This window comes from Clarias gariepinus, chromosome 1, assembly GCF_024256425.1.
Source record: "Clarias gariepinus isolate MV-2021 ecotype Netherlands chromosome 1, CGAR_prim_01v2, whole genome shotgun sequence".
NCBI classification, from domain to species: Eukaryota; Metazoa; Chordata; class Actinopteri; order Siluriformes; family Clariidae; genus Clarias; species Clarias gariepinus.
The window spans coordinates 14,542,504-14,614,592 of NC_071100.1; the positions used below are offsets into that span (position 1 = coordinate 14,542,504).

General features: G+C 38.7%; 2 protein-coding genes across 3 annotated transcripts; both read left to right on the forward strand.

Moving 5' to 3' along the window:
• Nucleotides 1–2,563: 2,563 nt before the first annotated feature.
• LOC128529774 (aquaporin-4-like) lies at nt 2,564–9,278 on the forward strand. Its single transcript, XM_053503291.1, has 4 exons — nt 2,564–2,972; nt 3,619–3,783; nt 5,585–5,665; nt 8,337–9,278. Exons 1-4 carry the CDS (start codon nt 2,589–2,591, stop codon nt 8,607–8,609), a joined length of 903 nt encoding a protein of 300 aa, XP_053359266.1. The 5' UTR covers nt 2,564–2,588; the 3' UTR covers nt 8,610–9,278.
• An 18,002-nt stretch (nt 9,279–27,280) lies between these two features.
• LOC128529977 (BTB/POZ domain-containing protein KCTD1) lies at nt 27,281–43,634 on the forward strand. Of its 2 annotated transcripts, XM_053503754.1 has the most exons (6): nt 27,283–27,411; nt 27,588–27,815; nt 34,497–34,675; nt 38,354–38,498; nt 39,629–39,934; nt 42,596–43,634. In XM_053503754.1, exons 2-6 carry the CDS (start codon nt 27,807–27,809, stop codon nt 42,752–42,754), a joined length of 798 nt encoding a protein of 265 aa, XP_053359729.1. In that variant the 5' UTR covers nt 27,283–27,411; nt 27,588–27,806; the 3' UTR covers nt 42,755–43,634. The 2 variants fall into 2 exon arrangements, with proteins under 2 accessions (XP_053359646.1, XP_053359729.1); XM_053503671.1 differs by having other exon boundaries at nt 27,281–27,815.
• The last annotated feature ends 28,455 nt before the right edge of the window (nt 43,635–72,089 follow it).

Here is a 72,089-nt window from a genome sequence, read left to right on the forward strand (position 1 = left end):
TTTTTCATTCCTTCCATCTGTCCATGATCATCAGTGCTTTTCTTTCTTTCTTTCTTTCTTTCTTTCTTTCTTTCTTTTTTTCTCTCTTTCTTTCTTTCTTTCTTTCTTTCTTTCTTTCTTTGTGGAAGTTTACAATAATGAATTACGCTTAAGCTGAACCCAACAAGCATTTCTGTTATCAGATGAAAGTCACACAAACTCAAAACCTGTTGTCCTTGGAAAAAGTGACATTAAAGATTGTTGAAGCAGCACCAACCCAGGTGCAGGCCGTACCAGACTCCCTCCTTCTCCTCTCTGTGTTTTCTGCCCTAACATGGCCACACTTGCTCGGGGAGGACATGGTGATCTGCCATCATTTATGGATGAACATGAATAAGTGATCACAAGATATATACCAGTCAAAAGTTTGGACACACTGTCTAACTCCATGCTCTTTCCAGAATTTTATTTCTTTCTACACTGTAAAACAATGCATCCAAATTATGTAATAATCTCCTTTGAACTGTTGAAATTGAGATGTATATTTGCTACTTATGCTTTGTAAAGATTCACAACGGCTCTAATTTGAGGTGCTGGTTGTTAATTGTTGATTTCTGAGGCTGGTGACTCTAAATAAACCTCTCTTCTGCAGCAGAGGTAAGTTTTGGACTTGCTTTTCTGGGAAGGTCTTCATGAGAGACAGTTTCATCATCATGGTGCTTGATGGGTTTGTATGACTGTTGTTGTTGTTGTTGTTATTTAATAACAGTACCTAATGCCATATTGCCATATTTTGTCATACTATGTTACTTCACAGTATTGTTATAGAATGTAGAACAATAAATACAAATTTGTCTTAAGATTAGCACAAGGGATAATAACAGATTATTTATTTATTTATTTATTTATTTATTATTGTGCCCCAATGTATGTGAATGTTTTAATGAATGCGTGTAAGGTTATTTAAATCAATATATATATATATTTTTTATCTTGTTTGCAAGAATATTCCCTCTGTAGTTGAGTGACTTGGTGGGTGTGGCTTTAAATGAACCGCCCCTTGTCGCTTCCTTCGTTTCAGTCTCATGGGGCTGATATCACCGTGGCACCGGGATAAATCACTGTGTGGTGCACGCGCTGCACAATGTGTGAGTGTGACACTTGCTCTCCTTCACCACACACACCTGCTGCTCTCGCGTGAGTATTATTATTATAATAATAATAGTAATTATTATTATTATTATTATTATTATTATTATTAGTGTTGTTGTTGTTGTTGCTGTTGTCATTGTTGCTCCAGCCGTGATTTTTATCACACTAATGAATAATGCATGAAGCTTTGCATTAAATCTATACTGTTGAGTTGTCCATTCATAATTTTTTGTTATGATTATTATGATGAAAACTGACCTAAACTTTAAATAAATAAATAAATAAATAAATAAATAAATAAATTACACATTTACAAACGTACATGACTGGAGCAGTAAAAATGTCTATGTTCTCCAGATTTGCAGTATTATATGCATTAATTACAATAAATAAATAAATAAATAATAATAATAATAATAATAATAATAATAATAATAATAATAATACTATGGAAATTAATATTTTTGCTACTGCATTGAAGCTGTGTTTCAGTCTGATTGTGCACTGTGCTATGATGGACGGGTGCTTAAACTTCTGAGGCTGAGGTTGTTTGAAGGTTCTTGGTTGCAGTCTTAAGATTTCGTTTGCGCATTTTTTAGGGTAGTTTTTCAACACCCTGTGTTATTTAGCAGAAGGTCAGGGGTCAAGCCCCAGTAATGCCAAATTGCCTCTGTTGGCCCTTGAGCAAAGCTTTTAACCCTATCAGCTACACGGGTTCGCTCTATGCTCTGATTGTAATATACTATACAAATAAAGGCTCCTTACACTGTGTTTTATTTTGCACTGAACCAGTCTTAGGATAAGCTCACTAAGCAGTCTGGCTTTGAGAGATGATTTAAAACTGAAGTGTACTTTGGAAATCATTTGTACAAAGGACACAAAATCAAACAGAAAACAAAACTCAGTTTTCACCACCAATGGAAATGTGTTCTTTGGTCATTGGTAACATCTTACTTTAATGGGGTGTTGAATGCAAGTGAAAGCTGATATGCCAAACACAGGTTCTCTTGATTACAGCCAGCAGACCTTTGCTGTTAGGACAGTGCTGTCCCAGAGCTTGGGATGTACTGTAAATGATTTCTGACCCAGTATTTGGTAAAATGGACATGATTTTCAAGAAAAAAATGATACCAGAACAGTACCACCATCCATGAGTCTCAACCCTATGCACATATGCATTTTCTTTTATTAATTTTGTCCCTTTTTATTTCTCTTCTCATGCTCACCCTATATAGCACTGTATGTCTTTATCCATACTCTATATATGAAGACAGAAACCAGGATATTCCAAGTAGAGACAAAGAGATTAGACCACACCACATACTATTCCGATTTCAGTTCCTTTTTAACAAACCTTACTTACTATGTAGTAAAACTCTGAATGGCTGAAGATCGGATCGGGGCTTTATTTATTTTTTCTTTGCAGGTATCTACGATTGTGCAGATGTGAGAGTACCATGGCAGCTTTTAAAGGCATTTGGACAAAGGCTTTCTGGCGTTCAGTCTCTGCTGAATTCTTAGCCACTCTAATCTTCGTTCTTATTAGCCTTGGTTCAACAATCAACTGGGCATCAGACAAGGACAACCCGCCACCTGCTGACCTGGTGCTTATTTCGCTCTGTTTCGGGTTGAGCATCGCTACCATGGTGCAGTGCTTCGCTCATATCAGTGGAAGCCATATAAACCCGGCTGTCACTGCTGCCATGCTAGTAACAAGAAAGCTGAGTCTCGCCAAGGCCTTGTTTTATATACTTGCACAGTGTTTGGGTGCCATTACTGGAGCAGGGATTCTCTTCCTGGTTACACCAAGTGCTGTTCAAGGCGGTCTAGGTGTTACAACGGTAAGATGTATATCATGCTCAGACTTTCTTTTTATAATGTATATTATGCTCTTTTCATTGCAGGTTAGTATTAATTAGACTGAACTTTTTTATATTGTCCAGTATTTGTATGGTGGTGTAGTGGTTAAAACTGTTGCCTTGGACCTCCAGGGTTGTAGTTTAATTCCCACCTTGGGTCTGTGTGCATGGAATTTTCAAGGTCTCCCCGTGATTGGTTTCCTCCGGGTAGTCCACTGTCCAAAGATGTGCAAGTTAGGCTAATTGGCATTCCCAAAGTGCATGTAGTGTGTAAATGACATTGGGTGTCAATATGGCAACCCAACCCCTTAAGTAACTGCCACAGAAATGACAGAAATATCTCCAGGGTGTGAGTAGCTGTTGCCCAATGTGAGGGTTGGCACGTGGATGGACCAAAATATTAAAAAAAATACCAAGTGTCTGTATTTTTATCAAGCTCTAGAAGTGGTAAGATCATATTTAGTTCCCTAAAGCAGTTCCTACCTGCAATTAGTTCCTATATACAGTAAGTGGACATCATGCTTTTACAAGATACAAATTGCAAGCATGACTTGTTACTTTGCTAGTGTGAATGTAGCGGGATTGAGAAACACTGTTAAGTCTTTTCCTTTCATCTGTTCTTGACCAGGTGAACTCAAGTATTTCAGTGGGTCATGCCCTGGTCGTGGAGCTCCTGATCACATTTCAACTTGTCTTCACGGTGTTTGCCACCTGTGACAACAAACGCGATGATCTCAAAGGTTCAGCCAGCCTCGCCATCGGCATCGCCGTTGTCATCGGACATCTTTTTGCGGTTAGTCAAGATAAGATTTTTTTTGGGGGGGGGGGGGAATCTACAGTAAATCAACTGATCCATCTTATCAATGAGTATGGAGTACTTTATTGGGTGATTTGGTAAGGGAGTGGGATTAAAAATAATAATAATAAAATAAAAATATATATATACTCAGCAAAAAAAGAAACGTCCTCTGACTTTCAACTGTTTTTACTTTCAGTAAACTTAATGTGTAAATATTTGTATGACCACTAAAAGAGTCAACACCATAAGACATAAACTAAAAATGTTTCACAATGTGTCCCTGAATAAAGGGAGGCTCAAAATCAAAAGTACCAGTCAGTATCTGGTGTGGCCACCAGCTGCTTGAAGTACTGCAGTGCATCTCCTCCTCATGGACTGCCTATTGCGGACAGTCTGAGCACTGATGGAGGGATTGTGTGTTCCTGGTGTGACTCGGGCAGTTGTTGTGGCCATCCTGTACCTGTCACGCAGGTGTGATATTCGGATGTACCGATCCTGTGCAGGTGTTGTTACACGTGGTCTTCCACTGCGAGGATGATCAGCTGTCCTTCCTGTCTTCCTGTAGAGCTGTCTTTGGCGTCTTACAGTGGGGACATGGCAATTTATTGCCCTAGCCACATCAGCAGTCCTCATGCCTTCCTGCAGCATGCCTAATGCACGTTTACGCAGATGAGCAGGGACCCTGGACATCTTTCTTTGGGTGTTTTTCACAGTCGGTAGACAAGTCTCTTTAGTGTCCTGGTTTTGTGACCTTTAATGTCTACTTTCTGTAAGCTGTTAAGGTCTTAATGACCATTCCACAGGTGCATGTTAATTAATTGATTCTGGTTAATTGAACATGCATGGAAAACATTGTTTAAACTCTTTACAATAAAGATCTGTAACGTTATTTGGATTTTTACAACATTATTGTTGAAATACACAGTCCTGAAAAGGGAACGTTTCTTTTTTTGCTAAGTAATATATATATATATATATATATATATATATATATATATATATATATATATATATATATATATACACAGAATATACATGTATATATTAACTTTGGGGATAGATCCAGAGACAAAGAACAAAATATTTGATTAAACAGCTCTATTTCGATGTTAAAAATGTCAAACACAACTATTCTAATTGGGCAATTTCTGACGTCTCTCTGTGATTTCTGAACAGTTATTGCAACCATAACAACTGATTCCTAAATGAGTCCCAAATGTAAATTCTCTCTAGGGTCTCCCTGCCTAGCTACAGCACTATCAAACACATAGCACTATTTCTTCTTTGCTTTCAGTTTTCTTGTCTTTTCCTTTAAAAGAAAATGTTCAAACAAATTAAAACTTATACGCTCCCACTCTTAAAACCATTACTTGGATATTTAGAATGTGCTTGCCAATTAAGATACTTATGAGAAAGGAGTTAAACAGTATTGCCTGCTGGGAAACATGGTTGTCCAGCTCATTTGATTTAGCAAATGAGTTTATTTCATTACACGATCTCATCGGGGAGTTTTATAACTGCAAAGTTGCAGCTTGAGTAGAGAAGCACGAAAAAAGAGGTATTATGTTTCCGATGCAAGGAAAAACAATAAAGTATTTGTTCATTCTGTAAATCACTACTGTGTTGCATATCAGGACTCCCAGATAAGATTTGAGATCAGAACGAAAACCTTCTTACTATAACTATCCATTAGAATGCAAAAAATAAACACAACTGCCAGGGTCTTGAATGTCTAGGATGCTAATGACTTGTACTATGAAGCCACGCCTGTAACTCAAGTTGTGTACTTTTACAGATCCCCTACACTGGAGCCAGCATGAACCCTGCTCGATCTTTTGGACCTGCAGTCATTAAATTAAGCTGGGAAAGTCACTGGGTAAGAAAAGAATCTAACAAACAGCAGACACTTTGCTTGATCAGTCCTAGCACATTGAGATGCAGCGGTGGTTATGCTGAATTTATTAATTAATTGCCACCTTGACATTGTTATTGGGAGCTAAAGTTGAACCCATGAACTATCTTAGAATTTAGCCAGGGGCAGAATTATGCCATGAGGGAATGAGGGAGAAGGTACTACTAAGTGTAATCCAATAAGGTCACATATCCACGTCCCCACTGCCAGGAACAATTAATCTGATCTCTCAGTGCTCCAGGGCATTGCTACCTTTCTATCTTTCCATAAGGGTGGTAAGGCAATCAAAATGTCACTACTGATACCAGGTTACTTAAGACAAATGAAATGTTGACAGATCCTTTGCATATCCTGCTGAAGCAATAGAACAGGGGTGAACAGTTCAGTTCTTGGACAGTGGTCGCATTCCAGCTTGGGTTTTTTGTTTTGTTTTGTTATTTTGACCACAATCTCAGCCATCACACTATTCATGGATTTACAATATTCAGTAGGATAAGAGTCCCGTGCCTGTCTACATAATTGCAGGAGTAAATAAGCATTAAATCTTGTTTTATGATATATTGATCATGGTATATTTAATTCTTTTTTACCAACATCGAGAGGCTGATTTGATACCAGAGGCAATACATTGATGCCTCAAATTACAGCTTTTATTTCCATTACACCAGCACAGCTTGTTCAACTCATCAAGGGCTTAGTAAATATCAGCTGAAATAGCACTGGGACAGAGTTGCACACCCTAGCAGCACTGGGACCATAGCAATGGGACATGACCCTAGTCCAAAACCCAATTTTTGGGGCTGTTAAGTAAAGCATTATTATAATTACCCTCGTTCCTGCAGATACCAATGCATATGGAACTCTTAGTATGTTTTATGGCAAAGGCTAATCCATATTAGTCAATGTTGTCATCCCACTTTATATACCCAGTTATGATGAGAACAACACATCAAATGACTCATTGGTGCAAGAAATGTTGCAAGAACAGTTTTCTGCAAGAATGGTTTGGATCGAGACTTATTTTACTGATGTTTAGCACTTAAATCAGTGACTACGAAGTAACTTCATATGCTAATAGATTTACAAAGTAGGCTTTTTTAACAAGTCATTGGATCCTCCCCTTTCTATCAGCATTGGCGCTGCAAACTCTGAAGCTAATCCATGCTAGCTTTAGTGACCGTCCAATTTCCAAGCACTTTCTGTTTCATTCTACTAGGCCAGTTACTACAAAGTTAGAGATACACGCATGGACGATCCTAATAACTTTGTAATTTGTTAACGTGGGTATAAGGAACAGAAATGATTTCTTATGTGCGAACTTATGTGCGCCGCTATAAATAAGAACAGTGTCACATTACCCATATGTTCGTGGTGACAGATGTGACTTGGCAGCATCACTTGTTTTTAATCCAAGCTGCTACACAACTCTGTGTCAAACACAGTGCAGAATGTGTTGAGGCATGTGAAATACATTCATAACCCTGTGTGGTATTTTACGAGTGAGTAGAGTGTGTCAGGGTGTAAGCACGTAAACGCAGTAGTGCTTTTATTGAGGTAAATCCATAAATCATAATGAGGGGCCATGGCAAAGCAAAGAACATACAGTAGGTAGGAAGGGATAAAGAAGGGTAATTCATAAAGGAAAATAATGCAAACTAGACTAAACTTTAGGAAGAACTATGGAGAAAACCAACCCCAGTCTGCATGATAATTGATGGTTCTTGGCTTGCTCAAGGAGTTTTCATTGAAACGCCCATTGAATTGTCAGTAAAACTCCACCACTGTAAGAGATACACATATAGGCTATAGAAGTTCGTCTGGAGGCTCAAGAAACACAATACTTTAATGTTCTAAAGTGAACCATTTTTTAAAGATTATTGGCTCTTAATAAAAAAAAAGCCTAGTAAGAGTTACAGGAACGCACCTACTCTACGATTGAAAGATAATTAGGAAGGACTTAGAAGCAGATACTAAGGAGACGAAGTGTTGTTTAAGATGACATAATGTTATTAGATGTGCTGTCTGCCTGAAAATGCTACTGTGACTGGTTTTGAAAGTGAGTATTGGCAGAAAGTTGATCTTCCAGTTTAAGTGGCTTTAGCTTGTGAAAGAAATTATGCCATAGAGTTCACAATGAACCCAGTTCTTCCAAATGGACAAACTGAGGAACTCTATGGAATCATTTTTGTGGGGGCCAAACATTTGAAAATGAAATAGTTGATCTGTGGTTCTGTAGAATATGTAAATGTTTTTAACTTTGTAAAGGGTGCATTAGAGAAAGATCATTTTAAGGTTCCTCTAGATGGTTAAGATGAAGAACAATTGAAAGTTCAAGAGCTAAACCTTATTTGCTCTAATAATGGCATAGAAGTTAATGTAATTTATCTAGTTGAACTATGATAACACACAGATAGGACAGTCTACACTGACCCAGTGGTTTATGCTTTGGTAAGGTTCTTTGGATTGTTAATGGGTTCTAATGGTTAGGGTAATTGCTTCTAGTGGGGTCTATTGAAGCTTGTACTGTAATTGAAGCTTCTAGTTCATTTTGGATAAAATCAGGAACCCACTTAAGTACTAAATTTACCTTTGTGTAAAGGTAGTTAATGTAATGCTTGCTCTACCTTTTCTGTAGGTGTATTGGGTCGGGCCCATTCTAGGTGGAATTCTGGCAGCAGCAATGTACGAGTACCTGTACTGTCCAGATCCTGAACTGAAGAAATCCTGCAAAGAGATGTTCATGAAAGATTCTACAGGGAAATATAAAGAGGTTGAGTCTTCCATCACTCCGCATGTTGGAGAGCCAGATGATATCACGATCAGCCCTGGTTCTTCAACAGATATGGAGAAAGTGGAGAAGAAGGAGGCCTTACAGGATGTCACGGGTGATGGGTTGTCCTCTGTATGACTATCAGTCATGCTGGTGAAGGAGACCATTGTGTAACATGTCTCCATCATTGGTATACCAAGGAATTCTGCACTTTATCTAACGCTAATGAAATCATGCTTGCTAAAGGTGACTAAAAGCATGCCAGAACCCCTTTTCCAGTGTAATCAATGTAATATTATTTTTTTCTTCATTATTAGCACAGTTAATACTTCTGGGCTTCCAATAATACCTACTGTAAGCTTGTATATGAGTGTTCGGTTCAATGCAACATCAACTTTACAAGTGTGTTTATAGGCTAAAATGCAATGGTCCTATCTGGGTATGCTTAATGCTTCAAATATTGGCTGAATCGGATATGTTCTTGCTATTTTGCTATATTCCCAGGAATTCTAACAGTTCCTCAGCCTGAGCTACATTATTTAACTTGATTTCAGGTTTTTCATCTCAACACATTTTGCCTCCTCTGTTTCCAAAAAGAGAAACATACTAGTAGCCTGATTGAGTACACCTCAACCCTGACCAGGCAGTTCTTATGGGTATATGCAATGGTCATGTTACTAAATGTTCTATTTGTTCATCGATCATCACTGCTTTGTCTAATTGACGTTATCCACCCACAATTAATTATCCAAAGAGCTTCATAAAATAAAGCCCACAAATCCTGACCTACAGTAAATGGATTAATGTCACATCATGTATAGGTGATTCAGTGCTCATTAAGAAAATCACAGCACACTGCATTTACCGTAATAATAATAATGTACTGAGTTAGGGATTACGGATAGTCTTAGGCAGGTCAGCAGGACAGACCTTCAGGTTAAAAGCTTTAGTTATAATCCATAATTCTTATGATTGGGTAAAGCTGCTTTGCGACAGTGACAATTGTTAAAAGCGCTATACAAATATAATTTAATTGAATTGAATTTTATTTAGGGTTTTTTTGGTCTTTGATACTTAAACAGCTAGTTGAAACACATCATAATATGTGTTCAATGTCTCACCTACTCACTCGGCCCACCTTATGGATAATAGACTTTATAATCTGACATCAGTAACTAAATCAGCACAATACTTTAATTTACAGAATTTATTCATTTCTTATGAGTACTGAATGAATTACTATAAGTAAAACTAATACCTTATGTTGATTCTTGTGTTGGGTTGCACAGCAAAGACTGGTAAACATTTCTCATCTTTAAACACACCCACTGTACAATACAGGATATAGCATGGATGAACAAAACAGGACAACATCTAATTTGACTTCTATTGACTTTTTTCTTTACATTCATTTATTGTATTGTTGGTTCATCAAATGTGCAAGTTTTCATTACAATTCTATATTTTAAATTAAATGATATATTTAATAATACCTATATGTTAAAGTCATACCAGTACGAGATTCAAGCTTGCTTACAGAGATACGATTAGAGATACGATAGGACATTAGCCTATATGCTAAACTATTTGTGAACACTAGATTTTAATATTGATTTAGAAGGTGTCAAAAATTAACATGCCTGTGATCAGTGATGGACAAAATACACAAATCCTGTATTTAAAAGTATGTAAATGTAGAAATACACCTGGTAAAATGTTACGCAAGTAAAAGTAGATCCTCCAAATACATTTCTGTTTAAGTAAAAGTTCAAAGGTACTCACCTTTAAATGTATCAAAAGTATTAAGTTTGTAAAAGTTCATAGTAGCCTTTAAGTTATAGTAAGAAAAATGTATTTAAAAAATCTCTCTCTCCTCTTCTGATTTCAAGCACCTGCTACATGATTAAGTGTTTTACTTTAAATACTACACATCACTGTGTTTATGTAGAGCACACAATGCAGAAATGTAGGAATTTACTTAAGTAAATTACACATACATGAAAATATGTATAGTTACCTTTAAGCTCTGCTTATAAGTAATATTATTAACCTGTCACTTTATTGTTCTTATATTATTTGTGGGATGAACAAGGTGCATGTATGATACACTTTTATATGCTTCGCCATTAAGAAATTATTTAAAGATCTGTTATCATATCCATAGCAGGCCCAGAGTTCTCCATGTCTATGGACTGCAGGACCAAATACAGGTGACACATTAGTATATAATGGTATAACATGTTTCTGTGGAATATAAAGTAACACAGACTGTTATACACAATCATTACTCACCTCTATAAGCTAATCAATTGCATGTCTATGGTTCTCGAAAGTTTAATATCATTGTTGTATGATTGTAGCATAAATGTCTTTCAAACTGAATTAAAAAGTGTTATATCAGGGTGTCAAGGTGTCAATATTTCTTTATATTAATATATATTTGTTGTTGTTGTTTTGTACTAGAAAACAGAATAAGCAATGGATCATCATTCTCTTTAGGCCAATTGCAAATAAATAGAATAAAGGCTTAATGAAATTAGCTTTTTTTTCTGAAAATTTTAGGAATTATTGGAATAAAATTTTTTTTTAAAAAACACTAAAATTGACTTGTTGGGAAAAATGGACCGTGGAATGTAGCCATAACAAGTCTTACCAGATCCAAGGCTGGACAAATAAGGCTATTTTTTAATCAGTAATTAAGATTAAAATTTGGTTTCAGATATAAAATCAAGAGAATTCACGCATGTTCTCGAACATTTGAGCCCCTTTCATGTTCAAGGTCATGTCAAATACTGATGAGCGTTAAAAAGAGACAGATAGGCTGCTATTTTTTTTAGTTACATTGCAACAGTGAACAGTGAATAAAATAAAACATTAAGCTAAATAATAAATAAAGGAAAAAGAGTAAAAGTAAAAGAAACTATAACCTGAAAAGTGTCGGATTTACGTGTCTTGCTTTCTTGGCCACATTTTTTATGGTTGTATATTAACCTCTCCAGTTACATCCATCTCTTCATGTCTCTCCATCACTGTATCTTGTTAATCTACTGTACATCATGGTCCTTCTCCTTGTAGGTTCCAGCTAAATGCTTCTCTAGTAACGCTGTTCGCTGACTTCCTCAGAGTTTCACCATCTCCATATCATTTCCACTTTTTTGCTCTTCTTCAACAGTTACTGTAGCTAGATTGTTTTCCTCGACAGCTGTTTGTTGGAGATTTTCCTCAAGCATGTTTAATATATTGTTAAAGTAAACCTGCCCATGGGGGCCTTTGTTTCTGTTCAGGTTTTAGCTGCATGCATTTTGGACCCTCACTCATCATCTATAGCGCTTTATCCTGTATTCTAGGCCGCGGGGGGGGTGCCAATCAATTACTGGGCACACACATACACACACACACACATGTTCATGTCTTTGGACTTTTTAATGAAACCAGATTACCTAAAGGAAACCCACCAAGCACAAATAAAGTTCCTGAAAAGAATTCAGTGCTCAATCAACAACAACAACAAAAAAACTGAGAATAATGCAGTAGAGGAATGTAGGATTAACCTAAACTAACCTGATCAGGTCATTGGGATCAACCTAGACTTCCTGGAATAATAGGACACTGATCAAACCTCTGTTCATTATAGACAACATCGGTTTGATCAGTGTCCTTTCATTCCAGGAAGTCCAGGTTGATCCCAATGACCTGATCAGGTTTGTTCAGTTTGTTGGCATCGCCTGATTTAGGGCTACAGTGAAAAACATGGGTTTCATCACAACCAACTGGTGGAGCTTATGTAGCATTTAATGACTTTGATCTTATTCGAATATGTCTGAAAAAAAAAAAAACTCAAAGAAAGATGCAAGAATGAACCACCAGGTGGCAGTATAGACTACATGCTGTTTAAGTGTTTGTGTGTGCGTGAGTGTGGGTGTGTAAAAGCGAGCAAGAGGGAGAGTTTTGTATTGTCCAGCAGAGGACACTGCAGGGTTTTAAACTAACACCCGTTCCCCCTGATTATCCGTCACTCCTCCCTTACATCAGTGTCACAGACCTCCTGGTTGGTCTCTTTCTTTCCCGTTGTGACTTTTCTCTGTATAAATGGCACGCGACGCATAGTCTCTACCCTCTACCCTCTCACCTCTCAGCCCCTGCAATCGGATTCTTACCCAAGCTCAAGTCAATCATCTTTATTAGGATTGTAAATGAGGACATCAATCTGAGAAGATGTCAATATTCCTCATTGTGTATACAACACCGGGGGGGTGTGTGTAGGGGGGAGTGGGGGCGGGGGGGGTCGGGGGCGAAGGTGGTGGTGGGGGGTTTAACCTTACGGCACATTTATCAAACAAGGACGAGGCAGACTTCTCGCTGTGCCGCACATTTCAGCATGAGCCACTAATCATGCAATCCACCATTAGCACAACTTGGAAAATAAATGAGCAGCAGAAACTAAGTTTAAGGAAGTGTGTGTGTGTGTGTGTGTGTGTGTGTGAGCACAGTGGTTAAGGTTCTAATGTGTAGGAAGGGTGTGAGATCGGGTGAACTCTTGAACCAGAATTGTTTTTTAGCCGAAGGCGGTAAAAGTACTTAAGTAAGAGTGCAATTAATCATTGCGAATAAATCCTCTGGTGATTGCTGAAGGATTCAGCTTCAAGTTTTAGTTAAGTTACAGTTAAAAACTCTGCAAGAAATGTTAAATGTGCAAAGAAACATGGAATTGCTTCATTCCTCATCTCGCAAATGTTAGCTAATGTGCTAATAATACTAATGATACACTCTAGATGAATGTCTTTGCCAGGAATTCACATTTAGATTTTAAAGCTTATGATTTTACCGACGAATAAGAAGGGAAAATTTCTCATGATTGAAGCCATAAAACCGATTGACTTTTATAGAAGACTTCAACCACAGTGCGGTGATGAGACGGTTGGCCGCAGTAAAACATTTTCATGGTGCAAACATTTTAAAGCAGGCTCATAGGTGGCTCAGAGCCCACTGCGGTCGTTCCTGTGGACCGTCTGATTCCTGAAGATCGATGGATAGCTTGCGAAAGAGTTGCATCTGTGTGTTGGAACCATCATGTCTTGGACATTACATAAACTCAGCTGGGAGTTATTGCCACCTCCCACATAAAGTCCTGCCCTCGCTCCAAGCCATTCCTACATGTACCTGTATGGAGTTCCTGGGAGGCCAGTGTTTCAGATGTGAAGCAGACAGTCTGATCATGACTCTGGCGTCCTGAGAAAACAGTGAAACACTGGGAAAAGTGCATTAGTGTAGCAGGAAATAAAGGCAGTTTTTACTCTCATAACAATGCTCTTTTATTCTGCACAATCAAAAGTCGAGATTTGACTTGAACACTCCTTGAACAAACCTTTAGTTTAAGATTGTATGCTTGGGTTGAACCATGTCAAACCCAAAACATGGAAAAGTAATATCTGCACAGACGGCTGAAAAGGCAAAGATTTGAAATGCTTGAAATAGCAGCAATTGCTCACTGTTGCAGAAACAAAATTGTGATTTACTCCAGTGTTTTGTTCACTGTGTGCGTATTTGAGCCTGCATGGCATGTAGGCCATCTGACAGGCACGCACTCAAAGAGAATTCTGAATGACACAGAACTGACTTCAAATGTGTCACCTCTTTTCCACTGACAGTCAGAGAAAGTAGCAGAGCGAAAGCATGCCTCACTGTTCATATCAAATCTTATTCCATTTGAAAACTTTAAGGGTTCTTTCCAGAGCCTTGGAGAAGGTTTCCAGTAGAACATTTTTAGGAATTCATAATTAACCAGGGGTTAGGGTTAGGGTTAGAAGAGATTTAACTCATGCTTCATTAGAATAAAATGACGAAAGGTAGAATGGAGTACAATAATATAGAATAGAATTTAAAAGAATTGTTTTTCATTATGGTGGCACAGTGGCTTAGTGGTTGGCACTGTCACCTTGCACCTCCAGGGTCCGGGTTTGATTCCCGCCTCAGGGAATCATGGAGCTTGCATGTTCCCACAGTCCAAAGACATGCAGACTAGGCAAACTTCCTGTAGTATGTGAGTGAGTGTGCATAAGTGTGTGTGTGTGCCCATAGAATTAGCACCGTATCCTGGATATACCCCACCTTGTGCCATAAGTCTTCTGGGATATGTTCCAGGCCCCCGGTGACCCTGAATACAGGTTTAAGTGGTGAGTTTTGTATAATAAGATAAAACGATGCTTCATTAGAACAAAAATGGTGTACAATAGAATTATTTTATCAGAGTACACTCACTCACTTATTGTCTATACCACGTTATCCTGTATTCAGGGTCGCAGGGGGCCTGGAGCCTAAGGACACAAGGCGGGGTACACCCTGGACATGGTGCCAGTCCATCGCAGGGCACACACACTGATTCACCTTAGCCTATTTTGCAGGTTTTCAGATTGTGGGAGGAAACTGAAGTACTCGGAGGAAATAGACCAAGCACGGGGAGAACATGCAAACTGAATGCACACAGAGACGGGAATCAAACCCAGATCCTTGAGGTGCAAGGAGACAGTGCTAACCACTACACCAAATAATTAAATTGGAATAAAAAAAAAAAATTGTTAGATGTAAATTTTATTTTCTTGGAATAGAATGGAATGTAGAAGACTAGAGTAAATGTGAACAGAGACTACATTACATTTTCTCGCAAATTCTAAATATTCTAAAAATTATGACCCAGTAGTCCATTTGTACTTTTTTTTTATTCAGTTTTTGCTTTATTTACCGTTCAATTCTATCATTAATCGTCCCATCACAAACCCCTTGATGTTTCATTACTTCACCTTCACATTACCAACCCTGCTTCATTTGTATTGTCGCACCTGCATGCCATTATTTATACAGTGCCTGAGAATTAATTGTACGATGTCTTCTTTGCAGGCTATAACAATTTGGCTGGTTGACTTATATGGCCATTGAAAGTCATTTCCACCTGCTCAGTGAGTCCATACTGTACTGTATATATAAAAACAAAACAAACAAAAAAAAACTCTAATGGCTTCATCTTCTGACTTATTTTCTGCATGTTGAAGCCGAACGACAGCTTGAAAATCCCAAAGTTTAGTTGCATACGGGATTCTTAGGAATTCGTGACGACTTGGAAAGCAAAACAGCAAAGACATAAAACGCAGACCGAAGAAATCATTAGCAATTAATGTTTGAGGGAATGGTGGAGAAATAGCATCGTTAAACACCGGTTTAATAATTCATTCTATAAACAAGAAAGTCTCCGACTTCCTTAATAATTTAGACGTAAGCTAATGTTGATTTATTCAGGAAGGTCGGTGCCACCAGGGCCGCCTGGAGTCCCCGCATTTGAATTAAAGTAGGACAGTAGCAGGCGAGGCTGTAATAACATTTGTATAATTTTATTATTGCTCTGGGCTCAGTTCATTTCCTCCTCCAGTAGCAGCGTGAAATTGTTTGATTCTCCAAAGTGCCTTGAGTCGCCCACTCTGGGCTCGCCTCATGCTACAGGAACAGGAAGGAACGCGACATTCTCGTGCTCTCATATATGCACACACACACACACACACACACACACATACACGCAGCATTGTGCAGGCAGTGCCATGAGACAATTCTGAAAGATTAATACACACAAACAAATATGAGCACTAATGAAAGGTTACACACACACACACACACACACAGATACACAGATTTATTATTGTGAGACCTGGTAGTGTTTCCTCACTCACTTACTCACTCACTCCATCCAAGAAATGGCCAGTTCGTTTGAAGAGAATGACCCTGATGGCACTGAGATCCTCTCGTCCAGTCATGCTGGTAAATATTTTAGTCCAGCCTATGAGAAAAGGGAAAATGTTTTTTCATTAGATCTGGAAAAGATCCTAAAGTTGTGATGAAATAAGTGCCAGATATAAAAAAAAAAAACACCACCAATATCTAATAATATCTTTCAGAGAATGGTGTTGATGTTGGTGTGATCTGGCCTGATGTGATGTCGTGAAGTGTTTAATCCAGAAACTTGACTCAAAAAAAAAAAACAATAGAAATTATAATCTGTATATCATCGCCCTTAAGGTAATCCTAAAGTTAGTTAATGATTAATGATAAATAACTAAACCTTTCCTTATGGAAATTCCCCTGTTCGGTCTGTCTACATAGAAAGTTTACCAGCTCCCACCACTGATAACGTATGAGAATGAGCATATTAATATAAACCCGTGAAGATGCTCAACAACCAATCAGGATCAAGCACTGTAGTGTAGCAACATTTAAACAAGATTAAAAACCCAGTAATGTAGTAAAGGTTGGCACACTGGTGTAGTGGTAGACCTTCATGGTTGAGGGTTCGTTTCCCACTGTGTCCGTGGAGTGCGGTGTATGTTTGGTGGGTTTCCTCCGGGTACTCCAAAGGCATGTAGATTAGGTTAATCAGCGCTCCCAAATTGCCTGTAGTGTGTGAGCATGCGATGGATTGGCAGCCTGTCCAGGATGTATTACGCCATGTGACCTAAATCTCCTGAAATAGGGTCTAGGTTCCCATGACCCTATACACAGAATAAGCAGTATATACGATGCATGAATGAATAATCACTTACTCATCCTCTATACTGCCTTATCCTGTATTCAGGGTCAAAGGGGGTCCTGAAGTTAGTCTCCAGGAGATTTAGGGCACAAGGTGGGGTACACCCTAGACAGGGTACCAGTCCATTTCAGGGCACACATACTGATTCACAATAGTCTAATCTGCTGGTCTTTGGATTGTGTTAGGAAACTGAAGTACTCAGAGGAAACCCACCAAGCACAGGGAGAACATGCAAACTTCATGCACACAGAGATGGGAATTGAACCTGGTTGGGAATCAAACCGGGACCCTGGAGGTGCAAGGCAACAGTGCCAACCACTACACTTAAATGAATAATGTATTCATAAAAACATAAAAAACGCACCGAATCACGCACTGAATCAGTTAAATTCATGTTTACTATAGATGTATTTCCAGTTAATTAATTCAGGCTAATAGCGGTGGTGGCTTAGTGGTTAGCACCGTCACTTTGCATCTAAAGGTTTAGGGTTCGATTCCCTCCTCTATTGAGCCCATGGGAATTGCTGCCTCAGTTTTCTGTGCTGTGCTTACTGAAGTCACTGAATATATTAGATTGGAAATTACAATAAACAGTTTTGTTCCTGACAACAAAAGTCAACTTTATATTAAATTAAACACATTTCCTATTTTACTGAACTTTCAGCCTCATAGGACCCACATACTGTAGAGCACGGACCGATTCATGTACGATCTGATTTCACCCAAAGAAGAATGGGTTCCCTGATGAGTTTGGTTCTTCTCAAGGTTTGTCATCTCAAAGAGTTTTTTCCTTTTCAATGTCATCCGAAACTTATGTAGATTCGTACATTTCATCTCAAATTTTTAATTTTACTCTTTTTTAGTGCAATTTTTTTTTATTTCAGTAAAATCCTTCCTATCCTCCTATCTTTCCTTTTAAGGTCACAAACAGTCGTATCAGCATTTCAATGCATGTCATACTATGTATGTGACCAAAATAATTTTTTATTTGACAAACTGTTAATTTTCCAAATCATTTTCATATTTTGAAAGTTATGTGGTTCATTTGCTAAAAGTTGCATACAAGTAAAAAAAAAAGACATCCCTAAATGCACTGCCATGTGTTGCTGCCATGTGATTGGTTAATTAGATATTTGATTTAATCAGCAGATGAACAGGTGCACCTGATGAAGTGGCCAGTGAGTATATAACATGATTGTGGCATTTGGGTGGAGCTTAAAGTTTTTGTGGCTGTCATCACATTTGGACACACACACACAGAATTTTTTTTTTTTATAAATAACAAGTTCTATACAGTGGGTTTAGGAAAGAATCAAACCCTCAATAATCACACCCCTAAAATAATCACATTTTGTTGCTTTGCTAAAATAAAGACAGACATGTTTTGTTTCATCTGCTTGTATTTCCTCACTTTTTAATTTTTATCATTTAAGTGAAAGATTTAAAACCAAAATGTCGATTTAATTAAATTTAAAACTTTTAAACCAAATACATGATAAATTGCTAGATGTTAAGAATTGCAATCAAAATGTTCTACTGTTTCACAAAATCTTATACATTCTCCCGAAAATTGGTTTAATAAATAAATAATGAACAATAATGAGCCCAATATTTAGAACATGTTGTAAAACGTAAAAAAAAAAAAATTAACCAAAAAATGTAATTAATAAATAAGGTTTTAAATAAATTAGTTCTAATAGATCACAGATGTGGACTGTTGTGATAATCAGGCTTAAATTAAAACAAGATGAACAACAAACTATATTGTACAGGTTGAAAAATGTGATGCTGAGAGATGGGGAATTCATGATGCTATAACCAAACCCCGAATCTTGACGTATTTTTACAATTACAAACTCGCCAATTGTTTTATGGAGCACATTGTGACACAGTCATACCAGATGCACTGTGTCAGTGACTTCCAGGCCTATCTGCTGACAAGAACAGAAAACTGATTTATTACTCCCTTTTTGTTTGTTGCTTCTTGGAGAAGTATCATTTTTTTTTTCATACCCAGAAACTGAATCTATCAGCAAACAAGTTTAGGCGTTATTATCATATGCGCGGTGCACCTGAGTCCACCCAGGGCTCTGTGGCAGGATGAGGGTGGAGACTCTGTGATTGGCCTCCTCCTGAGACGTACCACCACCTACCGCTTTCTCCAAATCCGACTTCCGCAATAACCCCCCCCCCCTTGCTCTTTCTACCCAGGAGCCCTGACACATATGGCAAGAAAAACAATGCAGATTAACACAACTCAAGTGTGATGAAAGGCATTTGTTTTACTTTACCATTGCTCTGTTGCTAGCGAGGACCCAAAACTGGGGTCAGATTCAATGACTAACGCTTTATTCGATGTTAAATCCAATTTTCTTTCGCAAAAGACGTGGCTTACCAATTGACCCATAATGGAAACAGTCAATTTGGGTTAGTTTGGTCATTCTGGTTTGACCAGCATTCTTCTAAAACATGAAGTGGAACTTAAGGAGCTCTCGGTTATGGTCTGTGCAATATTTGATTGCACTCCGACCCCTGGAGAAGCTAATAAGTGGCCACAGGAGGCAACCAGACTAGAAGCTCCCCATTTGGGAATGGCCTCGTTGTGTTATTAGGAAAACGTTTGTTATCACCACCCTCTAGGGAAAACCACATAATAGGATTACATTTTATTAGAGCCTCTGAGCTTCTCATAGCTTCCCGTAAATTCTCCCTCTTCGTTTTTGATTGTAGTGTCACCACGTCTTGCGCTGGCGGGGGTTGAGGGCATATTGGATAAGTAATGGCATTTGAATATCCCTACTTCGGTTCACTGTGCATATGAGGGACAGTGTTGATGCTGAACACTGAGGTTTAGTTGACCGCAAAACAATGGATGTGTGTATGCCACTATTTTCAGATTGAACACAAGGACGTTTTTAGTATTTGTGAAAAAAAAAAAAAACTGGCTATGCCATGAACTTTAAATGAAATCACAACTATGCATGAAGCAAATTCGACATTCCAAAACTCTGGAATAATGATCATTTTAATCCTAATCTTGGTCCAGTATCAAATCCTAGCTTCCTTTCAAAAATGCATCACATCTGCATAGGACTTTATTTTGCAACCAACATGACAGAAAACTTCAAATACCTTATACCCTATCAAGGACTACTTGTTTGTTCTTTGGATAAACTCTTTACATTTCTGTAGAAGAGCTACTGCCATTTAATTAAAGAGTGTATTTTCAATGGAGAAAAATTAATATGTGTGACATAATTTGTATGTAAGAAATAAATGCTGTCATAAGGAAACAACGGAAGAGGCCAAATGAAAAGTGGCACTGACGGCACAAAAATAGACCGCACCTTCCACCCAATCACATTCAAGATGGAATAAAAATTTATTTTCTGTTCTTTTTGCTGTTGATTTATTACCAATGAAATCATTTCCCCAGCAAGCGTACACATGCTACAAATTTGGTAGACAACAATTAGGTTGGAAAGCCTAAAAGTATTCCTTTAAGATGAACAATGTTATGGTACAAAGGGCCAATCTGGTTCTAATTTTCCGTTGCGTAGCGAACTGGATTACAAGAATGGCAATGTTTCAAAATGGAACCTTGTGGACCAAACACGCAATCAATCATACAGTATATGATAGCAAATGTTTGGATCAAAAAACGACTGGCATTCAAGTCAAACAAGGAATTGAAGAAGACAGAACAAAAGAACAGAACACAGTGATAAGAGTAAAAACTAGTTTTATTTCTTCATATAATCTCCAGTTACACTAATGCACTTATCCCAGTGTTTCACTAGTGCTTATTCCAGCGCCATGATCAGACTGCCTGCTTTACGTCTAAAACACTGGCCTCCCAGGAACTCCCCTAAAGGTCCAAACATGTGGGAATGGTTTGGAGCGAAGTCAGGACTGCTCGTGGGATGTGGTAAAAACTCCGAGCCGAGTTCCTGTGATAAGCAAGTGGTGTTGGTGAATGATTGTGTGTACAGTTCCCACAGACAGGTGCGTTTATTCTGCAAGTTAGTGACAAATAATTTTTAAGGATCAGATGTTCTAATTAATAAACATTCATGAGAATGGTCGCAGTGGGATTCATTGCAGATTCTCATTCATAGTTCTTTAAAACCTTTGCACCACTCAAATGTTTTACTGAGTCTTATCACCGTACTGTGCTTGAAGTCTTCTGTAAATGTCAGTTAGATTTACAACTTCATTCAGTCCCAGTTTGATTTAAACACTTCTCATGGTATTGCAACTTTGGGTTTCTCTTCTAAGATACCATAGCCAGTGTTGCTTTATATTTTATTTTTACATTCTTTGTTTTGGAGATCGTAGAGTAATCTGATGATTTTTGCTCAAAGGTCTTTGGGAAGGGCATGGTAGTCAGGACCTATTATATTATATGATGATAGTCTAAAACATTTAGGCTCTTACAGGATCCAGATTTACAGTCTTAAGTCTATATAGACATCTCATCTTAGTTTAACTATAATTACTGAATTGTTCACATTATGGATTATGTAGCATGCTCTTGTCTATCCTATGTCGTCTCCTATGATGACTTCGCCTAAAATCACACAAGGACTCATTGAAGAAGAATGTTCAGTTATTTGTCACATGTACTTTACAGCACAATGAAATGTCTTCTTCGCATATCCCAATTAGGAAACTGGGGTCAGAGTGCTGGGTCAGCCAGCTCACAGCACCCCTGAAGCAGATAGGGTTAAGGGCCTTGCTCCGATCAGTAACCCAGTAACCCACAGCCTTAACCGACTGAGCCACCACTGCCCCTAAACAGTAATGAAAATAATATTAATCATATGCTATGCACACTTCACAGAAGTGTAATGTATGAAACTAAAGGAACATGGGAAATGGCAGGTGCACATGAACTGGTAAGGATTTTTATTATTTATTTCATTTTTTTTTTTTACACAATCACTATGGTATGCATAAGAAGCCTGGGATAACACCACAGGCTTGGGTTGAAAAACAAACAAACAAACAAACAAACAAACAAAAAAAACACATATTCCTTCCCATGATGCAAAGTTCCACCAGCATCTGCATGATTTCATCTACCTTTGAAAGTGCAGCATTACTGCTCAGGGCGAGCCACATCTGCAAGCTATCGGACTCATTCCCCCACCAAAACATTAATCAGACTGAGAATTGTCCCGCAGCTGTGCAGCACCAGTCCAAGGAAAACAGGCTCTCGTTGTCTTCTGCTTAAAAATACACAAAAGTCATAGCAAGTCTCTTGTAAAACATACCAGCAACTGCTCAAGATCTGAACACACACCCTCTCTTTACTCTCTCTCTCTTTTCTTTTTTTTTTTTGCTAGCTTAATCAGAGTGGAGAAGAGGAATATAATGTTGGCTTGAAGGCTTTAGAGCTGCCAAGAATTCGGTTTTGTCTTTTAGTGCCAAAACTGCTAGTTTCCAAATAAATGGTAACTATTAAGTCATCAAGATCTCATGCTTGATCATCTTAAGCTGTGTCTGATTTTTTTTACTTACAATAGATTGCATTGCTTGAAGTATTTGTCACTTTATTTTGAGGTAATGTCTGAATTTTACATATCCAGAGGCACAGAAGCGAAGGATCTTCAATCCTGAAGACTTTTCTGCGTATGAAATTTTACATCTCTACAATGGAGAATCCTTTCAAAAATGTAAACAAAAAAAAGTTTTTAAAAATCTTTTAAATTTTTTTACTTTTATTTTAGTTTTTCTTATTTTATTAGGAGGGTGGGGGTGGTGTTTCATTTCAGACACAGAATATTAAAATGCTAAACTGGAAGAAAAAAATCACCTTCAGAAAGAAAAGAAAAACGTCAGAATCGAGAATTGAATTAAGCATGAATTAAGTTTTATTCTGTATATACTATAATATATAATAATTAAAAAAGAGGAGAATTAATACAAAAAAAATGTGCATATTACTCATGTTGTTAATTTCCACTTCTGCCTTAGGTGCTTAAGTTTATGAATTGTTGATCAGAAGGTCAGGGGATCGAGTCCCTGCCTCCATCATGTCAACACTGTTGGGCCCTTGAGCAAGGCCCTTAACCCCAACTGATCAAATGAATAAAACTGAGGTTCAGAACTGGTCCCAAGCCAGGAAAGATTGGGTAGCTTGTGACAAGAATGGCATCTGGAGTAAAACCAGTGCCAGATCTTGTGGATCAAATTATATGATGTGAATTATCTGACCCTAAAATAAAGAGATAAGTCCAAAACAAAAACAAAAACTGACTCAACGTAATTTTTTTTTGTATGTTGAGAAAGCATTGATAAATCACCTAAAAAATAATAATTTGGTCATATATGTGACTTTTGTAATTTATAGAGAAGTTCCTCCAGATGACCGAGTGCAAGCCATATTCATAAAAATGTGATGAAAATAAATAGGCTAATTGTGGACTGTAATAAAGCCTATGCACCTGTTTGCAGGCCAGTGAGAAATGGAAAAACCGCGGCATTACACCATGTGTCCCTGCAGGACATTCATGATACACACACTGCAGTGTCTCTAAAGCTACACACAGCCGGTAGCACATTATTAAACCCGCTCGCACTCTGTTCTCAGAATGATTATGAGTGTCTTGATCTGGAGTGAAGCAAAAAGAAATCTGCTGCATTGCTGGTTTGGAAGTTTTGAAGCCTCATTTTTAGTTACATTGTACATGTACAGGATTTTTTTATTTATTTATTTTTTTGGACTATTGACCAGCAGGGGGCAAAAGAAAGCAGTAAGTTAAAACACTTTTAAAAAAGAAAGCATAGACACAAATAATATTTGGAGAGACTCCAAGGCTACACTTTTTATAATAATCCAGTGGACAAAGTTAGGCAGGACGTCTTTGAGACCATACCAGCTAGAGTCCTGTTGGTGATGTTCATAAACGTGTTACCATGTTCAGATGTCTTCAGGACCAATTTAAAGCCTCATACTAGACATACTATACGTAGGGCTTTTTAAAGAGTCTTAAGTTTTTAACTTTCATAGATGACTTGAAGGCTAGTCAGCATGGACACTGGGAAAGGGACAACTGTAATATTGAGCCACCCCTCATTTCTCATGTTTGGCTTTCGAACAGCGAGACATTCTTGTATTTTTAATTACAGCTTCCTGAAGGACTGTTCTTGCACTTTTTTTCCGGAAGATATTAGGCTCAGAGGATTGATTTTTGTTTGTTTGTTTGTTCGTTTGTTTGTTTGTTAAGCTACACAATGATTTAAGAGTTTAGATCAGGGCAGTAATTAGTATACTGGTGATGTTGAAGTATGTTGAAACAGACGAAAGGGGAAATGAGGTTGCTGTTAACTCAAGCAGCATTGTTCACACACACTGTGTATTTTATTCAAATTTAGTCAATTTAAAACTGACACTCTCTATATGGCATATCACAACTGAAACACCACTGTACATCAAACTGAACTGTTAAATGTTCAGTGATATTAAACACAATGAAGAGCTGATGTTATGAAAGCTTTATGTGATTGCGATTGCGATTGTAGTCATGAGCTTCAGCACAAGTAGACAAAGCTGACCTTTCATTAAAGGAATTCACTAAACTAGGTTTTAAGGTTGGGAGATGACATGAGAGAAGTGTAATGGAAAAACAAGGTATTGTTGGAGTACACAATGATAAATCTAATTTAGGACCAGGAAATCTGGTAAATTTTAAATTGCACCATTACGAGAAAGAAAGAAAGAAAGAAAGAAAGAAAGAAACTTCTTCAATATTTATAATATTAATTTGTAAAAAGTTTTTTTTTACTTTTTACATAGTACATATTTGCATGCATCATTTATATTATTTAAAGTGTTGTTTCATTATTAATATTAATATTATTAATATTATTAATATTAATAATATAATAATAATAATAATAATAGTTGTTAGGTTCAAGAAGAGTGCAAATTCAGAGCATTTAAACAAATTGTTAAGTTTTTAGTGTGAATGAAAAGAAGTAGAAGAATATCTCCATACATCGATACGCTTACCAGCCGGCCCTGAACCAGGAGAGACACACTTACACACACACACACACACACACACACACACACACACACATACGCACACATGATGTGTCTGAAGACCTCTGTTTATGCAGCATAGAGAACATATTTAATTTTTGGCCAGGTGCCCCGTATCACCTACATCAAAATACATCAAGTTATTAACAGGTCATAGAGACCCGGGGACCAACAGACAATAGGAAACACATTTATCATTTTTCTGGTTAAATAAAAGGTTCCAGCAGACATGAGCTGTTTGTCTGTATTTACCTCTGAACTCAGGCTATAGGAAATGTTACCATATATGGAACCAGGAAGCTGGTGGATGAGGGGGTTGTTTTATGGGCATAGAGGCATGGGAAAGTTCACATCATATTACATATGGTTACAATAATAATAATAATAATAATAATAATAATAATAATAAAAATAGTAATAAAACTTTAGATATTTTTTCTTGTTTATTTCTGTATTTGACTTTTTTTCTTCTCTGAAAGTGAATCCCATACCTTCATAACTTCATTCCACACCTCATGGTCCACGCATACTGTCATACCTACATGCCATATCGTCCTGTATCGTACATTCTGCGCATCCTGTTTAATTTATACATTTTATATCTCTCTATTTTAATTATATTTTCTATTGCGAATTTGTGAATTATAAATTGTAGATTTGTACACTTACCACATTTTTTTTTTTACATTTCTCTCAGCACAGTTTTTCCTTGCAGTAAAATTCTTCTATCTTTCTGTCTTTCCACTCTAACCTATTTTTCTTTTTTATCTCATGAACAGTTCTATAAGCATTTCACCGCATATCATACTGTGTATGGTCGTGTATGTGTCAAATAAATTTGAAAAATTGGCATTCGAATTTTTTGCTGTCTTAGAGACAAATAGCTAATAATCACAAAATTGCACTTCATACACTAGCTTTACCTGAATTATAGCTCAATGTACAGACATGGGTAAAACATCAACTAATTTACAACCTGCTGTTTAAAGATCCGCCAAAACGAATGCTTATTTAAAGCTTCATAAGGGGCAGAAGTGGTCAAAATAAATCTAAGAAATGCAATAAATTCTTTTCATCAGCTTAAGAATGATAGAAATGCAGCCATATTAATACGAGATTGGTTTACTTATTGCATGCCTGTACACATGGTTCTACAGGGTGGGTGAAAAGTAACAACAGTAGGCATTCAAAAGTGGTAATAAAGTCCATATTTCTACTACAATTTTTTTTGGCAACAAATTGTGCATGCACATGTACCACCTCCAAGCTCTTTGTCCTGTACACCTCCTCACATAGAGGGAGATCTGGACTTCTTGGAGGCCATCCATGAGGTCCGCGTCATCCCAGGCAACATCCTGGGAAAATGCTGGAGGACACACTGGAGGATTTGGAGGTTCAGATTCACGAGAGTCTCAGCAATATCCACTTCCTTCAGAAGACTGTACATTACTATGTTAAAATTGAAACATTTGCTCTAATTGTCCAGTGTAATAATGTACATGTACAATATGTTTCAATTTCAATACACTTGTATTAGAAATATGGACTTTATAACCAATTTTTACCGCCTAGTTACTTTTCATCTACCCTGTAGATAAACCTCGGTTCCTATGAAGCTCTCCAGTGTTCTCCAGATGTTTCAGGACTGTTGACATTGACCAGCAGGGGGCAAAATAGAAAGGGAGAAAATAAGGAGGGAGAGAAAGAGTTGAGGGTGGATGTAGTAAAACAGATCTGATGGACTGTGAGTGAGATAATGAACTTCCCTCCATCCTGTCATCCTGTATTTATGTCCAAGAGAGAAAAAAAAATATTTAAATTGAGAAAATTTAAGTAGAAAGTTCTCTCTCTCTCTCTCCATGTTTCCGTGCGCACTCCAGAAAGCTTTTTTTTTTTTGCGGCGGGAGAGAAAGAAAGAAAGAAAGAAAGAAGCGCAATCTTCTCAAACGACGTTTAAACCGAGCTTGTTTTTTTTTTTCTTCCTTTAATCAAAAAGACTGACTACGGCTATAATTATAATCATCTGCTGCACTTTTCCCTCTTTGGCCCTGAATCTCTCCCTCCATCCCTCCCTCCATCCATTCTGCGGTTAATCGCCTGCGGCACCGCGCCATCCAAACTAATCATGGCGATTAAAATCGGCTTTGCTGCGGGAAAGGAGACGGAGGAGGAGGAAGAGGAAGGAGAAGAAGAAGAGGAGGAAGAAAAAAAGAGGAGGGCAAGTCGTAGGCAGACAGGCACGCGGGGGAAAATCCAGCAGTGTCTTTAAGCCATTTAGCGTTCAAATATACAAATATATTAAAGGCGGAGGGGGAGAAAAGGTCTGTTCTGCGTCCTGATCGGGTGTTGTTTTTTTCTTTTCTTTTTTTCCCCTCTGGTGTTTTTTCAGGCCAAGCTGAGAGAAAGAGAGAGAGAGAGAGAGAGAGACATGAGCTAATTGTATCCTGCCTCCCCCCCTCTCTCTCTCTCTCTCTCTTTTTGCCTGGAGGGGTTTCAGAGCCCCGGAGCGTCTCCTCTCTCTCTCCCTCTCTCTCTCTCTCCCTCTCTCTTTCTCTCTGTGTGTGTTTAGTCTCTCCGTGTTTCTCCGGCACACTGCTGCAGATCTCCCCGGTGCGGCGCGGGCAGCGGAGGCACCAGCCGAGCCAAGCCAGCGCGCACGCGAGGCGGAAGAACCGAGGAGGGAACCGGCTGCCAACAGACTTAACTTTCTTTCCCCATGTTTCAGGTAAGCAGCGCGCCGGCTTGTTTTCCTTCTTTGCTTTCGATTCGATTGAAGCGTGAAGGCGCGGTCGGTTATACGCGTGCGCCACGCGCGGCACTCCTACCGCGACAGGACACATTTGAAGAAAAACAAATAATAATAACAACAACCCTTTATCCACTTCCTGCTTTCTTCATCTGTTTGTTTTTAGTTTGTTTGGTTTTTTTTGCGCGCGCCCGGGCACGCGGGCTTCCCCGGCGCGTCGCTCTCACCGCGCGGCTGCGTCCCAAGTAGTGCACACGCGCACCCACCAGCGCAGGTTCCTCTGATCACCATAGGTGGCGTAGGGACTTACACAGACACAGCTGGTGTTGCGAGTGACTTTTTTGAAAGAGAGAAAGAGAGAGAGAGAGAGGGGAGACCATGTGCCAGCCCGTTAACCCGGCTCCGGTTTTCTCGGGACGCGCTGCGTTAAAGGCGCCATTGTGGAGCGCGCTCCTGGGCCCGGGGGAGGAGGGGGGGGGGCGGGGGGCGCGCGCTGATTTTTCCGACGCCGCTCCAAAAAAACTCAATCGTTGCTTTTGTGCTCGTAGAAAACGGTGCTTTCTTTCTGCCAGACCTTACACTGATCTGTGTACACACTTAGGATAGAGGAAATGATCGATTCTGGTGGTGTGTGTGCTTTCACGAGGAAAGGAAATAAACAGACATGGGTAGTTACGGAAACTTTGAATATGAGAGAACTTTTCCCCACGTCATACAGGCTTTTTACCTCTCCTGCTTTTCTGTAAAAAAAAATAAATAAATAGATAAAATGTGGCACACAAGGAACCTTGTCTAAATACACAGACTATGGTTTATATACTGTCTCAGTTTGTCCTGAGAACTAGTATTGAATAGTAGTGAATGTCAGTACTGGTTTCACTGGGGTTAATTAGGATCCTTTTCATTTTGGTGGAAAAGAAAACTACTGGGATATTTTGTAGGTTATCAAAAATCAAAAATTCTTCCAGGATCAGAAACAGTAGTATAGTTTTTTTTTTTTTTTTGTTTTTTTACTATATCTTAATGTATGACTTTGGCACTAAAGTATAATAACTCGCATACAGAGAATGGGAAGCTACTGTATAAGGTCAAAAGATTCTACTTGTTTATTATCTAAGATGGATAAGGTGAATCAAGGGAGAGTTTTAGATCGTCTCCCTGGCAAAAACCCCCAAATTCTTGGAATGTAAATGACTCTTAAAAAGACCACCTTCGGCCTAATCCCAATGGAATCAAGGGATTTTCTCAGTTCCAGTTCACACAGCAAACACCACCACTGGTTCTACTGGGAGTACTGGAAAATTAGTGTCCTTTTTTAAAAAAACAATTATGTTTCAGCATGATCTGTGGAAGAGCTTAAATAGTTTTTTTTAGATCGTTTAAGTGGTAGAACCTTTAAACTATAAATGTTTAATAACATTACTGAGACATAAGCAGTTATTAAAAGGACACTGGTTTTTAACAGAACCACAGCAGAACCAGCAACCAGAAACATCTATGTTTTAGCAGTGTTTGTAGGGGATCTCCAGTATGTATTTTCAAAAGCCTTAAAAGTGCCTTCTGTAAACTAACACAAACATGTACAGTATGTGGATTATGTTTATTTTCCAGTAAAAGCCCAGTAGAACCAACATATCTCTGATTGGGTTTGTTAAATGAATAAATAAACAAACAAATAGGCTTTTTCAAACCCATTTTTGCTTCAGCAAATATGCTGAAAGATATTTTTTTCCTATACACTCTAAAATCAAAAATTGTTACTTGATCTTAAATGGGTTTTCCAGATTGTCTTGCTGTCACAACCTATTAAAAGCGTCACCAGAAACCTTATTGAAAAATAGTTATTTCTCTAAAGAATTCAGATTTTCCAAGTATAATTTCCAGCACACAGCCAATATCAGCTTAAGCAGACTCTTTTTTTTTTAACAAACCCTCAAACATTTCTTTTCTTAGAACCTGTAACCGCCTCATGTTATAATAAAAAGTGAAATCCTTTGAACTTATAGGTTCCCAACCCCTTTATGCGAGTTATTATTCTTTAGGGTCAAAGTCTATGCATTAGCATTTAGTAAAGTGAACCCTATTTACTGTTTCTGATCACTGCCTCGCGGGCTTTTGCGTTATTAAGTTCTGTAATATGACTCACAGCCCTTAATGTTATTTAATTCCACTTTCTGCCCCAGGCCCTCTGAGTCAGTCTTAACCTACAGACATACAGTCTTATGAGTGATTATTTTTGGGTGCTGCAGACTTGGAGCGGATTCACTGCCGACGTGCCGAGTCTAGATTTGGCGTCCTGTAGGTGCAATTTGCATTACACATAACGTGATTACTGAGCCTTTAGTGTTAACGTGTCTCTTCATTAGGCGATGCACTAGAGAGCGCTGTTGACACCGTAGTACCAAACACTGATCCTATTCCTTACACCTTCCTTTTTTTTCCTCTAATGGAGATAAATGCTAAAGTGTTAACTCCTCCTTTCCAAACAGCACTTGAAGAACTTTATTAAGCATGCCAAGCGAACCCGCTTACTAGTAGTAGTCATCATTAGTAGTAGTCAATATTAGTTGAAGTATTATTAGTAGTGAACGTCATAGTAGTAGTATGTAGTTTAAACCAAAGTTAATTATTTTCAGTTACTCCACGTCCCGAAGTGTTGTATTCGTCCCCACAATTTGTCATATTAGAAATGCATTGTTTGTCAGTATATGAGTCACTTTTGATGTCATGAAACAAGTTAGCTCTGTGTCATAGCCATCTCTATACATCCATCATGAAGACGTTCCTACAGCTGGAACGCACTGACATTGGAGACTCCTTCCTTAAATGTGTTCTAGAAAACCTCATGATATCAACAATGACATCCTGTAAACAAGTTGTGCACTAATTCAATGCAGTTTATTCTATACAGAGCTTTTACAAATACAGTTTCCACAAAGTAGCCTGAGAGAAATCCGGATGTTAGAATGAACCCTTGACTTGCAGCTGGAACTACTGTCAGAGCTGCAGGAACGGAAAATGAATCAACAGCAATCTTCTGACCAATCAGGATCCAGAATTCAACAGTACTGCAGTATTACACTGTATATGAATCTAGTTCATGTTCATACTTCTGTGTTTTTCAGAACTACAATGCACTAGACTTAATTAATTATTTAAATGTTATTTATTGCCTGATACAGAGTCGAGGAATTAGCTTTGTGTGTGTGTGTGTGTGTGTGTGTGTGTGTAGAGTGTCTAGCAAACAATCAGGTGCTCAGTTAAATTTATGTTTATAACACTTTCATTGACTTTTTTCCTCTTATTTCCCTTTGGCTAGATCTCTGTTGGAGCTCTTTTAACGCTTTATCAGCCTGAGCGATGTTTGTTAAATGAGATTTTTTTTAGACTAGAACCCAGATGGATTTTCTTTTGTTTTTTTGCTGTTATTTTTTATTTTTAGCCATCTACTGAATCTGAGGCAGCTTTGAAGTAGATTTTAATTGCCGTCCTATTTATACTGGTAAATAAAGAGGCGATAAAAATGCATATACATGCAGTTGTACTGTATATCTACGTCCAGTCGAGTGATCATTGTAATCATTACACACTTTTGAGAGAAGTCAAAAGATCAAGGCCATGATGAGGATGACAATAATACAGAAATATGGTTTCCTACAGTGCAGGTGATTTGAACTGACTTTGGTAACAATATTATGATAAATCATGTCAGAAGTCACTTTGTGAGGCTGGGCAATGTGATGATAGAATATTGATATTGTGATACTTTAGGGCATAGATTCTGTGGATTAAGAAATCTTGGATCTTTAATGTTTTTTAATGTATTTTTAATTTAAAATAATTACAAATTGACTTGCAGCAGAGCTGATAAAATGTTGATAAGCTTTAAAATAGGCAAAAAAAATATATGGTTAATAAGTATTATGCATATTGCATGAAATTTGTTCATTTATAATAAAGTAGGTCAATTAAATTTGTCTTAAACCCTGCACTGTAAATAAATCTAACTTAAAATAGGAGTTTTTCTGTGGTCAAACTGCCGTGCTCTAGTAGTAAGGTTAAGGTCAGCCAGACAGTTTCTTAGCTCAGACGTACAGTATACGCTTTCTAGGGATAAAGAGAGGCGGTGAGAAGCAGCAGGCTGCACTTGTTGTATAATCCTTGTGTTTTCCTATCAGGTGGTGCTTTTGTTCAGTGCTGCTGATTAATCTTTATACAGTGCTGGCTGTCAGACATCATATATTCCCCGCAGTTTATTTGGATCGTATACAATACCTGTCTCTGAGTTATCGTTTCTCCCAGGCATGTTATTTAATTCCTTTTGAAAGAAGAAATTACTAATATTGTATTGACAATATTCTCAGGTGCACTGTGATTTCATTTATTCAGCACTTTACTCAGCTGTGTATTAACTCAGAGGGGATTTCCTGAAAATGGAGATGATTTAAATGGGACGAAATATCTGTGGAACATGCCAGTATATGTGAAATACACCGCACTATATATAAAGGCATTTTTACAGTAACAACAAGAGATGCAGCACTCAACCTAATTCCTGTTACTTTTTCCTCTACTTCTTTTTCATAAAAAAGTCCTGAGTTTTTTAGTTGTTTAGGAAATGTATTATTAGAAAACACTGATATTGGAGACTCCTTCCATGAAATATGAAATAAATGTTTCTTTGCAGCAAACCTCACCATATCAATGAGTTTATGGTTTTTCTGGTTATTATTACACTTAAATCATGTGGAGCATCTGTTATACGAGTCCCATGTGTTACTGTTAAAAATATGTGAACATATCGGTGTGTGTTTCACATATTGCTAATAGGAAAAATATGCAAATCAATAAATTTTTCAAACATTTATAAATAGTTATACTAGTTGGCATTCTATAATTAGATTGTTTTTGCAATGCATGCTTATATATATATATATATATATATATAATATTAATATTAATATAATTAATAATTTAATTATTAAAATAATTAATATTAATTCTTGAGTATATGTTATACTGATAAGGTTTTCCCATATGTTATTGATGATCACATGACTTAGGGTTTCTATCATACTGCTCCTACACAACTATACACCATCAAACATTTTCCTTCTTTCAGAGAGGCATCATGTCTGCTATATTAACGATTGATCATCTATCGATTTCTATCTAATAACTGCTGTTTTGAATCAGTTAAAAATGCATCAACTGATAATATTTTGCACAATACTTCTCCATAGCTCATATAGCTATTAACAAGGGGACACTTACAGGTTTTACACTTACAGTATTGGACATCATGCTTTTGAATGAGAAAAGTCTTGTTTTTTAACAGCATCGTTGGTTTGCTATTTACTTATTCTGTTTGTTTTAAATTGTTTCGGCTTCATTCATTTGTCTTATATAAATTAATTATCGGTGTTGTGCACCTAAAGCTGTTGAAATAAATTTATGGTTTTAAAAAAAAAAAACAATTGTTACCCTTGTTTGTCATGTTATATTTAGCAATCTCGAGTCTCAAGTTCGGTCATGACTTTATCTTAGAGGCGGTCAGAACGTTTCGGGTTTCCTTCGGACAAGCCCATAGACAGATTGGATACTTTGACTCGTATTGTGGATGAATGCGAAAGCATGCATGTGCACATGGCGACATACTGGTGTCTCACCCAAGGTGTTGTCAGGATCCAACATGGCCTTGACTGGCATAAAACAATGAACAAATTGAATGTGATGGTGTATGAAGCAAGACACTGCCGTCCTGGTGTGTGAAAACTTTCCCCTTATCATTTTATCATAAACTGATAAAGTGAATCCTCTGTTGTTCCACACACACTTGAAGTGACAGTGTTGTTCCTCTTCTCTCTCTCTCTCTCTCTCTGTTACACACACACACACACACACACACACACACACACACACACACACACACACACACACAGTAGGGGTGCAGGATATAGGTGAAATATTGAAGAAGCACATTTCCCGTGTTGCGAGTGTGATCCCATTCCTTGTTCCTGCAGCTTAACTCAGGTCTGTGTTTTGAAGAGCAGCAGTGTGTCCCCCTGAGGCCTCCCTGGCAAACTCTCCTGATCTCTCTCTCTCTCACACACACACACTCACACACACACACACTGCATTTCTTAAGCGCCGCATGGCTTCTGATGGAGCCCTCTCTTATCAGCAGCAGCACAAATGCAATGCAAATGGATCCATGCTTGCTGAAGGCCTTCACTCCGAGGCAGGCTTAATTGGTAAAGAGGGAGGAATGAAGGTGTGAAAACCACACCACCAACCACGGACGACTTAAAAAAAAAACTCTGATTTATTTCCTCCTTCTTTTTGTTGTGATTATAATAAGAGCGGCTGCACTGTAATTTCTCCCATTTCACCGGTGATGAGAGGCCGTTCGTGACCCCCGAGTGTTTTTATTCGTCGGGTCACTAGTGTAGTTGCGACTTTAGAAGTGGGTCAGGGACACCTCGCACACGGAGGTCTTTCTCAGCATCTGCTCTGATTAACAGTACTGATCTCATGATCGGAAACACTGAGAAATTCCAACATTTGGCTTCCAAAGGCTCTTCATGGCAAATCACAGGTTTCTATTAATCTGTTAATAATTAATTTGTTTTCCTGGTTTTTGTTTTTGTCGTTCAAAAGGATAATCGCTCCAACATGTCCAGGCCAATGATCACCAGGTCTCCAGCGTCTCCTCTCAGTAATCAGGGCATCCCGACTCCAGCGCAGCTCACCAAGTCCAACGCGCCTGTACACATCGACGTGGGTGGCCACATGTACACCAGCAGCCTCGCCACACTCACCAAGTACCCCGAGTCCAGGTGAGACTCTACTGATCTGTTTGGGTTTCCTTCGGGTTTCCTTCCACCTCCAAAAAACATTCTTGAACCTGAGTTTGCTACACTAAATTGTCCCAGTTGGGAATGAGTGTCTACACCTATTCAAGCTGTATCCCCAACTAAGGGTTTCCTTTATTCGTCACATGTACATTGGTTCTCACATATCCCAGCTTCAAGGTTAGTAGGCTGGGATCAGAGCACGGGGTCAGCCATTATATAGCAGACATATAGGACAGCAGACAGGGTTAAGGGCCTTCGCTCCAATGCCAGATACTCAAACGGCTCAAACTGACGACCTTCTGATTAGTAACTCGCGGGAGTTTAAATTTGTTCAATAGCTAGAAAATAATAATAATAATCTTCTAAAACTGACAAATTCTTCTAAAATATACCAAGGCTTCAGGAGAGTTTATATGCAGTTTACAATGGCGCCACCTACTGAAATGGAGTGTGGCACAAGACACGACATTTAAACAGTCAAAAACAGTACTTGTGTAACAGTCAGAAAGTACCATTTATTAGGTAGTTGTAGGTGTTTTAATACTAGACAATAAACATTAAGGGCTCTTGAATCAAATAAAATCTAGTGGACAGTCTACATACAATTCAAAGCTCTTTCCTCCAATGCTGTAATTTAATAAACGTACATGATCCAGTATAAAAGGAAACTAACGAATGAATGCCGGATGACTCACACATGAAACTGATACGATGCGCCGCCTGTCGCTCTCATTAACTCTCTGTCAGCATGACGTCATCTCGCTGTTGTGCCGTGTCAAAGCACATTTATCAGAGAGCGATGCTTGAACAGCAAGTCATTCATCATATTGTAGAGCATTGTTGCATTCAAACCAAAAGCTAAGCGTTATTACTTTGGAAAAAATAAGAACATGAACAACGGTAACTCGCTAGCATGCCTAAATGTCATTACGATCATCAGGCAGCATAGTAGTCTTTTGTGAATCGCATCGACTGCATCCAAAATCATCAATTGAGGTTTTTTTGGTATTGCCTGTTAGTTTTTCCTGGAAACGTTTTAGGCCTCAGAAAACATTTCTACACAAACAGAAACGAGGTTGTGTGCAGCCGTAGCAGGCCGCAGGAGACGAGATCCATCTGGAGGCTGGGAGCCGGCGCACTCAGGCCAGACCGCAAGCCCAGCGCTGAGGCCAGGGGCCACTTCCTCAACACATCCTTCATGCTGAGGGGATACTTTTTTCTGTAAATACAGCAAGCTGTTTTTTTTTTCTTTTTCTTTTGGACTTAGTTCTAAGTCAAGTCAAGTGGGGTTTTATTGTCTTCCATTTTGTATACATTGGAACGACATGGCGTTTCTCCAGGATCATGGTGCATCACATTGTAGTAGTGCACTAGTACAGTACACGAGACTACATAAAAAAATTAAAAATTGTGTATCCAGCCGAATATCACAGATGTGCAAAGGTATTATGGGAAAATAATCAATGACAGATTGTCACAGTAAACACAAAGTGTGTAATAGTGATCTTTCCAATGTTAATCACTTTCCTAGCGTACCATTTCCTAGCATATCATGTTTTAAACACAGCTGGGTGAACTCACAATCAACCAAGCCAGAGGGGGCAGTGGTGGCTCAATCAGTAAAGCCTGTGGGTGGTTGGGTTACTGATCAAGGTCAGTGGCTCACAGAAGATCAGCCAGGTTGCCACTGTTGGGCCCTTCAGCAAGACCCCTAAACCTGGCTGCTCTGTATGATGGCTGACCCTGTGCTCTGACCACAGTTATGCTGGGATAGGCGAAGAAAGAATTTCACTGTACTGTACATGTGACAAATGAAGGCTTAACCTAAATCTAATCAATAGGTTTCACTAACCTCACGCTCTTTAACCCCTGATTTACTTGACACTTACTACCTAACAACTTTGCCTCATTTTCCTCTTTTCTTCCTGTAAATAGCAGCCTGTAAATCCATTTTTGTACTTGGGGGGTGCAACAATCTAATGGGGTTAAATTGTTGAAAATAATTGTTGAATGCCTCCGAGTGGCGCAGTGGTAAAGAGCTCACCCTATTACCCCGAGAACGCGAGTTTGATTCCCGGGTGATGTGCAGCACAAGGTCTAGAGAGAGCTGATTGGCCGAGCTCTCTCAGAGGGGAGGGATGAGAGGTACTTCGTGCTCCCACATTAATCACGGCTCTACAGCAAATCAGGAACGTCTGTGAGCTCACGCAAGCAGAAGCAGCGGATAGCGCTGTCCTCCGAGTGTGTTACTCCGCCCCCAACAGTGCGTGAGCGACGTCACGTGGTTCGGAGGAAACACGTGATAGTCTTCGGCCCTCCCGACTGAGTGGTAGTAGTAGCCTTGATGTGGGAGCCCCCTAGTGACGGGGAGGAATTGGCTACGACTAAATTAGGGAGAAAATCTGGGGGGGAAAAATTGTTAAATTGAATTGTTGGCATTTAAGGGGATAAAACATTGCAGTACCTTTATAATTCTACAGGTGATGTACTCTAAACTGTTTACACATTGGCAGGCAGCAAAGCATCCTGTGGTGTAGGAGCAAATTACTTGCTAAGTTTGTTTAGGATTGTGACAAAATCTTTTACATTTTTTTTTATCAAATCAGGATATTATAAAATCTTGATACTTACAGAATAAAAAATCAAAAAAACAAATTGAATCAGTTTCCTAGCTATCGTAATAATATCATATCAGGTGTACCTGGAGATCCCGGTCCCTTGCAAAAACTCTTGAATATCGTAGTCAAGGCTACATGACAGCCAGTATCGAATCCACAGAGAGAATGCGTAGAGCCCATGGTGATGTTGTGTCTGTGCTCAGCTGGTGTTCTGGTGATTCAGCAACAGGTCATGACCCTCTGTCAGACTGTGCTGGAGAAAAATATAGTATCAGTAACAGCTTAATCATGAGCTAAAACTGCATAAAAATGGGGTGATAGATAGATAGATAGATAGATAGATAGATAGATAGATAGATAGATAGATAGATAACCCCCCCACACCAGAAAAATGAAAAAACTTTCCCCAACTGTGTTTGACTGATGACACGTAGTTAGTAACCTAATAACGCAGTGTCAATATCTGTCCAGTGACGTAAACTTCAAAGCACTTTTTGTAAGTCCCTCTGGATACGAGTGTCTGCCGAATGCCTAAATGTAAATGTAGATTAATCGATTGATCGATCAATTGATTAATTGATTGATGGATTAATCATTCATTAATCCATTTATTCAGCTCAAGAACTGCAGAAGCAGTCACTCAATCAGTCAGACCAAGGGACAAGTCACAAGTCCACCTTCTGGCATGTTGTTGGAATAAAAGCAGTCCACCTCTAAAAACAAATCCTGCCAAGCCGAGAACCCACAAAACTCCTGAACCAAGCACCCTGGAGCTCTGAGGTCCTCCTAACTGTTAGACCAACCAAAACATTAACATCTACTCGATGTGGAGCATTTTTCAAACTTAGCTACCAAGAATAGGCATTTGAAGTTCTAACCCTAGTTTAAGCCCCGAGTTCTCCTCTCATTATTGCATTATGTGGTTCTGATCTTCATTATCGCAGTGGTATCTCCTCTAAAAATAAGAGCAATGTGAAAATGTGTGCTGTTCATTGTGATAGCACCTTCTTTTTACCATCTCTCTTTCTCTCTCTCTGAGCAGAATCGGGCGTCTTTTTGATGGCACGGAGCCCATTGTTCTGGACAGCCTGAAGCAACACTACTTCATCGACAGGGATGGTCACATGTTCCGCTACATCCTCAACTTCCTCAGGACGTCCAAGCTTCTCATCCCTGATGACTTCAAAGTGAGCAAGAGAGAATGAGATCTGGGGTCAATGATGTGTCTCCATCGTATATATTATTGAAAACTTTGCTTCCGCTGATGGATGCAGTCATTATGACGGTAGCTGATGCCAGACGTTACGATCTTTCGAGCACGATGCACAGATGGTGGGAAGGAGCTTTCGTGACTCGAAATTGGCTGAACAGAACGGAGTCGTTGAAACAATGCATATGCAGAACACCGTGTATAGTAAACACTAAGTGTTCTGTAATCAGACTCGCACATTACAGCCTTTGTTCTTGCCATAAAACGCATTTGCATTCCAGTGGCCTGCTCTTGTGTGTCATTCGGCCCTTAATTACAAATTTGCTTTGGGAGAAAACAAATAATCCCATTATCTGATGGTCTGTCCATGGGGAAACCATGTCAGCTAAAATAAGCAAAGACTCCAGAGTGGCTCTGGTTCACAGAAAGGCTACGTTTGTTCAAAGATTCTTGGAGAGTTCATGGCTATTTGGTTATTTTTTAATCACTTCGCAATTACAGCATTAGTGGTTTTTGTGTCTTGTATTAATCATGCAGCATTTCCCGCAAGTGATTCACTATTGCTGATTTGACCCTCTTACATTCCAACTGCAAACCGAATCACAGGTTTAGATTAGCACGCTTGTTCTGATATTTCATTGTTTCTATAGTAACAGCAATGAGGGGTGTTCAAGGCAATCCAGGACTCGTAATCATAAATGAAGGGGGAAAACTAATTGACATTTACAGGAGGCTTCAAGCACAGTATGTCATGGGTCTCTTAGCCACAGTAACACATTCGAATGCAGTCGTTTCTGTCAGCGAGTGGACATTATAGGAACTATATAATTACTTGCACATTATAGGAACTTGGCTGGGAGTTGTTGCCACATCTCCCGTACAGTCCTGACCTCGTAGTTTCCTCATTTCCGCATGTTTGGGCCAGGAGTTCCTGGGAGGCCAGGGTTTCAGAAATGAAGCAGGTGGTACTGCGAAAACCTTGTACCTTGATTGTAACCATATAATAAAATGCTGGGATAAATCTCAGCTCAGTCCCGGTTTGACTTGAACACCTTTCTTAATTCATGTCCATTGTCTGATTCATTTATTGTCTGATTGTCCACGCAGGACTTCAGTCTGCTCTACGAGGAAGCGCGGTATTTCCAGCTGCAACCGATGCTGGTCGAGCTGGAGCGCTGGCGTCACGAGCGGGAGCTGAACCGGATCTCGTGTCCGTGCGAGTGCGTAGTGGTGCGCGTGGCGCCTGACCTGGGAGAACGCATCACGCTGAGTGGGGACAAGGCCCTCATCGAGGACATCTTCCCAGAGATCGGAGACGTCATGTGCAATTCGGTGAACGCCGGCTGGAATCACGACTCTACACACGTCATCCGCTTCCCGCTAAACGGCTACTGCCATCTCAACTCTGTTCAGGTAAGGCCGTGGCCTAGATCACTAACTGAACTTCTTACTCCAGATGTTTGATCTAATGAGATGATTCTTTCTGTACACCAGTTCTCATTCATGGTATCCATGACCGCTATCATTCACTGTATCGGAACCGGAAAGACTGGAGTGAGCTGAGAGCTAGCTTCTGTTAAACAACTAGCTACTGTGTCCGCGATAGCTAGTTTTGCTGTGCTCTTGCAAGGCCTCCATGAAATTTTCCCCGGTATGAGCTACATGACTTCAGGGCTAGTTAGCGAAAACACTCGCGTGTCTTTCATTGTTTAGCCAGGATTAATGAAACTCAAGTTTGTTCATGTTTGCTACCTGCATTTATTTATTTATTTATTTCCTTTTTTGTATAACACAGCTTTTCCTACAGAACTGTGTGCCAGTTTCTATGTACAGTATTATGCAGATTTCACAGTGTACCAAAGTGTCGCAGTTACTGTTAATACTTTTGTTGATTTAAAAATATATAATCCCTTTATCTGTTTCCAAGGGAGCGAGATGTGAAATTAACAGTAGCAGCACATAGCAATATGCATGCACACATGCGTGCACACACACACACACACACACACAAATGCCAGTAGGTTGTCCTCAGGCAAAGCCCATAATCCTGTTTGGTTATTAAAGTGAGCCTGCAGTGGATGCTGTATCTGGGCCTAATGGAGCCAAGATGTGTGTTTGTGTGTGTGTGTGTGTGTGTGTGTGTGTGTGTGTGTGTGTGAAGGGTGATGCAAAAGAGCAAGACCTTTGTAGTTCTGGCAGGGGGTTGCAGGCAGCCCGGAGCGATGGAGGTATTGGGGGGTTGGAGTTTCAGGCTCTGAGAGTTTGTGCCTCCATGCTGCATAGGCTCTATTCCCTGAGGACTTTTGATGGAATGTGATGATTTGAACCCACAAGGACATTCAGGACACATTAAAACATACTGAACACGCGTACACACACCCAGTCTGTTTTTTGTTTGTTTGTTTGTTAGATTTTTTTGTACTGATTTGGAGGGAAATTATAAACGATGCTACGATTTTCTGAGATTTCCTGTTTCAGGTCATATAAATATACCATTTTAGTAAATATCATTAACCAATCAGCATAGTCCTATACTGTATCTCTCATCTATATACAGTATGTCATTCTGAATGTTTACGCTTTACGTCAAAAGGGTCAATTTGCAAGTTTAGTGCAATGACAATGAAACCACTGACAAGCCTTTAACACACCCCAGGTCTGTTTGACTTGCAAATGCTTTCCATGTCTCCTGTAAAGGAAAAGCCATGCTGTGGACAGCGGCCAAGCTAATTTCCCAGCAGAAAAAAAAAATGGGACAGATGCTCAAGAAAGTTGAAAAAGATGTCTTTTTCAAGTAGACATGTTTAGTTTGTGAATGATTCCTTTTTTTTTTTCAACTCAGGTAAACAAATCAGCATCAGTCATCACTGTATGAATCATTGCTTTTGTTCAGCTGCTGCAGAAATAAACCAGAGCCATTAAAGTAAAAACACAACCTTTCCTTATTCCTCGCTGACTTCTTAATACAATGGAAATAAATTCGATAAATTTAATCCTTTTGGATTGTGTTAGAATCAGTGACTCATTATTACTCATTTTAACTTAATACACTTTATAGACAAACCTGTTAATTATTGAATTCAGACCCAGTGAAGGACAATCTTTCAGCATACCAAGACATCTTGGACAATACTACGCTTCTAACTTTGTGTACACAGTTTGGTGAAGGCTCTTTTCTATTCCAACATGAGCCCCAGTGCACAAAGCAAGGACTACTGTATAAAGGCATGGTTTGATGAGTTTGATGTGGAAGAACTTAACTGGCCCTAACACACAGCCCTGACCTCAACCCAATCGAGCACCTTTGGGATAAACTGGAAGGGAGATTGTGAGCCAGGCCTTCTCGTCCAACAACAGTGACGGACCTCATAAATACTCTACAGAATAAATGGACATGAATTTACACAGAAACACTCAAGAAGAGGGAGAGGTGTTATAGCTGCGAAAGCAGGACCAACTCCATATTGGTGTTATGTTATAAGTGTATGTATTCGGATACAATGCCATTGTAGGTTTGGCCAAATACGTTTATCCATATAGTTTATGTCATTGTTTCTATATTAATTATTTTTTAAGTGTAGTATACGTACACATTCAGTCCCCCATCAAGAGTCTGAAAGTCACCCATTAAGGAATCAGTTGACTCAAATGAGTCCCGTTTAAAGATATTTAACAATGGCTGGAGATTTCCATTGTTTCAATGCACGTAATAGTAGTATGTTTTCATGTCTAATATTTTTTTAATTAGATAATATATCCTATCCATCCATGCAGGAACCTCAGTAGTCCAACTAGGGGTTTAGTTAGTCTGACATGGAAATCAATCTCAGGATCTGGAGGTGCAAGGCCACAGTGCTGACCACTAAGCCACCATAGCGCCAATATATTTGATGTGTTTAAAGGTCTCGAAGTTCCTCTGGAGGTCTTCTGGCTCACACCATGTGGTATATGTTGCTTCCTAGTAGATCAATCATTGGCTCAATCAGTAGTTCTCAATCTGGGCAAAAGTCAATGTCCATTTATGTGTTTATCGTTCTCCACTTCTCACTATGTTGTGCGATTTCCCGGTTGCAGGTTCTGGAGCGACTACAGCAGCGCGGCTTCGAGATCGTGGGCTCGTGCGGCGGCGGAGTCGACTCATCTCAGTTCAGCGAGTACGTCCTGCGACGAGAGCTCCGGCGAGCTCAACGAGGACTCCAGACTAACAGGATAAAACAAGAACAGCTGGACTAGAAACCAATCCTAAAAACTGCCTCACAGACTTTGAAAATAAATAAATAATGGGCCATGAAGAGAGCAAACATTTCAGCAGTTGCTGAGCTCTTTGGGACACTTGAAATGTGTGTATGTTTTTTTAAGGAACTTGAGAAGGAAAAATTTGGGGGGTTTTTTTTGGGGGGGGAAGATTTGACATATATGACCTGCAATGACCTTTGGGAGGAACAGAACTGTCTAAAGAAGGACCTTGTCGCAAATGTTGTCTCTTTCCATAGAATAACTTTCAAAGCAAACGTTAAGACATCACGTCCTGTTTGCAGCGCTATATACAGTATATATAAATATATAAATAAAAATATGCATATATTTTGCTATTTCATATAACTGATCCACGGATGATGTTTCCTAATAATGTCATGAATAGGTTTATTACAAATCTCAATGTATTGAGTTTTTATTATTATTATTATTTTTGGTTGTTTTATATTATATTGTACAAGCACTGTACAAGATTGTGTACTTTTGTCCATCTAAAGTTCCCCTCATTTTCTAAAGTTCGTCATTGAAGATTGTCGTGTGATATGTTTTACATACATGCTTACTTTTCCTCAGTAAGGTGACATGAAAAAAAAATCCAATTTAAACAACACTTGTGAAATTCTTAATTTATGATCGGGGATGATGGTTTTCTGCATTTTCATTTGTAAGTATGATTTTTTTTTTCTTTGCCCTAAAACCTCTTTTTGACTGAATTTCTAATTACATTAAACACAGCTTCTTTCTGAAAGCTGACAAAACTGAGCAAATCATTTAATTGTCACGCCACATCTAACATCCTGGATCACGAAGAATGTAGCAAGCAATTTAAAATAAATCATCCAGAATTTTACATGCATATCAGTCTTGCTATTATTGTGTTATGGACAGAGAAATGAAGAGTAGTAGTTGATGAATCCTTTATTAATTCCACGTATTTAAGTACAGTTTTCACATATATGTAATGTACTTAAGTAGTTTTATTAGTGGATATTATTATTTTCACTTCACTACATCCTACAACAAATATCTGTATTTTCTACTTCACTACATTTACTATGACTTACGATGACATAGGAGCCGACACAAGCTCAGTATTTTTGATACTTTAGTACAGTTGAAGGTAAGTATTTTTATACTTTTTTTCAAATATAAATGTACATAAATTACTTTCACTTAAGTAATATTCCACCTGGGATATCATAACTTTTACGCAAGTACAGGAACTGTGTGCTTTGCCCACCACCCTTTATTTCACTCCTCATCCGAATGCAACGTTTCAGTGTTTATGGTAATGAGCTGCTCCTGAGCCACGGCCCAAATTCTAATCTGCTTGTTTAAGCCTGGAGCAATTACAAAAATAAAAAAGGGCAAAAAGTGGATTAAACTGGACCTCCATTTATATGGCCAAAAACAACTAAAAAGTGATTTTTGCATAACAGAATGTTTATCCAAATATACTAGCTCGTCCATTAGCTCTGTCTATCTGATATCATTCATTTAGTCATCTTCAGTAACTGCTTTAAAGCTCCAGTGTGGACTTTCACAGGCTTGTTGTTCTCTATTGTACCTTTCTGTTTATTCCAATTAGTTCTCCAAATGGAGTACACTCCAGTAGGTGGACTACCTATACCGAAGTGTCCCTACATGTGCATGACCCTCAATGACATATCGTTATCCCATTCAGGGTGTATTCTGGCCCATGTAATGCTCAACTGAAAGTGGTTGGATAAAACTTTTTGGTTTGCAAATATGATTTATCCTTCTTGATAAAACAACAAACGCAAGCAGGTAAAGACTCCCCATTGACTTTTGTTACATCCCGTCTACAAGCATTTCCCAGTGTGCCAGTGAGGTATTAAGCTCTATTTCAAAGTGCCCTTGCCCCAAGGATTGGTTCCTCACAGCAGCCACCATTTTTGCATAAGCTCCAGGCTCAGCCAATGGAGGAGTCTCACCGGTCCATTAGCAGAACTTTTATTTCTGGAGCTCCTCTGTAGAGAGAGGTGAGATGACAGTGTTCCACCAGGATGTAGGACACATGGGTAAGAGATAATTCTGGTTCGTTTCACAAAAACAACACATCGTGGACAGAGATATTATTTATTAGGTTGTGGTTTAAAGCAAAAAGTTCCAAAATGGCCTCTGTAAAAACCATCACAATACTGTGGAACAGTAATGCGGTCTTTACCCTCCGACATTTTCCCTTAAGGGAATACCTGTCTTCATTGCAGGAGCCATTTCAATAGTTTATTAGCTTAAGTGAAATTTCTTATCCTTTGGAAATCAGGGGATCAAGTTGATATGACTGGAGATTGTAGCAGAATGTACCCAGAAGGCATTGAAATGTGATCCTGATCCTTTTAAAAAAACAAGGCCAGATATAACAGGAAACATCAGTTGTCACGGCACTATGTTTTTGTTACTATTTATACTGGGCTAGCTAATTATTAAGGACACGATAAAAAAAAACTTTGCCAGAACATTTAGAGAAAGTTGTGGTATAAACCAGTGGTTAATTTATAAAACATCCATACACACAAACCTGAAGAGGACCTGAAGCCTATCCCAGGAGGCTCAGGGCATGGGGCGGGTAAACCCTGGACAGGGTGCCAATCCATTGCAAGGCACACACACATACACACACTCACACACTACAGGCAATTTGGGGAATGCCAATTAGCCTAACCTACATATCTTTGGACTGTGTGAGGAAACCGGAGTACCCAGAGGAAACCAACCAAGCATGAGGAGAGAACATGCAAACTCCATGCACACAGAGACCTAAATCAAACCCGGACCCTGGAGGTGCAAGGTGACAGTGCTAACCACTACACCACCGTCTACCTTCCCACTGACAGAATGGAAATCAACTTACAGTAGCAGACATTCTAAATCAGTATTAACAAATGAATTTGGCACTGTTGAGTTTCTGTATGTAGAAGATCATGGCTCACTGGGAAAGCAGAGAAGTGTGAGACCCTGTGGGGCAAACAATGTTAGGAAGGATTAGATAAATCATGTGAAAGGTATAAAGAATGGTTCATGTGTGGTCTGGTCCAAGTTGCACCAATACATCTAGAAAACTCTTCCATAAAACCCATTTTTATACACTACCAGTCAAACATTTGGACAATTGTCGAATTGTCGAATTCCATGGTCTTTCCTGATTTTTATTGTAAAACAATTCTAAGGCATCCAAAATACAATAATTCTCATTCAACAGTATTTAGGCAGCACAGTGGCTTAGTGGTTAGCACTGTTACAGTACCTTGCAGCTCCAGGTTCCTGGTTCGATTCTCGCCTTGGGGTCTGTGTGCATGGAGTTTGCATGTTCTCCGCATGCTTGGTGCATTTCCTCCAGGTACTCTGGTTTCCTCCCACAGTGCAAGAATATGCAGATTAGGCTAAATGACTCATGCCCTAAGTCCCCTGGGATAGCCACAGGCCTCTTGCGACCCTGTATACAGGATAAGGTTTCTGCTACTAATGATCTGTAAAGCCTCCAATCTGAGGTTCTGGTTGTTAATTGGTGATTTCTGAGGCTGGTAACTCTAAATGAACTTCTCCTCTGCAGCAAAGGTAAGTTTTGGTCTTGCATTTCTGGTAAGGTCTTCATGAGAGATAGTTTCATCATGGAGCTTAATGCAAATCTTCATCTAGCAGTACATTATTGATCTTCATGATCTTCATGTCTTAAAATAACAACTGAACTGTTGTTGTTTTTGTTGCACACAATATGACAATTACCTTATGTCATATTGTGTGTTATTTTATAGTTTTAAAATTATTTTTCTAGACGTATAAAATAAATCTAAATAAGTTTAGAAAGTATGTTTTATAACATTGGTGGCCAATCTTACTAGTAAGCAAGCAAACTAGGAAACCAGTTTAAGAAATATAATTCAGCAACATTGTTCTTGAATACCATACAAAATTAAAACATTATTTTATTGCAGATTTTTACTGTTGAGCAAATGTCAGCCTGCACTAGCTCTTCTGTGATTGTTTTATGTTGGATTTTGAAGTTCTGCTCGCACTCAATAGCAGACTGATCGAAGAACATGGTGTTCCTGTGAACAGTGATGAATGAGGAGGACTGATCCATGCAAACCCTGTCAGATGCTTTCAGATGTCTAAATCAAGCTTTGTGCTCCAAAGCAAAACAGTGCCTGGAGGCTTCACGTCTGGCAGCATCGCCTCTGTCTCACACCTACTCGACATTAGTTCCAATTTCTCCCCATTTCAGCTCGACACTTGACTTTACTGAGAAACAAACCGAGAAGCTGCTTCTGATAGATGAGGCTGGGATACAATACACACTTCTTTTTTTCAGGCTATATTTTGCATTGTGCTGCTTCCATGTGATCAGAAGAGAAACAGATATTTCTATTAAACTGTCCAATCATGATAGGAATTAAACCTTTATTATTATTATTATTATTATTATTATTTATTTATTATTATTTTTTTTTATAGTTCTTAAGGCAAAAATTTGTATTGCAAAATGCATTTTCTCATAGCAAATAATGTAAATGCAGATAATCGGTTCTAGCCATCCAAAATAATTAATATTATCCAAAATTGGTAACAATTTTCAATACTATTTTCATATTTATGCATATATAAGAAAAATTTAAATGAAGTAAAATAGGCGGCATGGTGGTGTAGAGGTTAGCACTGTCACCTTGCACTTCCAAGGTCTGGGTTCGATTCCCAGCCAGGCTTGATTCCTGTCTCTGTGTGCATGGAGTTTGCATGTTCTCCCCACACTTAACTCCTGGTACTCCAGTTTTCTCCACAGTCCAAAGATTAACAGGTTAGGTTAATTGGCGTTTCCCCAATTGCCCATAGTGTGTAAATGAGTGTGTGAATTGGCACCCTGTCCAGGGTGTACCCTGCCTCGTGCCCTAAGCCTCCTGGGAGAGGCTCCAGGTCCCCGCCACCCTGAATACAAGATAAAGCGGTATAGAAGATAAGTGAGTAAGGGGGAAATAAAATAAATGAACATTAACCCTCACTCACTCCATAATGCATCTTGCACTAAATGCAAACAAATTGAAAAATGTAAACTCACTTTGCTTGACTTTCCACTGACAAAAACAAGTTTTGATTGGCTACCAGATGTACGTGCACCTGCCTCTGTCTCTCGTATGCCAAAAATCCTCCATAGGCTTTTAAAATTTTAGTTCTTAAGGCAAAAATTTATAAGGCAGGACATTCGTATGATGAGGTACCACTGTATTGTTATTATTATTATATTTTTCTTGTTATTATTATTATTATTATAACAGACAAAAGTTTTCTTTCTCAAGCTGTGTGTTGCAGCTCTCTTACTGATTGCTTAATAAACCCAAGTGCTTGTATAGGCAGTGAAATTTCTTTAAGTAAGTGTGTAAGAGAGCACGTGAGAGAGAGAGAGAGAGAGAGAGAGAGAGAGAGAGAGAGAGAAATGGTAAAACATGGCTAATTGGACGTTTTAGCTAAGCACTGTCATTTGGTGAGATGTGAAACCCCCAGGAGGTGGCCAATGCCAGCAGATAATTAGCAAACAACTTTTCCTAATTCCCCTCTAATATCTGTTCCATTATGCGCCGATCATCACATAATTTCAGGATAATTTTCCTCACACATCTTCAAACTGTATCTATAGGGTTTCTGTTGTTGTTTTGTTTTTGTTTTTTTGTTTTTAAATCAATTGACTCACCTCATTTGCTTTTCTTTTTTCCTTCCCAAAAATAGTTTGTGCCTCCGGGGGGTTTGATTTTAAACTCACTCTCACTTAAAGGAAGTAGGAAGTAAAGTGCAAAAAATACCTTAGGGCTGTTGAGTTCTCAATTCTGATTGGTCAGAAACTGTTGATTTTTTTTCCTCTGACAATAGTGACAGCGAGGTTATAATCAATTCATGAAAATGTCACTGTGGTATAAGAGGAATAAAGCATTCTGCAATGTGTCGTCCTGAATACTTATTGTTTTATTTCTCACTTATAAAAATGTACGATACCGGTGACACATCCACACATGAAGGGGTGTGTATCAGGCGCAAGGGCGTCTCGTTCATTTGCGTGATGAATACATCATGGGATCATCAAATGCCCCCAAGCACTGAAAGTCGGACGATGATTTGTTGAACTGTTTAACGAAATCCGGCTGTTATAAAGACAATAACTCAATTTTAACCCTGCAAACTAGATTAACGGATTATGTCTCATACATTAATTGTCGTCATGATTAATATACCGCTGGACAGCATTAGAAAGTCCCAGCTGATGCATTAAGATCCTGCTGTTTTTACTTTGGATGAGTGTAAAGTCAGAATCAATCCTGCTGGAATGGCAGTCTTGAGTCTATTTCTTGAGCTTCTCGAGGGGACAATAAAAGACATGATGTCCTTCTAAATTTATTAGTACTGAGCATGACATGAAATCTAAAAATTTCCGGTGTGCTTTTCTTTTTTATTCACTCCGTCTATACCGCTTATCCTGTGTACAGGGTCCTGGATTCTATCGCAGGAGACTTAGGGGGGTGACAATGTATTGCAGGGTGCACACACACACACACACACACACATGCTCATTCACACACTACAGGCAATTTGGTAATGGCAATTAATTAGCCTAATCTGCAGGTCTTTGGACTCTGAGAGTAAAATAGATTACCTGGAGGAAACACACCAAGCACAGGGAGAACATGCAAATTCCATGCACACGGACTTGAGGCAGGAATCGAACCCAGGACCCTGCAGGTGCAAGGCGACAGAGCCAAGCACTAAGCCACAGAGACGCCTTTTTTCTTTGTTATGAAATTGCCATAACTTCAGGATAATTTTATTTAAAAATTTCTGTTTCTGATTAATGTCTGGATTACCCAAGACGTAAGATTTACAAACAATCAACGGTACATTCTTGTATAACTCACTAGTTCCATTAATTCACTTACTGACTCAATTACTCATCTTCTATGCCACTTTATCCTGTATTCAGGGTCGCGGGGGGCCTGGAGCCTATCCCAGGAGACTTAGGGCACAAGGCGGGGTACACCCTGGACATGGTGCCAATCTTTCAAAGGGCAAGTTCCAAAGGTTAATGTAAATAAAATGAGATATTGGAATTATTTTCACACCAAATCAGTGAATTTAGAATTCTAGGAAAGCAGCGGGTTTCTTTCATTTTGTTTCATTTGAATTTGAAGAATTCCTTAAAAAAACAAAACTGTACAAATATTCACATTGTCTACTAACAAGTCATTAAAACTAGCCCTAAATAATTGACAGCAGTAAAAAAAAAAACTCATATCCTCAAATACTTGACACTTGTCTAAAAAGTCTTAAATTTAGGCTAACTATAATTAAAACTAAACCACAAGAAAGTAAAACTAGCCCTAGAAGCTTAAAAGTAGCCCTACAGATACTTGAAAGTAGTCCAGAAAAGTTGAACAGAAATAGTTAAAGCTACTCTAATGATACGAAAATAAAAAGTGGCCTAAAAAACGTGAAACTTGTTAAAACTTGAGTGAAGTCTAAAATTACTTGAAATTAGTCCAGTAGCACTAATATTTAAAAGTAGTCCAAAATTACTAGTTTAAGCATATTGGAAACTAATCCCATATGATTTTGGTTTAGTTAGTTTAGTTCAAAATAGAAAACACGACACTAACCCCCAAAAACTCCAAAAGAAATGAAAACTCAAAACAAATTACAGGGTATTTACCAGTTCGGAATTACGTAAAACTATCACAGAAAACTTGAAACTATAGTCAAAAATAATTGGATTCTTGCCCACAGAAAACTTGAAATTACTACAAAATAATTCGAAACTAAAACAGAAGTACTTAAATCTCATCGTCTCGTCTTCTATACGGCTTTATCCTGTATTCAGGGTTGCGGGGACCTGGAGCCTATCCCAGGAGACTTAGGGCACGAGGTGGGGTACACCCTAGACAGGGTGCCAATCCATCACAGGGCACACACACACATACACTCACACACTATTGACAACGTGGGAACGGCAATTAGCCTAATCTTCATGTCCGTGGGACTTTGAACTTCTCCTTTTATTCAGTAATTTTGCCCTATTCATTGTCTACTTTCACTCAAATACAGGATTTGTGTACTTTGGCCAACACTATTGCTCACTAAGTCACATTTGATAGAAGCTGGAAAGCTCACCAGAAGGTTCAACAGGGTGGTTTTCATTCAAGTCAAGTCAAGTCAAGTAGGCTTTATTGTCACTTCATCCATATACAGTTAGTACACAGTGAAACGGAACAACGTTCCTCATAAACCAAGGTGCTACATAAATTTACAACATAAATTAACAGAAAAACTAACCAGTTAACTAATAAACCTAATTATCTGTCTTGAGATTGACATGACAACATAAATCAAGTTTTTCATTATTATTTTTTGTGAATTATTTGTGGAAAATGACAAATGAAAACCAACTTTACTTCTTTTAGCAGTACATTATTGGGGTTTCTTTTTTTCAAGAGACCTCTATACCTCAAGCATAGACCACACCTCCGTCTGACTATGAACAGAGGTCAAAACATTATTGATTTCTTAAAATCCCACAAATGTCATTGAGACTCCTTAAGGCTGTGGTCACACAAAGCTAGGCTGGGGTCTGTTTCTGCATGAGCAGCTTTCCTCAATCTTGGGTCCAGTAGTTACCCAGGAGCACAAACGTTGTAGGAAGGTTCGCGCCAATCAGCTCAAAGGTTCAGAAACCCCGGACTTGCTCTACACCATTGGGTTGTGGCGTGACAGGACCCTGGGCGAAGCCACCCCCGAGGTGACCCGTAACTCTAACATGCATGGCTATGTTCCAAATGGAGGCTGGGGTAGAGAGTGAGAAATGGCTGACTTTGCAGGGGTTTCGCATTGTTTATGTATCAGTGTTGCTTCGGGTTATGTTGCCATCTCACTGAGCCGTTTTTTTTGCGGCTGGAGTGCATTGGCTGCAGGCTCTTTGGCATGCATGTTTTTTCCACGGAATCATTTATATTCCGCTCTTGAGGTTAGAGAGGAACATGAGATTGTGGAGACAGTCGAAGCCGCACTTCGAGGCGGCCGCGGGCGCTTCGGAGTCGGTGTGTTATGGAGAATTTTAAAATAGTTATTTATTACAGATTCCAAAGCCTGGCACATCCTCATAACAGGAAGAGCACGTCTCATCGTAACAAGAAAATCATAGTGAGGCTCGTGCTCCAAAACAGTTACTCATTCACTTGGATGTGAGTTTTTACTGGATCTTACCTTGTTCACATTGTGGCCTGCGGCAAAGTCTCGCAAGAACACCAGAACACACCCATATGCACATATACACCCGCCTAAATGCGGAAACACACGCACGAACGCGCGCAAGCTCGCAAGCCCTCCGCTGTAAACACACCTCCATCTTCATCCTTCCCTGGTTAAAAAGTGGAAGTAGGCTGGATCACCTGGTCAGATCCCACCCAAACCTGTGTGTGTGTGTGTGTGTGTGTGTGTGTTTTTTTTTTTTTCAGATGTGCTTGGATGATTCTTTCGCTTGGACGAGGAAGGGACGAGCCATCCATCACGGTACAGCTCTGGCCCCGAGGCTTTCCTCCAACACAGAGGACAGACATGGTCCCCGGCTATGTGGGACACAATGGAGGTCTTTCAACACACCTATAAATACATGATCTGTCAGCGCGGAGCAGCCACAGGCCGCGCTCAGCTCGCGTTCACACCTCAGGCCACCCATCACTTATGTTAAGATATTCACACGCTCGGGGCCACGGCTAAGGCTGAGTTCATTTCAAACTCTCATCGAACTGCAGCTAGGTCTCTCTCTCTCTCTCACACACACTCTCATTCTCTCTTTTTTTTTTTTTTTGCCTCACCCTGTCATGTAAATAACTAAAAAGTATGAGGGGAAGAGAGGGAGAGAGAGAGGAGAAGGTTATTCATTATGATTGAAAGCAAAACCATAAGCAAGCAACCCAATTACAGGCGAACGCCGTTGACCGACAGAACCCCCCGCGGGAATGCAGCAGCATGCTGATGATGACACGATGAGGAGAATTTCATAAATAATCTTTGACAGCCATGAAACAATAAGTGCATTACATCAATCTGGATTATTACAGAATCACCAGAAAGCTGAAGTGGCGCAAAAAAAAAAAAAAAAAAACGTGAATAAATAAGAGTTAAATATGATCCATAATCACAATCTAGATTTGTTATTCAGTATCAGTATGAGAAAGTTTTTTTGTTTTTTGTTTCCCACTAGACTGTGCTTCCCCCACATAAAAAATAAAGCCTACTGAAGCTGCAAAATGAGAATGAATCCTTTTTGTAAATGAATCTGACTTGAAACCACAAATGACATTCACAATCCTCCCCAAACATGAAGGAAGATTAATTACGCAGTAGGTTAGCGTGCAGAAATTATCTTATTCATCAAACAAAGTCTTATTGATCAAACAAAGTACACACTGGAAATCTTCTCTACAAAGATGGTTTGCATGCAAACAGTAAACACAGTTTATGTAATGTCAATGATTATTACTAATTATTATTAATAATCAATTTGTATTAATGTTGTTGTTATTATTAGTATCTGAGCAAATTGTATTAATTATTATCTTCTATTTGAGGAGAATTAAAATGCTTGGGGATTCTATTATAAGAAAATATCCAACAACGTTGTGATTAAGCATTTGCTAGAAGTGTTTTATTCCACTTTCACTACAGCAATTTAACATATGTTATTTTTTTTTAGGATTTTAATACAAGTTTAGGTTATCACTTATATTATTTTATTTGTTTCCTCAGTAGAATCTTGTTTTTGTCTCTCTTTTAACCACAATAAAAGAAAAACATTCAAAAATTCAACTTTTTCTGTTACTTTTTCTGAAACCAGAAAATTAAAAAATAAAAATAAAAAAGGAAAATGCAGTAACTGTTACAACACTGTAAACCCTAATGCGCAAAGTAATTAAACATATCAAGTGCTGTTAACTTAAATAATTACAATTAGGTCAAATTAATAGACCTTGATAAGTATTTCGAACTTTTTTTTTGTATTTATGAGTTTGTAGAAATGAGACTTTTCAAGTTCGCTGAACAACTTTGATATTTTACGCCACAAAATAAAGAACGGTGGATTGGTCTGTTTTTACATGATGCTGTAAGTATAATCTTCACAAATCTGGGGACCTTAAAGTTGATGTTTTTTTATTTAAGTCATCTAAGTGTCGACAGTTTGGTGCGCTCTAGAGTTATGAATAGAATGTGTTTAGACGCACATGGGAAAATACGTAAGCTCCACTTTTTACTGTTTAGGAGGATAGAAAGCAAGATTTCTTGTAATTGCCAGCTATCAATCTTTAATTTGAACCGACTACTTTACTAGCATAAATTGTTTAGTTTTTGAAATTGTCAGGTTTACAACCCTGGTTTTCGGGGTTTGAATATAAATCGTGAATTCCTTTTAGTTTTAGTTTTAGTATTAATATTTATAGATTTTGTACTTTCAAATTGAACTGAAGAAAAATAATGAAAAGTACTTATTTGATTTGTAACAGGGCACTGGTGGCTCAGTGCTAGGTGTTTCGTCTGCCACATGAAAGGCTCGGGTTCGATTCTCAGCAGCTCAGTAGCTGGAGGTATCGTCTGAGCTGCTGTTATAGAAAATGAAATATAACATTTCAAAATATAATGAGAGAAACATTCTTACAAATCAGAATCCAGAAAGTAGGAGACTGAGTGACTGGGACAGTGATTTAATGATTGTCTATTTGGGTAGAACAAAAGTTCTACTATTGTGAACTTTTTTTTTTTTTATAAAAAGTAAATTTTATCTAACTATTAGAATATGAGACTGACGTTGCATTAATGTAGACCTCTAAAAATAAGCATTGTGTTTTGTTGGTAGAAACATGTCATCATATGTATTTGTGCCATTTCTTTGCCTATGTAACCCTTTTATTTTATTTTATTTTTTTTTTTATTATTTTATTTTTGCCCAGGTGGTTAAGACTCTGGGATTCGGGGATCTGAGGATCTGGGCTTCAAGCCCTGCTGTCAGTGGGTTGCCACACCCCATACTACCCAACCACTTCCTTGAGTGCCAGTCCCAAGCCCAGTAAAAATGGGAGGGTTACATCAGAAAGGGCATCCAGTGTAAAACTTGTGCCAAGTTGTGTGTTGATCGGGTGGTCTGCTGTGGCGACCAGTCGAAAGAAGCAGTCGAAAGAAAGTCATGTTTGTACAGTTGGTTCAAATTAAATAAAATTTAGTTCATCATATTGCCTATTTTTTGCTTAAAGAAGGTACATCTCACTTTTTACTGCACAATCCTGATCCTTATTTATGTTTATTCAAAAAAAAGAATTTTCCCCTGTTACACTTATTTTACATAATAGGTCAAAGGGTAGGAATATATAAGGGCTCGTCTGATTTTCATACAATGCATATTCATAGATTTGCGCGTTTTCTAAAAGGATAAAAGGTGCGTAATTTTTCCCAGACCATCTTAAGTACTTCGTTAGATATTAAAAACATGCTAACACAAGAAAATCGTCTTTCCCTTGTTGGTTTGAGCAATTAGCAAATCAAAGAGAGCTCGTGCTAAATATTCGGTATTGGTTTAATGGAATTCTTTTCTAATTCTTGGTTTATTCAATTTCGGCTCCTCAAGGCTGCTGAATATGGTAATAAGACCTTCATGCTGTTTTTTCCCCCCTCTCTTCCTTGTGTAAATTGCAGCGATCACCTGGAGCCTTTTGAACAAGATTACCCAGATGGCCTAGCGTTATGTGCCTCAAGTTTAATTTTCCTGTCTTCTCTGCTTCTCCCTCCTTCCTTTCCCTCTCTTCTTTTCCTGCGTTGCTGGAGGGAAACGAGCAGTGGCAAGGCCTCCTGAAGGTTCAGGGCGAGGCTGCGAGGGGACAGCTGTGCCGAAAACGAGATCTGGACAGAAAGAGAGAGAGAGAGAGAGAGAGAGAGTGGTATTTAGGTTTACACCTGAAGGTGTTCTAAGCTGCCTCTTGCAGACACAAACACAGTCTCTCTCTCTCTCTCTCTCTTTCTCTCTCTCTCTCTCTCTCTTAGACACACATGCACATCTTCCCCTACCACCCAAGGGACTGTGTTGATCATCCAATAAGTGTCTATCATAGATTAGAGTTCACACTTTTTTTTTAAAAGCAACAACTTGTAAAGTTTACTCGTGCACTTACTGTACCAGTGCGAATGCCTACGTGTGTAGTGGTATAGTTTAGCCTTTAGGAAGGAGACTCCAGTGAGCAGTGATCTGAGTGAAAGCTACAACTAGTATATAAACAGATTAAACTGATTTTTAATAAGAACTGATTTTATCGTTAAATAACTAAAACATTATAATTGCTGATTGACTTGCTAACATTTAAGCATGACCCGTAATAATTCCTGTGCAATACATTATAATAATCATAATAATCCTTAATGGTATAGTGTGTTTATTTTAGCCGAATAGTTTTTTGTGTTTTTTTTTTTACTGAAATTTTGCATCACAAATACATTATAAGATCATTTCTGACATAAAGCGAACACGGGCACATAAACACTTAATGTTCCAGTTATGCATCAGCCTGAAGGGAGGAGGGAGCGCTTCCTCCTGAGCCCCTGCAGTCATGTTTAATGTGTGTGTCTGTGGGGGAGGTGGGGGAGATGGGTTGGCGGGGTTATGTTCTTTAAAGGGTAAGGTACTCTAGGAACTGTAGGTAAGGAATTGTATCACGTACTGTAATAAAAAATTTTAAAATGATAAAATGATCTGTACTGTCTAACAGGTATTATTTAATTAATATTTAATTTAAGTATACTTACAGCACATTATTAAATGTACATGTTACATAGTATCACCGCTATTTGCATAGCTTATCATATGTGATGCACACTACTGTTGTTAGCACTACCATGCACACTCACTTTATGTACAGTGCTCATCTGTTACATACAGCAGTACCTTGGCATACGAATTTAAGGCGAGTTCTTAGGGTGAAATTTTGTACTGCGAAACGCATTTTCCCATACAAAATAATGTAAATGCAGATAATCCGTTCCAGGCACCCAAAAATGTTATCAATATTACCAATTATTTTCCAAAATTATATTTTTGCATGTAAAAACAATCAAAACATTTAAAACATACCTGTAAATGAAGCAAAATAAAATGAAATAAACAGACGTTAAACCTCATTTAAAAAAACGAGCTAAGAAGGCTCCCTTTCCTTTTTTTACCTACTGTCCTCGCTAACATTCTTGGAACCCATGGTGCTATGTCTTCACCAAAAATTCGCCTAAAATGAAAAAAACAAACAACGATTTTTTTTTACTTGCTTCGCCTTCCACTGCAGCAAGCTAGTTTCGATCAGCTACCCTATGTACACGCAACTTAAAGTATGCGCAACCATTCGTATGCCGAAATTGCTTTGATGCCTATGTTTTACATGCCTGTATTTAATCTGTACAGTTATTGAATGCTGTGTACTTACTGTGCTAGTGTCCTGTCTATAACAAATGTACAGTGTTTTCTGTTGGTCTGTACTTTGAGAGCCACAAACAGCCCAAAATCAAATTCCTTGTGCGTGTCAACATACGTGATGAATAAAACCCGATTCTGATTCTGATTCTAACTAAGTTTCATCAAGGTTCCCCTTAATTGCTGAGTCCATAAAGTCTATTTAACCTATAAATCATAATCGTCAAGCCCTTTCCAACTAATTGGCTTTTCCCCCTTTCTGTAGAAATTGCTTACGATGGCTGCCACACGTCCTGCATTAGCTTTTAGTGTCACTTACTGTATGCTCAGTAAAACCTTAACATATACTGTAATATCAAAGTTAAAGTAGGGGCACTGTAGCATCATGTGACCCATAGTCCACAACTGAATAAACAAGAAGTTATGTTTCTTTTTATGTTTGACTGATGAAGCCTTGAAACCTGCTGAAAAGTCTGTTTCACATACCAGTCTTCCTGGGTTTTTTAGATGACTAAGCTCTCGCGGTGGTGAAAAGACCAACAGAGCTAGTTGTTGTGTTTAACATCACTCTGCATGAATTTCATAAACATTTTACAGTTCGACTATCTATCTGGGTCTGATGTGTTGTCTGGTAGATGGCGCTTTCAATCTTCCAGCTGTGCGAGTAGTTTAAAGGTCAGTGTGTAAACAGCACTGCTCAATACGCGTACGCAGAACGATCATCCATTAACATGAAACCACCGACTGGTGAAGTCAGATTGATTATCTTGTCAAACTGGCAGCTGGCAACGGGTGGGAAATATCAGCTAGCATGGGAACCATCAATTCTTGAAGTTGATCGGTTGATTTGTGGTGCTTTAGATAAGGATCTAGAATGACTTTGACAATTGCGACTCTAAGACAACTATGTTAGAACATCTCCAAAAAGAGAGGAGACTTGGGACGTGTTCGTGGTATGCGGTGCCTAGTAGTACCAAAAGTGGACCAAGGAAGCCAGCATGTTCACCCAATGGCTGGTTTATCCAGCAGTAAAAGAATATGCAAGGGGCATGTGAGCACCAGAAGTGGACCAAGAAGCAACAGAAGAAGGTGGAACCTTGAAAACAACGTCCATGTGTAGTAAAATGACAAAAATATATATAATTTACAATTATACAAATAGAAAACTAAAGATTTAAAACAATCAAATGAGGGATATAAAAGAAAAGTGGAATAAGGAAAAGTGCATCTCCAATATACTGGACTGTTTAACATCAGGCTGAGGTGATTGGAATGCCATTAATGCTATCAATAAATATCTATAATTATTAGGAAATATGAGTATATTAACAGGAATGTAGGTGGTGTGGGTGTTAAGGAAACACGTCCAAGGTTCACTAAGTGTTGTTTTTGTTGAGGGCCTGAATGGCCTTCAGGAAGAAATTCATCCACATTCTCTCTGTTTTGGCCTTGGGGGAGGAGAAGCACTTCCCTGACCACAGTACAGAAAACAACATTCGGGTAGAGAGGTTCCTTTCTATCGTTCTGGCCTTGGTCCAGCAACGCTTGCTGTAGATAGTCTGGAGGTCATGGAGCACAGTGTAGATGGTGTGCTGAGTGGATAGCGCTGCCCTCTTGAGAGCACATCTTTTCTGCTTGGTGGTTTTTCCAAACCATGCTGTGAATCATCCTGTTAGGTTCCTCTCAACGGTGCTGGTGTGAAAATTCCTGGGCATTATAGAGGGCAGTTTAAATATTATCATGACAGGACCATGACAGCGTCTGCAGGATTCGAACATCAAGGTGTTAGAAACTGTCCACACTCTCCACTGCTATCTTGTTGATGTAATGGAGGCGGTAGCACCTCATCTGCTTTGTGGTGAAAGTCTACTGTCAATCTCTTTACCTAGCTGTCATTCAGGAGAAGTTTGTTCTGCTATCGCCAGTTTTCCAAAGATGGTGACAAAACAGTGGTGTTCTCAGATTCCTTGACAATAGCAGTAAAGCTGGAAGGAGCCAGGTAGTGGCCATAAGTGTACAATAAGTACAGCTCCTGTACTGCTTCTGGTCTGCCACATGGGATTAGGCTTTTATTTTACATCATGTGGGTGGCTGGTGAAGAGATGGTACTAAGGAAAAGAAGCAAGCAGGTAGAAGCAGCTCAATGCTCTGAGTCCTGGCATCCATGTGAATCAATACAACACCTCTATCAGCAGGATAATGTGAAAAAAATGGCTGAAGAATGGTTTGAGGAACATGATAAGGTTTTAGGTGTTGACTTGCCCTGCAAATCTCTCCAGATCTCAATTTAGTTAAGCATCTGTGAGACGTGCTGGACTAACAAATCTGATCCATGATTGACCCACCTTACAACTTACAGGACTCATCAGATCTACTGATAACACCTTGGTGCCTAAACCACAGGACACCTTTAGGGGTCTTGTTTGAGTCCATGTCTTGACTAGTCAGAGCACAAGGGGATTTGCACAGTATTAGGCAGATGGTATTGTTGTTAAGACTGACCAGTTTTAATACATGCATCAACTATAAAACAGTCTGTTTGCTTTGACAATTGGTGGTTGTGGAAACCTCTGTTCCAGGTCATTGGCTGTTGGTGATTGAGTAATAAAAAAAAAAGCAAGCGTTCTATTAAATCTTTAAAGCGTTGGTTTTTGAAGTAGTTACCTTTAGGCCAAGGTTTGTTGCTCACTCGTCATCGTGTATACAGCTTTATCCTCTATACAGGGTCACGGGGGGTCTGGAGCCTATCCCAGGAGACTTAGGGCTTGAGGCAGGGTACACCCTGGACAGGGTTTTAATTCATTGCATGCATACACACATTCATTCACACACTACAGGCAATTTGGGAACTCCAGTTGGACTAAACTGCATGTCTTTGGACCGTGGGAAGAAACCAGAGTACCCGGAGAAAACCATCCAAGCACAGAGTGAACTCTGCAAACTCCATGTATGAACCGTATTAGGATTGATGGCTGATTTACAGACCAGAGGCAGGAATCAAAACCCAGAACCTCAAGGTGCAAGGTAACAGTGCCAACTACTAGTGCCACCTAGCCACGGCCAAAATTTTAATTGCACTGTTTAATTTTCACTCTCACCAGAATGTACCGGAATGTGGATTTGGATTTTCCCAATTAAGAACATAGAATTTAAAACATAGAACAATGAATTTGCTTTGAAAAAAAAGAAAGAAAGAAAGAAAGAAAGAAAGAAAGAAAGAAGTTAAATTGATTTAAACCAAATTTGAACAAAATCAGAGGTTGACATTTTATTGCCATCGGATGTCTTGAGACCTGAGATGTTTGTGTGGGAGTGTCTTATCATGTTGCTGCCGTGTTTGATGTGTGTGTGTTCGTGCACACGTGTGTGTGGGGGGATGCTGTCACTAGGTTGTCTTACACGCCTCAGGACTTTCCTCCATCAGGGCACGTGAGCTACAATGTGTCCTGACAGAACTGATGTGAAGGCGCTTGCAGGTCAGGCTCTGCTGCCCGCTGTCTTTTCTCCTGTGGTTAACACTCACACACACACACACACACACACACACAATGCACACACAGATCTTAACATGCATAGAAACATGCTTGCATGGTGTGCACTCACACACACACACTCACACACACACACGCACACACACACACACACACACACACACACACACACGTAAAGCATATATATGCTTTAAACCAGATGTCCGAATCACTTTCACACGTAAAAATGTAGCCACCAATCAGACCCGAGAACAATCGCGGGGCCATTATGAATGTTAGCCACGAGTCATGTTTGATGTGTTCATTAAGATTTATCGATTTTAATTTCATATTTCAAACCACCTCGGGCGCAAGACACCTTAAGCAAACAGCCATGTATGTGAGATTAATGGCTGCTTCACATAATCAACCGCAGTGAGTAGATCACTCCGTTACCGTACCTCAAGGCAACTAAAAATAAACCATTTAGAGACTATTTATAACGGGGGCCGAGCCAGGAAACGTGGCCTTCGTCATGAATAAATCATTCAGAAATGTTTACCCATGTTGATAATGCATGATGGAAGGCTTTTATAGATGGGGCAATGATGAAATGCAAGCTTGATTATGGAATGTAGCCATTTTAAATATACTGCATGTTTAGCGTCTGGTTTATTTACCATTCTACAGAATTATTTGTTTAAAGAAAGACGGATATTATTATACCAGTATAATAATGTAATAGTATACAATGACTCTGTGTGCTTTATTTCTAGGCTGCTGGCTAGGGACAGAAAATTAGGTCAAACCTATAGAAAGTTCAAGCAAAAAAAAAAAAAAAGCTAAATAAGAATTAGAGCCCTTAGGGGGATTAGTCACTGATATCCATGGCAACCCACATTTTCCCCCCCTTAGCAAATAAGTCTGGGTTGGTCATCTGGGAGCAGGTCATTAGCATGCGTGGAAATGGATAAGTAATGACTTAACCTGAGCAGGGAGTAGATTTGGTGTCCTTTGGGTCAAAGCAGGGATCAGTTAGGGATCAATACAGGAAGTGCTGTTGGAGATTAGGGGGTTCGGATTAGTGCATGATTTTGTAGTGGGATTATCATTATCAGTTTTGGAAGAGCAATAAAAACCGATCTGAGTGTTTTAAAAAGGGAATTAAATGTCAGTATGCATGTGTATTCAGCCTCTACACAAGCTTAAGATGATATTTCCTTATAGGTTGCAAATCACCTAAATGAACTTCACATCTCTTTTATTGTTCTTCAGTATTAGCATCGGAGACATGGGATTTCATTAGTGTCGACACCAGGGCTGGACAAATCCTGTCTTGGAGGGCCAGTGTCCAGCACAGCTTGTTATTTATTCATCATCACTTAAACACACCCAGTGAACATAGCAGTTAACTGATTAGCTGTGTTTAAGGAGAAAAATCCATATAAACTGTGCTGGACACGGGTCCTCCATGAGTGGACTTGAACAGCCCTGGTTAAGACCATCACCAGTGTAATCACAAGCGCTTGCTTTTAAACGTGAAAAAAAAAATGGGGGATAGAAAGTACAGACTGAAAAAGCATATTTATTTATTTATTTATTTGTTTGCTTTTGATTTTGCCTGTTAAATGTAATGCAGTCTAATATAAAAGCAAGAGACAATTATAATGACGAAAAAACACTATATGAACAATATTTTTTTTAAAAATGAGTAAATTAAATTATCATGCATTACAATAAACTTCTAAAAACTTACTAAAAGTATATTGCTAATAATAATAATAATAATAATAATTATTATTATTATTATTATTATTATTATTATTATTATTATTATTATTTCTTATCAATAAAAAGAAAATAATTGATAATCTATGCTCTAATTATTATATTAAAGGCTGCAATTAACTTACATTCAACAAAAGGTCTTATCTATTTAGTGCATGAATGCTTTCAAAATAATATATAGGTAATAATATTAATATTATTAATATTATATAAAAATATAATAATATTTAAGGATTTCCAAACACCTTTCTATTAGAACCAGCATTAACTTTTTCATCAATTTGAGCTACACTACACATAAGGATTTGAGTAACTTTGACAAAACTGTTATGGCTAAAGGTGTGGATCAGAGCAAATTCAAAGCTACACCACTTGTGTGCAGTTGCATAATGTTTGGTTATTTTGTTGTGTTTAAACACACAGATGTGTGAGAAAAGTATCCCAAATCAGTAATGCAGTAAGCATTTCATCCTGCAGGCCTCTGTCCCAAAAAGTGTGTGTGTGTATGTGTGGGTGGGGTGGGGTTGAGGGGGTGGGTGGGCGCTGGGTGGAGTCGGGCCGTCAGGGGTTGCGCATGCATTTGCGATTAGATTTGTTTAGTTTTGTTTGCATTCTTAGTCAAAGTCTGGAATTCAGTACTCAGGTCTCTGGGTGGTCCTGTTGTTTATCGCCCGGGAGGCTGGTCCTGCTCTTAACTATAGTTCTTGCATTTGTGTGTGTGTGTGTGTGTGTGTGTGTCTATTATCTTAATCAGTATCTATGCTTCTAACTTCTTAGCTGACTCTGTATGAGCAACAGCGTTTATGTGCTTGTGCTTTTTATCAGCTTTCTAATATGTAAAGTGATCCATCATCCATCCTGTCATGAAGCGAAGAAGAGTTACACGCCTGCACCTTGTTTAAACCTTTATTCAATCAGATTCAATAAAAAAATTACACACACACACACACACATATATATATATGAAATATATATATATATATATATATATATATATATATATATATATATATATATATATATACACACACACACACACACACGACTAGTATAAAAGGCTGCGCTTTAAAAAAGTGACTGTGGATGGGTGGAAGTGGTGAGATGAAGACAGATGGAGAGCTCATTGAGCGGATGAAATAAGCAGATAAAGATAAATGAAACAGGTACGCGCGCCTTCCTCGTCACCCCTGCAGAGAAAGCAATCTCAAAACTGAGTTCTTCTCTTCATTAAAGTGCAGAGAGATGCACTACCCCCTCAGTTTTTACGACCTTGGCTGCAGGGCCGATAACAGTCATTCGCGCTGTGTCCTCGGGCGAGCCGGCGCTGCCGTGTTCCCATGCCTTTGTTTGTTTCCCAGCCGTTCGAACATTACCATCTGTTTGCCATTCGATTTTATTTCTCTTTTTCTCTCTCTCTCTTTCTTGTTCTGTCTTTTTTTGTCCCTCGCTTTGCGATGCAAAAAGAAACATATCACATTTTGGAACCCATCTGTTTCTGACTTGCCTCTCGGCCTGTTAATGTTTTGCAGGTTGCGGTTGCCGTGTACTTGGGGCGATGCCTAGCGCCGCGGGCCCAGAGATTAAGAGAAGTTTAGCAATGCAGTACCAAAAGAGAGATTGTCGTTGTACCCAGTGTGATATTAACCACTCATAAAGTTTACTTGCTTTATAGCAATCTAAGGAATGGAGTTGGTGAAATGTGAAGATCTGTGAACATGCCTGAGGACTGTTGGTCTACTTTCTTTTTTTTTTTTTTTCTTTTTTCTTTTTTCCTCAGGAGAACTGATCTGAATTGCTGCTGAGAGGCCATGAAGCTTTCGTACCAACCTGATCTCATAAACCACTTTACCCTGGTCGGGTCGAGGTGAATCCGGTGCCTATCCCAGGAACGCTAAAAGGCAGGAATTCACTCTTCCAGCAAAAGCGCTAACTAGTCAAAGAACCTTGACATACAGAGTACCCTACACAGTGACCCAACTCACCATTGTATTGTCTACACTTTTTTTTTTTTTGTTCTGTATATTTATTTATTCATTCATTTTTGGTATGCTCTTAGTCCTGGTGGACATGAAGTGTATCATGAGGTGAGAATTCAGCTGAAAAAAGGTGCACATACAGTATGTATGCATTCACACACTCATATAACAGAATGCAGGAAATGGTACAAACTCCTAAATCTCACCTATAGGTGTGAACTAAGCATTTCTGTTGGGCCATTAGATTAGACTACTTGAAGATGATTTAAGGCAGGAGTGAATTTGTGCGTCATGTTATGCTAGATATAACTTGGATCCGTCTTTTGATCAAGCTAATACTTGCCAGTTAATACGGCAAGGTGTCTTATAGCTCACTTGCTATAGTCAAATTTATCCGGGTTTCAGCTACATTGAAGAGATTTTGTGCTGAAATATTTCAGCCCGAAGGCTTTTTTTATAGGGTTTGCCTTGTTAACCTATGCTAGCTTGCTGGAACTAGCGCAAAACGTTGATAAAGCTATTACATCATAATATTATATTATATAGACAAACAAGACTGAAAATAATTCTAAAGCTTAGCAAACACTCTCTGTCCATTTTTTTATACTCCTTTATCCTATTTATAGGGTCACGGGGGCCTGGAGGCACATGGCAGAGTACCCAATGGGACGCCGTGCCAATCCATTGGACAATTTGGGAATGCCAATTAGCCTTATTTGCATGTCTTTGGACTCTAAGAGGAAACCCACCAAGCACGAGGGAGAACATGCAAACTCCATGTACACAGACCCGATGCTAGAATCGAACCCGGACCCTGGAGGGTGCAAGACGCCACTAAGCCCCTATGTCAGTTTAGTTAATTAATAACATTGCCAATGTACGTATTTACTAACTGGAAACAACTGATATATAACTTTAGCTGGATTGAAATAGCACGTTGTGTATATTTTTAGTGTTATCAGTGTGTTGTAAAAAAAACTACAGTACGTTCCCTCCTAACATCCTGCTAATGTATCAGGAACAAACGTAATACCAATGCTGGACACGTTGATGGGGTTTGATTTACATAACGCTCATAAAGTTGAGTGGAGCCACCAGAAGGCACTCGGGTTAATGATTTATTCCCTGAATAAGAGAAGCATTACATCAGACTTTATGCATTTAAAACTAATCCATTTGCTCCTCAAATAGTTACCTTTTAACAATTGGCATTGTCGCAAAGCAGCTTTACACAATCTAAAGAATTAATAAGTTTGTATGAAATGTGAATCAGTATGAATCAAAATGGTCAGATTGTCCCTGATGAGCAAGCCGAGGACGACGGCGACAGTGGCAAGGAAAAACTCCCCGAGAGAGGAACCGGACTCAACAGGGAACCCATCCTCATCTGGGTGAAACAGAGAGCAGGGATTGATCTTCATCATAGTGTGTGAGACTGGTATAGTCTATAGATCAGTATAACATTTATTTATTTATTTTTAATTCTTTGATTTAGTTGTGTGTCGCTGCACCAAAAAACACAGCATTTGCGGATCTGGATCTAGGTCATAAACTTGTACATTTGTACAATCCATCGACAAATAGTACACTTTTGATTAACGCTGTTACAATTTCTACGCAAGAACAAATGAAAACAATATTTACTTTTATTGGAAAATGTCATGTATATCACAATTAGACGGTTCATTTACTGCATTGGACTCTAGATTTAAATAATATGGAAAGAAAGAGAGAGAGAGAGAGAGAGAGCTACGCTCTCGCTTACTTGCCAACTTTTTTTTTCCCTTTTTTTATTTTCAATACTTAAGTTTGCTTCGACTCAATCTCTCGCCTCGGGGCTTGACTATGTCTCACTCCAGTATTAGACTCCAATTAGAACAGGCTCCAATTAGAGGTCTCTCATTCCTCTGGGCAAGGAGAGAGCGAGAAATAGAGAAGGAGAGAGCGGAGGGAGGGAGGGATGGAGGGAGGGAGAGAAGGAAGGAGGGAGGGGGAACGAAGGGAAACGTAGGACTGCGAGACAGAGCAGTTGACGACATCAGCATACTGGCACAGCCAACTCAAACAAACTTATTTTGTTGATCTCGCCGGTTGCTATGCAAGCGTCCCCCGGGAGTCCGCCGGCCCGACTCGACTAAGCCATGAGATAAAACAAAATAACGCAGCGCGGCTCGCCTGGGGCTGAAACATGAACTCTGAGAACACGAGGGCTCCGACACCACCAAGTAAACGACTGGGCCCTGAAAATGAAAAGGCCCTCTGGCCCTTTCCATTTAGCCGAGCAAAAAGCCAGCCCACTCCTCAGGACCGGGGCGAGGATCAAGCTCACCGATGATTCTGCCTTAGAGATAGAGAGAGAGAGAGAGCGAGATAGAGAGAGCGAGAGAGAGAAAGAGCGAGAGAGAGAGAGAGAGAGGAGTCAAGAAGTCTGCAGCATGCCCTAAGGCAGATCGACACCACAGAACAATGCTAAATGCATTGGGTTCATTCAAGGGTGGAAATGAAACATATCAAAAGCATTATATTTCATGCATCGATTTCAAATATTTCATAACCGGATAATATTCTGAGAGAGATGAAAATCTGTGTTTGGCACCGTGTATTTGGAGAGTGTGAAGCCTTACTCTGATTAGTGTATATATTTAGAGAGAATGAAGAAAGATTCATTTTGTCTACGCAAATGACATCTACCGAGACCTGTCACTTCTCCTCCGTGCATGTGATTAGCTATTATGAGTCACAGGTCTGGAACAAGTAGAGAATAAAACACTTCATGTCGTGGCGTTAGAGAAATGTCATGAACACTTCCTAAGCCAGTGGTAAATAATTTCTAATGAATGCACATGTGTTGAAAAGGTTTCTTTCTACAATTGCATTTGCATCTTCCAACTAAAAGGCGACACATTAAACCCCTTTTAGCTCTGAAACTGGAGACTCCTTTCCATAACTGCTAAATAAACATGTCACCATTTTAGCTATTAGCATATATTAGGGATTAATATTAACCTTTTGGCCAATCAGAATCCAGCATTGGACAAGATATGATGTTACTAATCATAACTTTTAACGACAGAACAAAGCGCCGAATCCTGAAATGCAAGCACCTTCCTATCTGCTGGATAAGACAACGGCAGCCATTTTGTATAAGAGCATGTGTGTGTGTTTGCGTGTGTGTGTGTGTGTTGTTTGGACTTGCCCTTGCCTCCAGCGCTCATGGCACTCCCTTGGGCTCTGAGAGCGAGGATTGGTGTGTGAGTGCAGGCAAACCTTGACGCGTTTTGCCCGAGGGGTCTACTCACTGATCAAAACATGCACACACACACACACACACACACACAGAGCAAAGATATAGCGAGGACAGGAGGAGGTGTGGTGTCTTTGTTTGCGCCAACGCTTGAGTCAACCAGAGTCAAATAAAACCAGGTGTGGAGGAATGTTAAATGTTGTTTGATAAAAAAAAAAAAAAAAAACGAAATCTTTTTTTTTTTCATTCTGAATTTTGCTAATGTCCCTCGTCATTACTGTGTCCTGAGCATGTCATCAATGTGCCATAGAGCTGCCATGACAGTTTGTTAGTGTGTAAGGAGTCTGTATAGAAAAAAAAATTATTTACCAACCTGTAACCTGTGGAATCTTCTTTAACACTGCCTCATGTCTTTGTATTTTGGGGTAATTTTTTATTAAGTATATATATAAATTGTAATGCCCCAGTTGATATACATTTAATTGCAGTACATTGGTTGTGACAAGCCGTTTATAATGCGGTCAATGCAGTTAAGAAGTGTCCTGTCATGTCATCATGACGTACTTGTATCTCAGGACATAAACGTTCATGACAGCGTTCTATGGCACGGCTATAAATTGTCCAAGCTAAAGTGAACACATTTAGCGGGACGTACAGTATCATGACGTCATGACACGCTTATACACCTGGACATAAACTCTCATTACAAACTGTATACGTCATGGTTATACCATGTTTAAGAGAAACTGAGATCATAAAGATCATCAGAAAAGAAATTCAAATTCAAATTTCAAATTCAATTAGTGCCATGACGTCATGACACACTCGGACATCATTTGTAATGATACTTTATGTTGTGATTAAGCTAATTTGAAAACAAAATTAGCTTGACATGTCATACAGTAATTATACTGTTGTATCACTTTACATTTACTTGCAGGGACAGGATTCTATGACACTTCAAACTAACCTTTGAGCACATTTAGCCAGAATCACCATCATGACATCATGACCCTCTTATAAACCTGGATATAAATTGTTGTGTCAACATTTCATGTAGCATGTTTGGGCTAAACTAACCACATTTATCGAAAAGTTTGTGTAGTGCCATCTTTATTCTCTTATTTAGCTGGGCATAGACTGTCATGACAACATGTCATGATACTTTTTTTTATAAATTCCTTAAATTAATGTTTATAAAAATGAGTGTGTGACAACATAATGACACTGATGTATCACTGGACATTAATATTTCTGCCAACGTTAGTGTCATGGAGTCACTTATACACCTGGTCATAAAATGTCATGGCAACATTATATGACGTTTATGACTTAACATTTAGCAAGAATAACGGTCATGCACCAACTCAGTACAACGAGTGTGTCATGACATAATTATATATATATATATATATATATATATATATATATACTGTATATAACAACAATGATACAATGCCATTCTTATATAGCTGGACATAATGTCATGGGAACATTTGGAAAAAAAAAATGCATGGAATAATACGTTAGCATTTTGTCAGAGCAAACACGTCTATGAGATTTATAACACGTTTAAGGGTAAACTGAATACATTTTGAAAAAAAAATAGTGTCATGACAACATGACATTCATACACCCGGACAAGCAAAAAAATGATGCTGTTCATCTTGATAGTTACAGTATGTCATGGTTATGTCTTATGACACAGTGTAAAAGGGGGAAAGTTATGCGAGATTTGACAAGGGTTCTGTCATCATATTTTTGTCTTTTCCCAAACAGGATCTACTTTGTTGAAGGGTTTGCTCATCTGTTTTTACTTGTACATGCCTTATTGGGGGTTTAGCTATTGTGCATCTGTTTTATTTAATAAATGTTCAGGTTAAGTATTTTGCACCTTGCCTTTGTATAAGTGTGTTGTTTTGCTCAGAGAGGCAGCTGTTTGGACCATGTGCACAAAGCTTCACAGCTGTGTCCTGATTCCCGCAGGCTTGCGGTCTTCTCACACTTCCACACAACAGCAACGTGCAATGGTGCAGCTCCAGGATATACAGAGACTTACAAACTTACTTAGCACGGGCTATATGCAAATAGTGCAAACAATAAAATGGGATATGTCATAAAGTTAGCCTTGGAGGCCGAAATGGTTTTAGATGAAACCTGCAGTTCATGAGGGTTACATAAGCACTTCATGGCTGGCATAAACCAAGAAACCTTCATGTAGTTTCCTTGCAAGAGGAATTGGAACCGTTGGAGCTGTATCAAATAGATTTTGATTGATATAAGGCTGTGTTACGACAGCGTGTCCGTGCATGACTGTGATATTATATACTTATAGCAGTATCATAACACAGTAATAACACAGGTATGTATTTCCTAACAAACTTAAATAGCGTTAGGATTTAAAGTTTTAAGAAAAAATGTCATATCACTGTTATAACCATTCTGTTATGTCAGCTTGACATTAAAAGTAATGGAATCAGGGTTATGACTGACAAAGTCTTAAGTTTTATATATGTTGATCTTGTCACTTGACATGAAGTGGTTACGTACAGGGTTGTAGTGTACTGTAGTCTGGTAGAAATGTTATGTCAAACTGACGTTGTCAAACTGATGTTAAAACCAATGAAAGCAGGGTTGGTGACCAGCCATACAGCCGTTATAAATGTTACAGTAGGTGGGTCTGTTATGTCAGTTGTCATGAAGTTTTTATAACGGTATTATAAAACCCCCAACTGATTTTACATTTAAATGTTATGTCATAACTAGTAATTAAATCAGTTCTCATATAGGAAAATAAATTATAAATGGTTATATTTCTATTTGTACAGCACATTTCTATTTTCAGTTTCTATTTTTAGTTCTATTTTTCCTAGTTAAATTTTATTTTATTTATTTTATTTTTTCATTTAAATTTTCTATCGTATTTCTTTTATTCATATTTATTACTATTTAAGCTTCAATTCTCTTTTTAAGGTCACTGGCAGTCGTGTAAGCATTTCACTACATTTCGTACTGTGTATGACTGTGTATGTGACAAATAAAATTTGAATTTGATTTGATTTGATTTGATTTGTCAAGCTACAGTTTGTCAGTTGTCATAAAGTGCTTAAGTAGGCATCATGACCTTTAACCTTTTTTTTTTGTTAGGTTTAAAGCTTTTCTTGTTGTCGGTGTAACTTCAAATGGCTGACATTATGAATGGAATCATAATCTTAGAAAAACCTTCATAAGCTTTACGTACCTGTTATTGTATGTCAAAAAGCTGATTCCTATTGAACGAAGCCTTTATAAATGTTCGTTAAACTATGTCAGGAATCATACATTTTAAATTTCATAAACATACAGTATGTCAGATTTTTAAACCAGCTGATAAAAGCAATGTAAATAACAGCTTATGAAAGGAAGTCTTTATAAGTATTTATGTATGATCATATACGTTACTTTAAGTGTTATGTAAAACCCCATTCCTTTATAAATCAGAATATATATATTGTATCAAACTTACATAACTTGAAATGAATTCAGTGTTTATAAATTGTATTTTTATTCTTATGAAGCTTTCAAAAATGTTTCTGCAGCTGTTGTTTTTGTTCAATCTTAATTTAAAACTGATAAAAGCAATGTTTCCGAATGTTTGTCGAACTGTCAGTTGTCATGAAGTGCTTATATAGGGGTTATAAAAGCCACATCTTTTCATCGTGACATAAACAAATGGATAAAATCAGCGCTTATGGATTAAATCAAAATCATATCAGCCCTTCTAAAAATAGTTTTTTTTTTCCCGTAGCTGCCTTAAGACGAACAAAAGCTGCTGCCTGAAGCCTTTACAAATCATATATGCTATGCAGAGTATGTGTATATTATACATAACCAAACCTGTTTATGTCAGTCGTTACAAAATGGTTATACTGTATTCGCGCATCAATTGCTTCCCTTTTTTTAAGTCATTTGTCCTGTGATTATAAATAGTGAATCGTGTTCATGAAGGTACTGGGAATGCTGTTGATGCTGAGATGAGAACGGCAACGGAAACGCTCACAATTTAAACTGAATTAAAATCCGCATTTGTTTACATTTACTCTGACTTCTGAAATGAGAACCATGACATTTCTGCTTGCTCCTGATGCCTTTCTGACAAATTGCGCTTTCTCCTTGCAGCGAATCTACCTCCCAAGTAAAAGCCTTTTCAATGAACTTGTGTGTTCCACATTAGGATTTGGACTCGACCGAAATTGCTGAGATGTTTCAAGTTTTAATAGCCCCCCTGTTTTTAATCAGGATTTTTGCCTATGACTGTGCTTCTTTTCTGTTGCCTAATTTGGATTAGGAAGCTCTCGGCCAA

Bases quoted from the DNA above. Each gene is read 5' to 3' on its own strand.
- LOC128529774 (XM_053503291.1), top strand. From the start codon at position 2,589: ATGGCAGCTTTTAAAGGCATTTGGACAAAGGCTTTCTGGCGTTCAGTC. The intron at 2,973-3,618 runs GTAAGATGTATA...GTTCTTGACCAG, and splicing joins GCGGTCTAGGTGTTACAACG to GTGAACTCAAGTATTTCAGT. The intron at 5,666-8,336 runs GTAAGAAAAGAA...CCTTTTCTGTAG, and splicing joins TAAGCTGGGAAAGTCACTGG to GTGTATTGGGTCGGGCCCAT.
- LOC128529977 (XM_053503671.1), top strand. The intron at 34,676-38,353 runs GTGAGACTCTAC...CTCTCTGAGCAG, and splicing joins ACCAAGTACCCCGAGTCCAG to AATCGGGCGTCTTTTTGATG. The intron at 39,935-42,595 runs GTAAGGCCGTGG...TCCCGGTTGCAG, and splicing joins GCCATCTCAACTCTGTTCAG to GTTCTGGAGCGACTACAGCA.